Genomic DNA, 72,089 nt, shown 5'->3' on the forward strand with positions numbered 1-72,089 from the left:
GATTGTGGCTGGTGTTGGAACAGGGGTTACCCCTCAGTCACCCAACAACCCAATTTCTCACATTGGTGTTCGTTGGTGGGGTCTGACAATTTCTAGTAAATGTGCCCCATTTTCTTACGTAAACATGGCTGAATGATCCCTCTTAGAGTTTATGGAGTTTTTCCTTCCACTACACAAACCTTTCAGTACATGTAACCATGAATTCAGGAATGGATGAGGAGTCTATTCTGTGTAAAAAGTTTTCTTCATGAGTTCATGAGTGGTCCTGAAGGCATTTCAGTTATTCTGCACACTTTGGGGTATATTCACAAGAAGGTGTGATAGCTACTGCAAGATTAGCGTAATGCAACTTTCAACATCGCAGCCCATCGTGGGAAAATAACCCTGTGTCAACATTGAATTCACAACACAGCGGTAACATGCGATAGTCTGTCGAAACCGTGGACAATGTCTGCGATACAAACACCTCGATGGAGACAACAACACAAACCATAAAAAACCAAAAAAGCTGCAATGGGCCCAAGCGCAATGAGGTAACCAGCGATAAGCAGCACCAGGCCTGCAACACACACCTGGCAGGTAGGAAAAATCACCATGAAAGTAGAAAAATACCTCAAAACAAAGTGACCAACACCAAAGCACCATGGAGGCAGCCGTACCAGGCGCAGAGGACGAGCTCAACCACACAATCACCCCGGACGACCTGCCCGGGACATAGGAGACAGGGAAGGGCAAGGACAAGAAGAGGAGGAAGACAAAGTTCAGTCCGCAGGCGAAAAGGATCATAGTTCCCATGAGGCACAGGGTCAAGACTGATTTGCATATGGCCATGTCTGAACTGGGGTGGCTTGGTGAGCAAAATAACGATGGGTTAAACCCAGAACTGTGACTGGGGGTGAATGTTTTGCCATTGTGCAACATTCCGTCCATCATCTTGTGTGTTTTGCTGTTCACCCTATGTGGGAAGGGTATGCCCAGACTTGGGTCCCGTGCTCACTACGCCACTGGAGTCAAGCTATCCTGGCTGAAGATGGCTGATAGCCAGAAACCGGTCCTAGGATGCTTGATTCCTGTCCAGGGAAAACATGGCTTGACAGTTCGGTCTGGACTGTTCTCATGAGGCAAAGGGTCAAGACTGATTTGCTTATGGCCATGTCTGAACTGGGGTGGCTTGGTGAGCAAAATACCAATGGATTAAACCCAGAACTGTGACTGGGGATGAATGTTTTGCCATTGTGCAACATTCCGTCCATCATCTTGTGTGTTTTTCTCCATCAACAAATGTTCATCACCTCCAACGTGTCATTGGGCAACAAAAATGGAGTATGGCGGGACATCGTGGACAAGGTTAATAACGTCGGAGAGCACAAGAGGACAATGGACAAGGTCAAGAGGCGATGGAATGAAATCAAGTGGAAGACCAAGGGAAACTCTCTGCCAACCAGAAGGCAGCAATGAAGACTGGAGGTGAGGCCCCAGTGCCACAGCTCGAGCTGGATGACATGGAGGAGCTGGTGTCGACAGTCATCAATGTGGAGACTGTGGCCGGAGTTGGGGATCGTACACTGCTCGACAGGACACAACACAACTGCAACAGGGTGAGTGACCACCAGGCACTGGGGGGGAAGGGTGGAGATGGGCACAATGGCACACAAGCACAAACAAGCAGTGCACAGTGCACACCCACAATCACTCTGAGTCTTCGCCCAGATCTACAGACTGTCACAATGTACAATGCCATGCCGTCTGAATGTCAACATGTAACATGCGCTACATACATGTGGACACATTGTAATACACCATCTCCCCTTCACATCGCAAGGCCACCATCAGCACCTACTGCAGAGCAGTCCCAACCACTCTTCACTGATGACGAGGAGTACAACAGCAACATCAACACCCAAACCATCCAAAACATAATTGACCTCATCCGCCACTCACCTCCAGGATCAGGGCAGCCCATCTACATCGAGGAGACCCCACCCACTATCCAAAGCACCCAGCAGTAGGCCCCCACAGCCCCGACACTCCCTCAAGACCCCCAAGAACAATACATGGCCTTCCAACGCAGTGTGCTGGAGTGCCTGAGGGAGACCGCAGAGTAGGTGCTGTTGGGCTTTGGCATCATGGAAACTAAATTTGATGCCATCCTTGGGTGTGTAGGCCCACTCCATGGTCTCCAATGAGCCCTGACTGACATCGCTGGAGTCATGACGTGGAGAGAAGAACACCTGTCTGCTCGGAGTGGTTCCAGAGAAGCAAGCTGTGAGCTGGCACACATGCAGAGGCTCATGGAGGACATTGTGCGGATGGAGGCAGAAACAATGGCAGCCATCGCTGTACATCAGCGGAATGTAGCTGGGATCTACCATGCCCTGCAGATCCTCATCATGGCTTTGCTGCCACAATGCGTGGCAATGATGAATGCTGCTGCTCCCACACCAACCACATCTCCGCCCCTGGTGTGTCTCTGCCTCCCAGTGCAGCAGGCCTAACGACTCCAGCACCTGATGTGTCAGTGGGACTCTATGGGGCTGACAATCCACTCCGGCCCACAGGTTGGGCTTAGCACTCATCCGGGGATAAGGACGTGGATGTGCCTGTGATCAGAAGGACTCAGTAGCATTCATTTCTGCCACCTGGCCTGTTTCTGCTTGGTCCCGTTCATGGCCTCATGACCTTCCACTGACCCCCGATTCACTTGGATGCACTCACCTTGGACAACAATATGGACTGTCAAATCCTGTTTGATGACCAATGACACGGCGACCAGTCAGTGGACTGTACCCTTCCTCTTCCGCAGTACTTGTCATCCCCGGATGGACTCTGGCTGGCCCTCCATGGGCCAATATTGTGTAGTGTGCTCGACATTGCCCTGTACCGATCCAGCAGCAGAACTGCAGTAGATGTGCAATGAACATCCAGTGACACACTGCTGTGTCATGTCTTTCATCATCTATGTATGTATGTGTGGATGAATGTAGGGACAGTGATTTCCCTTGCGTCAATTATGCTGATCCTGTGGTATGCCAGTCAGAGGGTGCTAAATAGCAATTTGTGTTATGGGTCCTGTTGACACCACAACAGGGACACACACGTCAGCCACTTCTTTGTCCAGATATGGACTGAACCACGCCCAGTGCACACGAGTTATTATTGCAAGCCCTGTGCTGTTCCGACGTACAGCAGGCTAGACCACTCCACTAACACTCAGAGGGATGGGCCTCATTTCCACCGATCGCAGGCGTATTTGCTGGTGTTTTGCAGGTCACTGGTCTAGTTGTCAGCATGTCACAGCCACTCCCTGAGGGCAGGTTTGCACGCACACCACACCCATCCGGCACAGGCGTCACAGGCCATTTGACCCCGCAAATATGAGGGGCGGACAACGTCACATACCCCTCTCCCGGTGGTGACTGGATGATGGACCCGAGGCTTTGAGGCCGGCACGGGCCTACCACCACGTGGCGCTGACTGGGGTTGAACAGGGTTTGTGGCACACTGTGCATTGTGGCTGGCACAGGCACCCCGCCACGGGATGCTGACTGGGGTTGAATAGGGTTTGTGGCACACGCTGCATTGTGGCCGGCACAGGCACCCTGCCTCGGGACGTTGACTTTGGGTTCACTGAATCATTCGCACCTTAAGCTGCTGAGCTGGTGTGCAGCCTGTGATGATGCCCCATCCCGGCAGTCCGGACTGCTCTGGATTTGTGTGCCTTCCTGGACTGCAGTGTAGGCCGAGCCTTTGGGCTGCGTGGTCCTACTGCCACATGGCCTCACTTCTGGGATCACAGAGTTAGTGGCACCCATTGGGCTGAGCTAGTCTGCAGCCTGCGATGGTGCGGGGTGCCCTGGCATGTCCTATGCCATGGAGTAATCAAGACCCAACCAGTGTGGCTGCATGGTGTGGAGGGTGCCATGTCCACGGGCCCCGGGCTTGTGGCTTGCAGCGGCATGTGGTGAGGCCTGCAGTCTACACACCAATGGCGGAAGGTGAGCAGTGTGGCTGGGGTGTGCATGGGCGCGCATGCTCCGATGGGCGGCGGGAGGGGCTGGGATGCCTCTGCCTGGGTGTGCACAAGCGGGTGGGCGATGTTGTCTTGTGCAAGTGTGTGTACGGTGGCAGTCATGTCTTTGGACTCTGCTTCAGATGACGGCTGTGTCTCAGATGTGGGACCTGGTGTGCTGCTATATGTACCAGCAAGTTGTTGGAGACACACCGGTGGAAGCAGGTCAGCAGTGTGGCCTGGGTGTGCAGGGTCGGCTCTCTCTCACTCTCCCCCTCCTCTACTCTCTCTCTCTCTCTCTCCCCCCCATCTCATCTTCTCTCTCTCCCCTCTCTTTTTCTCTCTCTCTCCTTCACTCTCCCTCTGTCCTTTGATGTGCACAGGACACTCCTTCTCATCATGTTTGTTTGTCTTGTGTGATGGTCATTTCTGTGCCGACACATGCATGTCACCAGTTGTAATTGTGTGACATCAGGTGGATTATTTGGTACGTTTTGGTGTAGCTGATGTGGCATGTCTTTGCCAAGGTGGGCCCGAGGGGGTCCTGGGTGTGGTGGCGGTGGGTATTGTGGCCCTCTCGGGTGTCCAGTGGGCATAATTAGTTGCTCCATGGCATCTGTTGTCCTTCCGATGATGCCCTGGGCATGGCTCCCTATTGTGGTGCAGGCTGCTGTCCGACTTTACACCAGGTCAGAGCAGGTGTAAATTTCCTGCTGCTAACGCGCCGTATCGCGTGTTTTGTGTTCTTATCACCGATCTGTCTGGTCATTGTGAATGTTGAGGTGTGGTATTGTCGCAGGTTTTTTACACGGGAACGCCTACTCTGCATCTTATTAGCGATAGTTGCGGGGTCCTCTGTGGTGATGCTTTTTGCGGCTGCTATTGCGGGAAAACTGGTGCTGTGGGCTGTTAGCACCTGCTTGTGAATGGTGGGATAAATTTATCACAACTTTGGCTGTGATAAAGTGTGGTTAATTCGGCGATAGCTCCTTGTGAATATGCCCTTTGTTCTTAAAAAAATTGCTTCTGCAAAACTGTAGCAAATTCACTCACCAGGTTTCTACACTTAGCACTATTATCTCCAGGGAATCTTTATTGAGTATGGAACACCCTATTAATGGGGAATGGTCTAATCCGTCATCAGTACCATTCATTTTCTCCTTTACACATTGCAAAATTGTTTTGTTCCAGGAGCACCAGCTTCCTTGCTTCTAAGACATGGAATAATCTTCCTCTGTTCTGTTGTGGTGTATTTAAATATCTAATCCACTCTGCTTTCATCCTAATTTCTAAGCCTACCTACAGGCACTTTGGGGCATATTTACATCAAAATTGTACAGAGTGGTGCTGTAAGCAACTTTTGCTGCACCGAGCTGGGTCATTTTCAAATTGCAGGATGTACTCAACACTGCAGCAATTCTAAAAAACCTGTGAAGCGCCAATACAGGCACCCCTGTACCATGCAATCAGGGATGATTGTATTTTTGAAGGTAGGTACACCTTCCAGCCCAAAAACAATCATTAATGGTGTTTTACTCCTTCTATGTGTGCTGCAAAACGCAGCACACATAGAAAGAGCAAAAAACAAGGAGAAATAAAAGTAGTTCTCCTCGTTGCACCACATTAGCGCCTCCTTGTGAAAGGCGTTAATTGTTGGCACTGCCTCAGATTTACAGATCGTTGTAGATCTCTATTAGTGTCAAAAATCCATGGGTGTTGCTGGGAACACCCATACGAACACCCATTGCATGCCCCTTTGCTGTAGAAAACTGTGTTGTAAATGGCCATATTGAAAAGGCTGTGTTAAGCAACACAAGAGGCTTAGCTCCGGTGGCATGAAGATTTTGTTAATCTGCCCCTTTATCTGTCTGGAGGGTATCAGGTCATCAATTCATCAAGTTCAATGAGACATACAGAGAGAATGTGAGAATAGGGTCGGCCCAATTCAATCATTAATTATGTGTGAGCTTTCCTTCCTTTCCCTCCCTTCCCACCATTTAGTCATTTCTTTAATTGGTTCTTCATGGCTTACCATTGCTTGCATGAGCCACTGAATTCCTTGGGGCCAAATGTTACCATTTGGTTTCCCATTAGGTTTTGATGATGGGGCATCAAGAAGTCAATGATGGGGCATCACGTAGTCATATTTTAGGCTGATTGCAGTGTGTGTTATGAATGATGTATTTACCTTGGTGGCCGACAAACTTTTAATTGCTGATTAATGTATTTTCTGGTTAAGGAAGTGCTTGCCCTATTCATTAAACAGCATGCTATTCCCTAATTGCCCACGCACAGTCATAAATTTTACTTTTCTGTCATGATTACATGATTTTGAGTTTACAACTGTTTTGCTATGTATGCATTTTAAGGGCACCACTTCCAACGCAACGATCATCTTCTAGGTTTATTTTCATAACAGTCTTCTTATAGATTACAGTTTATCCTTGCTAATGTATCTGCTTACCAAAGGGGTCCTGCCCCCTGCTTCCATATTGTTACAGCCCAGGAAGGTTCTTTATTATGGGATTTTCTTTCCAACACAAGTGGGATCAAAACAGGAAAATTCTCCCAACCCTTACCAATAGTTCCAGTACCACCACGATTCTCTTAGTCAGTTCTTTTCCCCATGTTTACAGCTACTGGTAAAATGAAGACAAAAGGAAGTGACATTTTAAAGGGCTGTATATCTCCCTGGTGAAGAAGATTAGTTTACAATACAAGCAGGGTTTAAACCTATTTATAACAGTGAATAACTATAGAAAAAACTAATTCCAGATGTTCTCACAGAACAGTTGCTACAATTATTACGAATACTGAAAAAGGGACCCCTTAAATAGGTTAACTAGTTTAAAATATAACTGCAGAGCAGTTCTTTAAACAGGTCCTCTGAAATATTTGTCTTTCCAATATTTCCAGAGCAAGGTATCGGACAGCATACCTCCCGTTATTTTTGCATTCCCAGATGCTTTCCGAATTCAACTAGAGGAACTGAGAAGGGAATTTGGCAAACACGAGATTTACGTAATGTATCTTTTCCACCTTCTTGTTCAATGTCAACCTGCTGCTGCACAGACCAAAGAAATTAAAGACTACTTAAGGCCAGTAGAGGGCACTCGTATACCATGATAGTTTTGACTAAGCCGGTTTCGCACTGATCGTGCTATCTTACATATTTCACGCACAATCTTTAATCCTACTCCAATCTTTACTCATTCACTTTCCTTGTATTCCTTGTTAAATCTTTATTACTTTCTCCTCAATCTCCCTAGCCGTATTTTTCAAGTGGTGTCCATTTCCTTTAAATATTGTCACTTTCTGGTCGTGTCTTCCTCGCCCAATGCTCAGATCAGTTGAATGCACATGGAGAGGATGCAAATGAATATGTTGTTTGAAAGTGTGCACGAGTTGTCATTTGGAAAGATAACACACTTTGAAAACTTGGCATACTGTGGTGCCACCAGACTTGTCAGATCGTACTTAAATCACTTAATTATAATAAGCAAAATATGGATGTATTAAAAAGTTCTTTATTAACAACAAATATATATATATATATATATATATATATATATATATATATATATATATATATATAATATTATGAAGCATTTAAAAGCAAGAAAAGCAGAGATAAAACTAGCGCCCTATCAGCAACAGTTGTGCATGTTAGCACCCTTTTACAATACGCTTCCCCTTGCATCTCTAATGAGATGGAAAGGGGGCGTTCCAGAGTAAAATAATAGGAGAAATGTCGCTAAGCGACATTTCTCCTATTATCAAGGATATCGCTAACCCTATTAGCGATAAAAAAAGCAGCGCTGACCGCAGTTAATGCTGCTTTTTTACATCTGGTACTTTTTCTGACTTAGCCATGATATCCTATGTAAGGTGGATATCATGGCTAAGTATGTCTATCCCTATCAGCAAGCTATCGCCAAACCTTGTGGGATTATCGCTGTATTTCCAGTGATAATCTCACAATTGGCAGCTTGTGCTCTGAATTTTATCGCTTTGGAGATAAGCGTTGAAGATAGCACGCTATCTCCGCGATAAAATTCAGAGGTGGCCGGCGATAATTATCCTAGCGCTAAGTGCGCTTAGCGATAATTATCGCCTGGCCCTGTTAATATGCCCCTTGGTATAAAACTTCTTTGGCATTTATGGCGAGATGTACTAACTCATTTTATTGTCACAAGCACTGCCATTCGGTAAATCTCGAATGGACTAAACCCGTTTGGCGAATCAGTAACATGTTTGCAGTTGAGATTAGAGCTCTGATATTAGTGGTGCATCACCTCTTTCGTTGGGGGGGATATACGCAGCAAGAAGTGTGAACATCATATGAGATGAATTATCAGTGGTATCAGTCTACTTCTGCCAGTTTGATCATAGTAAAAAAAAACAATAACCCAGCAAAATGGAAAACTGGACCAACAGTCAAACTAGCTGTAAAACTGAAGCATCAGTTCATCATTTTGAAGGGATGGTAAGGTAATTTTGGGGGCTGTGGCAGGTGGAATAGACATTTGTCAAGAGTGTTAGGTTTTGGTTTGCATTTTTTGTATCTACTTTGCTCAGTTTATATTCTATAATTGTTGATGGTGTATTTTTGCCTACTGTTTTTCTTTGCTTGCATTCTTTACATATTAATTACATATGTGTGCCAAAATGACATGGACTAGTTTCATGTTTGCATCTCTCTAGTGCATTCCCGGTAAAGTGAACAATGTATCCATATGTGTTAAACATTCCTGTTTTGTCATGTTATATTAGGTTAACCCTATAGAGCACCATCAACAGTTTTGTCTCTAGGTACTCACTAATAGAAAACAAGCATTCGAGATCTCTTGTATATACTTTAGTATATACTTATATAAGTTAGTATATACTTATATGTGTATGTACTTTGTGGACTATGGAGATCAGCCTTATGACTTGTCTGCTTCAGCTTAGGGACTTTTTTTCTGTTTAACTTACTCTATTTAACTTTCTTGATAGTAAAAGAACATCAGAGGTCAGTAAAAAACCAGAAACACTTTAGCATTCTCTAGATTCTAGTCCATGGAAATTGTCTTCCACGAGCACCCGTAGGCAATATTATTTTTTTCAAATCTTATATTTTCAGTGATATGACCACTGAAGGCCCTGATTTTATATTAAAAACAGAGCTTTAGACTATACCATTTCCCGCTGAAAGGCAATATTTCCCTCCATGTGTTCCCATACCTGGCTTGTCACGCAGTTTAGTGCTTACTTTCCATCCATGTTAAAGTACAGTAGATGTTTCAGCACCCAGGTTAATGTGGTGCACAGCTAAATACATATAAAGTCTCAAAGGTGAGACCAATTGCATTGCAAATGCTTGTTTCCTAGGGCACTTGTACAATGTATGATAACTTTCCACATGAAGGTGACCTGCTTTATCAGTCCACTGTTTGGGAGTACAAATAGCAATAAAGGTATGCACCTGATTTAGATCCACAAAAAGTAGATTTTTCTGGTAATTTATGAAGGAAAGTTTTAACTTTATTAAAGACACAGAGGCGAGTATTATGCTTTAAATTCTTGTTGTATATTTAAGAGCAGCAGTGAAGATATACCAGAAAAAAACTACAAACCCCATAAGGCTTTGGAAACACAGCCAAAAGGAAAAATATAGTACATATTAACAGCCAATGGCAATCATTAAACACCTATAATTCTTAGCTCAACTGCGAACTGCTCTCTTTTCTTGTATGAGAAGTTAATAAGCATTGAACAACGGAATAAGAGAAAACCAACTAGCTAGTGACTTAGGGGGTCATTAGGATCGCGGACGGACTTGAGTCCGTCCGCGACCCCAGAGCATGAGGGAACGTCCGCATGGGCTGCGGCGTTCCCTCTGTGCAGATTAGGATGTGACCGCCAGGGTGGCGGTCACATCCTCTATTTTTAACATTGCTGCGGGTGGAGCTTCAAGCTGCACCCGCAGCAATATTAAAAATGCATGCACAGCATTTGCGTGCACAAAGCGTCAGGCACCGCGCGGCGCCTGCTGCATTGTGCACGCAAATGCAGGGGGGTACCATAGGTACCCCCCATGTGCACCCCCACCCCCCACTACACCTAGGGGGCCCGCAATGGGCCCCTGCAGTGCAGTTACAAATGCTTTTCCACGGCGGAAAAGCCGCCGTGGAAAAGCATGTTCCCAAGCACATCCTAATCTGGCCGACGGTGTCTAAGAGACACCTTCACCATTTTAGTGCTTTTCCGCCGCGGTTGTAAGCCAGCCGCGGCGGAAAAGCTGTGGACCTAAACCATGACCCACCAGCCATCCTAATGTGGCGGTGGGTCCTGGTGGGTCTGCAGAGGATTTTCTGCATCCTCCGGGCCGGCGGTGGCTTCCGCCGGCCCGGAGGATGCGGAAAATCCTCCATCCTAATGACCCCTTTAGTGTGGTTGGAATCACTACAATAGGGAAGAAAAAGGGCAAACGTTCATCAATCCAGGTCCCATGTACACAGAGCCAGCCGACAAAGCTTGGGAAGCCATGCCTCCTCTGGAAGAATGAGCACCAAAAGCAGAAGTATCAATACCCACCAAAGACATAACCCACGTCATCCTACGGGGAAGCGTAGGGGAAGAAACTTGTTTGTGGGGTTTCCTTAAGGAAAGGAGGAGTTGAATCTCCAATGAGATTCTGAGATCAATTGTATTTTGCTCATATATTTTCAGGCATTGTCCAACACATTGTTTAGGTTGATCAGGAAAGTAAGGATAAAACACAGGGGTTACATTTGTTGCAGTGGGTCTACTAATTGTAAACAGAAAACCAGTCGGTGTAAATTGACAAGAGAAAATATCTAATAGTTTACCATCAGACAAACATTTGATGGAAGACATAATAACATGGTAAATTTAGCTGATAAAATTTGTAGTGAAATAAAAGCATCATTAAGCCAAGAAAGAAACAAATTCAAAACCACATTCACATTCCACAACTTACTGTATTTAGAAACAGGATGCACAATTTTACTAAATTTAACAGTCGACAAATGAGCAGATGATCTCCCACTTGATTTCTGTTGACATATGGATGATTAGTAGAGACGGAGGTTCTGTGCAAGTTGATAGTACAGTAAGTTTTTCAACTGTGGTTTCAGCTGCCAAGAAGTTAACACTCTAAGTTATATCTGCTGAAGAGGGATTATTATTTCTTCCCACGTCCCAGCTTTCCTATAAAGACTAAGCTGATTTGTAAGGTTTTGTGGTTCCTGAGGCCCCGTTCATTAATGTACTTTGAAGCTTCTGTCGAGATGAAAGGGAAAATTGGGTGATCCTGTCAGGCTCCAGGCTGAAAGAGTGAGGGAGTTGTCTATGACTAGGTTGTGTAGAAGACCTGAAGGGTCTAAGAGGAGATCAAGAAAGAAATGGAGAAGACCTGGAAGATCCACCACCAATTCCAGAAGGGGGGGAACCACATCTGTGATTGACAGAAGGGAGCTACAAGAACGTGAGCTGCCTGCTGATGTCTGACTTGGGCTACAACCCTGTTTATCATGAGGAAAGGTGGAAAAGTGCAATTGGTCAAAACAGACCAGTCTTGAAGAAAAGCATCTAAAGCTAAAGTCAAAGGATCAGGGGGCTAGCTGTAGAATTGAGGAAGTTGGCAATTCAGATGAGAAGTGAATAGGTCTATTTGAAAGGGACCCCATTTGTGACGTAATGAATCAAACACTGCAAGATGAAGTTTACAATTGCTGGAATCTTAAAGATAACAGGAATGCCAATCTGCTACGGAGTTGAGATTTCCTGTCAAGTATTCTGCATGTACAGAAATTTAGTTTAGGAGGCAAAATTCCCCAAAACTCTTTGCCAGTTCTGCCACAGGTTTTGATTTGGTACCATCTGGATAACTGATGCAACGAACAGCTGAAATGTTGTCCATCTGAAGAAGAAAGGAGCAACAAGCCCTGCTGTGCGAAAGGCTTTTGATTGCAAAGGAGACTGAAAGCATCTTTCAACAGTTGTTATTTAATCTGGACTCCTCTAAAGACCATGTTCCCTTAGTCGAGATTGCTCCAACCCATTGCACTTGCATTGGATTCTAACACAAGATTGGAGGCTGATGCAAATATGGACTAGCCATTCTAGGCTTCTAAATCGTCTATCCATCACTGAAGCTCCAGCTGAGACTCTTAATCTAGGGGGATAGTATAGAAAGAAGAGAGGCCTCTTTGAAAATCGTGAATGTTTAACCTTTGAAGGGCCCAGTAATGAAAAGGGACTGGAAAGTTGGCCTGTATGGAAGAAGAAAGAAAACCTACAATTCTTGCTGTTGTTCTGAGGGAGATTTCCAAACTCAAAAGAGTCTGACAAATCTCAGATGTTATTGTTTTCAGATGGATGGTGACAGTGGAGTTTATTATTCCATGTTTTGTTGGTGTTAGCAAAGACTTATCTGTATTGATCAGAAAACCCAGGTCTGACAAAAGGGGGCAAGTTAGATGCTCTTGAGTCTGTAAGTAGACAAGGCTTTGGCTCATCAAGAGATTATCGTCTAGCTTCATCTGTCACCTAGCAAGTGTGCCTTAAGCTCATTGAACCTATCAGCTCCGAGGCAATATGGCGCCCGCTGTGTTGGGTGTGTAAGCTGCAGCTCTCAGAACTCTCTCTCGTTTGTATATGTAAACAGAGTGGACTGTGCTGACCAGGCTTCAATTCTGCGTCTTTAATTCTACATGTTTTAGTGAGCTTCAAGGCTGGAATGATTTGGAACGCCAGCGGTGTCCTCCGCTACACTCCCCTTCAGCCTTATGCTTCTCCCACTGCCTACCTCTGGACCAGTGTCTCTGCCGCAGCTCTATTCTTGATGGCAGGGCTGTTTCAGCCATAATCTTAGCTGCTATGCCTCCAAAGGCTACTAGAAGCAGAAAAACTTGTGTTGCTGCTGATGCTTCCTGGACGGCTAAGGGTGGATGTGGATTACAGTGCGGTGTTGGCAACTCTGAAGGTGCGGCGGGGAAACTGGACAAAATTGATGGAGGCGTGCCTGGGGGTAAGAAAACAATACCTTCATTATTTTGGTCAGGGAAGAATAACATCATTGTGAAATCTTGAGCATTTATCTTAAATGTTTGTATATTTGTATATATTGTACACATAATTGTACGTTTTTGAACTGACTGTTTTGACAGAAATTTCCTTTGATGCCATGTTTTTGATGAACTAATGAAAATTGATTATAAATGAAAATAAATTCGTTTGTAATATATAACTGTTGGCCACGCAGTACATACTGGCTGTGTGGGTCGTGATTTTCCTTGAAATAATCATGATCAGCCATTTTGTTCTGCTTAACATAGAACTAGCATCATGACCTACACCTCTGATATTGTGTGGTATTCAATATTCACTTGGGCTGTCAAATAAGAAAGCTAGATGTTGCCAACTATAAGGGTAGGGAGCCTAAAGTTTTCAAGCCATTACAGCAGTTGTTGGGCGATCATTGACTTCTTTCTTTTAACATCCACACAATAAGTTTGTCAGGTTAGATTATTTTTTTATTTCTAGGAAAACCATCTCAGGGACCCAAATCCCATTTTGCCACAGAACCACCGGAGATCATGGTCCACCTCTGTTAGTTATCCCTGCCAAAGTTATCTGTAGACCTCTGAAATCCTTCTTGTATGAAAGGAAACTTTTGCTGGACACCTTGTTTATTAGCCATATCAGACAGTGGGTTGTGCAATTTCTTGATATAAATCATAACTCTATTTCATGTTCAGTGGTGTGGGATGCATTAAAGGCATGACTTAGGGAGAATGATCTCAACTTTGGGTTTTATAAGCAGAATCAGTTACACATCTTAATTCAGTGCATATATGAAAACCTTAGAAAAGCTGAATAGTATCTCATACAAGGGGAATGGGCCAGCATTGTAGTCTCCTCACTCCAAACACAGGTAGCCCAGTGTAAGGCTAAGATTAATCTACACTGGGGAAAAGAAATTGCTTGTAAATATAAAACATATACAGAAGAGAGCGATGAATATGGGGAGACTACAGGATGTTGTCTTGTGCAATGACTTCGGTGGAAGGAGGCGGTGCAATGGATTGCAACTATGACAGATTCAACAAGGAAGATAGTGGAGACACCAGCCGAGATCCTAAGGGTATTTAACACTTTTTTTAATGCACTCTACACTGAGAATGACCCCACGGGGCAGACCGGGGAGGCTTTGTTGTAGAGTGTGTGCAGTAAAACATTGGTAGGTGAAGAATCAGCAAGGCTGGGTGTTCTCATTACAATGGAGGAGCAAGAGGCAGCAAAAAAACTCCAGATAAACTCACATTGAAAGTTTAGAAAGTCTTTTTTCAGGAGTTAAAAATTAACATGTTGGCCATATGCCAAGTGGCACAATATGGAGAAGCCTCGTCCTCTTGGGATGGTGGCAACATTATTGTTTAAAAAAAAGTATAGGCCTCATACCCTATAGGCCAATTTCTTAGTCGGCCTGTGATGGGAAAATCTATGCAAAGATTCTGGCCATGTGTTTGGCCAGGGTTATTACCCCATTGGTTTCCATTCAACAGCATGGGTTTGTACCCCGTATGGGCACGGTCAATCATTTCAACAGGGTTGTCAGGGTGTCACCCTGATGGACATTGCAGATTTGCAACAAGCTACCCTTGGCTTGGTGTGATTGGATGCAATGAAGACATTTGTCCCTGTGTCCTGGGAGTTTTTATAGGCAGTTCTGTAGTATCTTGGATTTGGGTCAGATTTTATTAGGGCTATTCAGGTCATGCATAGGACTCCTACAGCTTAGATTTGTATGATGGGTTTAGAGTCAGATCTGTTTTTTTTATCTCCAGAGACACTAGGCAGGGATGTCCTTGCTCCCCACTTTTATTTGCTTTATATATTAACCCATTATTAACTATTCTGGAAGGATGTAAGACGATCCAATCTATGGTATGTGGACATGAATACTTTACGGTGCTTGCTTATGCAGAGGACATAGCGGTTGTAATATCCGACCCGGCGACAACTATCCTTGAGATTGTACAACTGGTGCATTCCTTTGTGATGGTATCTAGCTACAAACTCAACACATCCAAAACACAGGTCATCTGCTCAAATCAAGTTTGTAAGGGCGACCCTAGAGTTACAGATGAGGTCAGATACCTCAATATTAAGATTAGGGAATGCTGGGAACAACGGGTTGATGCTAACTGGGTTTCTATGTTAACGGTAATTAAAAAACAATTAGATGGGATGGAATGCCTCCACCTCTCATGGGTGTGTAGGTGTATGTTGTGCTCAAAATAAATATCATACCTAAAGTTCTTTATTATTTTAGATCGATACTGCTTGAATTTACCTGTAGACAGCTTCAGAACCTACAATCACTATTTGGTTGATTTCTATCGGGTAATGGGAAACCACGCAGAGCTATAACATTCATAAAGCTATCCCGTAACCGAGGTGGGTGGTCAGTGCCTAATTTTACACTTTACTTTTTATCAGATGCTGCTTGGCTCATAGGCCGAGAATTGCTTATTCAAGGTGCTGGAGCCAAGTTATTACAAGAAAACTTGTTTAGAGGTTTTGCTAGCTGTTTTCAAAGTTTGGAAAGCGGCACAAAGGTGTTTTCAGATTGAAGGCCTATGTTATTATATGCCCACAGCCGCCTCAACATTCCTGCCTGCTATTGTTTCCGGACGTGACAAAGTCCAAATGGAGATATAAAGGGATAAAGCAGATTGGTGATTTTTATAATGGTGATGGCATTCTTACATTTGCAACACTGGCTGAAAAATTCTCTTTACCAGAAACAGATTTTTTTTTATTTCTGTAGGTTTGGGATTTTTTATGTAGGAGGCAGAGACAGAGTATAGGTAAACAAAACCCCCTGTTTGAGACTATTAGATGTAAAGATCGGATCGTCTCCCTATATAATTGTCTGTTGGATTCTCAGCTAGATGGCCTATATGTTCAAAATCATAAATGGAAGACTTGTCTGGGGATGGAGGGGGTTCTGTTGGAGGATTTTATTGAGATTGCAGAGAAGATTTTGATTTCTGCTAGTCTAAAATCGGTCCCAGGAAGCTTGTTTCCCATCCAGGGAGAACCTGGCTTTAAGATTATATTTGATCTTTATTATACTCCAGCAAAAATGCTCAAATGGGGTGGGACGAATGATGGGAAATGCTTTAGTTGTGGGGTGGAGTAGGCCAATATTTTGCACATTTTCTGCACAAGCCCTCAACTAACTTAATGAATAGGGCTAATGGAAGACGTTTTGTCAAAGATTGCTGGGGTGGAATTTAACATTACACCAATAATAATAGTATTAGGCATAGGGGATGGGCTAAAACATGGATATGCTGCTCATAAATATCGTTATCTCATAATCATGGCCACAGCAGTGGCTTGCTTATGTATAGCTGCGGAGTGACTTTAGAAAGAACCCCCCATGTTTGAAATGTGGAGAGCAATATTTTATGCTATTTTTAACCTCAAATCAGTCTTTATTCTCCTAAGGGGCCACATACACGGAAACTGGGCTTACAGATTTGGGGTCCAATGATTGAGCATACAATAGATTAGAATTTACATTTTGGTAACATACCCCCATTTCATCTTAAGCATTTCCTATTTATTAGAAAAACTTAAATCTCAGTCTCTTGCTTTTTTGCACGATTTGAATAATATGTAGCATTTAATATTGTATGCATTTTGTGATTGGCTCTTCTTAATGAAATGTTTTGTTTGTAATCATGTTATGAATTGAGCTAAATAAAAAATAAAAAAGAGAATATTGTCTAAATTTGTGATCAGTCTGACACCTTTGGCTCTGAGAGAGACTACAGGTCTAAAATAAATTTCCTTTGGGATAATTTAGTTGCATACCATTACAATATCACACCACACAGTACACTCAACTATCACCGGGTTAATGTTACAAAATCCCAAAAATCCAATATGAAGATCTTTATTCATTTGATTAAAAACTATCTTCTTTGTTGTTTATGTTCCAATAAAAAATCATTTTTTTAAAAACCTATCCATCTGGATTCACAATCTAAAAACATGTATATGGGAAAAAACACAACAATAGATGCAAAATTAACAGCAATTCAACATTTAATCTAATCCGCTTCGACTGTTCAACAGTAGTACATATAATACACAAACATATTTGTTACAAGTAGACCAAGAAGCGACTCGTTTGGAGGTATCTACAGGTCCCACCTCCTTCTTCAGGCTTCACTACTATTCGCTCCCAGCACTTTTGTCATAATTGAGACAGATAGGCTTTCTCCACAGGAAAATATTTTCTTCTCCTGACACTGTTTTTTCAAATTGATATAGCTTTTAAGAGTGTAAAGGGGACAAGTCTCCACTCTATAATGATCAACTGTAGTGAAAATACAAATAATGTCATGGTATGTCATTCAATCTTCCTATGATTCTTAAATCATGCGTGGGAAAACCTCCAAAATGGCAGTCATAAGGCACATTCGTCAGCCAACCACCGGTGGTGTTCTAGAAATAAACAATATCACACCTTAATAATATATTCACAGGCTCCTATTTCTTGTTAAGATTGGGTCTTTTTTACTGCCACATATCGGTATATGTGAATATTTATGTATCCAAGGTCGTTTTGCGTTTCTCCCAGAAATCGGGATTCAGAAATCTCTGTCTACGCAGACGGAGATTTCTGAATTTCAAAATTCCATCATTTACAGTTTCAAATATGGTCTGAGATTCTTTTCTATCAAATAAAATATTTTAAATATATTACTTAATCATGAACGTTATTCAACTTCCTTGTAAATTGTAATGTAGTGTACTCGGTATTCCCCTCAAGCTACATCTGGAATACAATAATTCAAGATATTGATACTTAAAATAAAAAATTTAAATGTGAAAGTTTTATATCCGAATTTTTGTTTAGTCAGGGCATACTCTCCCACTTAGGGAGACATATGCAAAAGAAACCATTAATGGATGGAATGCTGAACAATGTAAACTTTATCCCCCAGTCACAAGAATTTGGGTTTAATCCATCATTCTTTTGCTCACCACAAAACCCCAGTTTGGACCCAGCCATATGCAAATCAGTCTTGACCCTGTTCCTTGTGGGAACAGTCCAGCCTGAACTTCCAAGCAAGGTCCTCGCAGGATGGGAAACAAGCATCCGGGGACCAGTTTTAGGGCATCACCCTTCATCAGCCAGGCTAGTTTGAATCCAGTGGTGTAATCAGCACGGGACCCAATGTCTGAGCATACCCTTCCCACTTAGGGCGACACATGCAAAATAAACAATTGATGGATAGAATGCTAGACAATGCAAATATTCATCCCAGTCACAAGGATCTGGGTTTAATCCATCATTCTTTTGCCCACCAAACCACCCCAGTTTGGACCCAGCCATATGCAAGTCAGTCTTGGCGAGGCCCCTGAAAAGCCCATCTCAGCACCAGTAGACGGAGGTGGTGAAGAGGCAAGGAATGTCCCTGAGGGGCCTGTTGGAGGTACCTTCCAGCTGTTAACTCAGAATAGGTTTACTGCCCTCGAAATTGGGGGAAGTTGAAGTTGAAGATGGAGATGTGGATGTATATTGACAGAGCCCTACCCAAGAGGGCTATCCTAAGGTGGCACTAGTCGCACCAGTCACTGAGCCTGGGATTGAAGCTGTAATAGGGGATTTGAACCTACACAGTGAGACCCACTTGACTGCCATACTACTAGCATTAAAAGAAGAAATAAGCTCCAGATTTAAAAAGTCAGAAGCAAACCCAGCCAATATACATGCTTCCTGCACTTCTTTGGCACAGAAACTGGATGAAGTTGTAGTACGCACCAAAGCTCTGGAGGAGGAGGTAGAGGTCTTGAGACACAACATTTATAAAAACTCTGGGGGGGTGGGAGAGCTAGCCAGGAAAAACATGGGCCTCAGGGCAGATTTGGAGAGAATAGAGAATCACACCTGTTGGAACAACCTGAGGATTTTAAACATCCCCTGAGGCGGAAGAAGGGACAGATATTAAGGCGTTTGTAATTAAAATACTCTGCAAAACGGCCTTAAAAATAGGCCAGAGATCGATCTAGATTGCAAAGTGCAACATGTTAATTGCGACCCCTTCAGATGGAATCCTCAGAGGTAGAAGCCAAGGAAAATTCTTTGACATTTTCTTTCATACTCTGTTAAAGAACTAATACTGTATGCAGCCCTTAGAAGTGATGTATATTAATTTCAGAATTTTTCTTTTTAGTATCAGTTCAGACGTTTGTCAAGCCACAGATTTGAAACAATGGGAACTTGGCAAAAGGATGGACGAACTAAATAAACTTGGGGCTAAGGCCCAATTAAAGTTCCCGGTCATGCTTTGAGTAATGTGGGGCAATCAAATGCTAGGTCACTGGAAGAGGCAGATGACCTAATAGCCACTATAAAGAACCAGGGCACTCTTTGAAAATTCCTGAAAGTAAGGCAGATGACCCAAGGCACTATAGAGAAGTGGGGCACTCTCTGAAAATCCCTGGAAGTAAGGCTGGATATTTTGCATAATTGACTAAACTCTGTACAAACTATATGAATTGAATATAGGACCGTATAAGTTGAGGAACATCTCAAATTGTTTGGGATGGGAAAAAATGGAAAAAAAGAGATTGGGCGGGATAAAGGGGGGCAATTTTATTTTTTTTATTTTTATTTTTCTCTTTCCCTGTATTATTGCCACACCCTGTATTTGGACCAAGTTCCTCACTCCGGGGGTTCAATTAGGCATTTGTATGCCTGAAGAGCAAGGGAGGGTTCCCAAGGGTAGGAGAAGGGAGGAAGAGAGGGGTTGTGGGAGGGTACAGAGTGGGGAGCAGCGGGAAAAAACTAAAAAATAGATCCTCATGACAGTTTTTCTAAATTTAAACAAGGACATATCCCAAAATCCATTCAGAGATGAGCGGTGTGAGAGCACTCTCCAGGTGTTAACTTGGAATATAAATGGTCTCAGATCCAAGCCTAGGCGGAGGTTAGTACTGGAATATTTGGAGGAGTCTAAAGCACAAGTCATTATGCTACAAGAAATCCATTTAACTGCACGCAAAAGTAGGGAAGTGTATGCAAAGATAAAGTGGATAGATGGATATGCCGTCTCAGATCAAATAGAGTATTGTAAGGGGGTGGCAATATTGATCAGGGGGGCTCTGGAATTGATTTAATTGCCTCTAAAACCAACAGTTTAGGAAGGTGGGTTACAGCGACTCAAAGGTGTGCTATTACAGAATTTACATGGGTGGCCTACGATGACCCTCAGTATATAATCGAATTACACCTGCCATTAGCTGGGGTCACCACTTCACATTATTATTGGGGGAGATTTTAATACCCTATTAGATCTATTACTGGATAGATCCACCTACAGGGCTAGCGGACAGGCTCATGCACCTAAGAAAAGGCAGGCCCTGAAGCAGATAATTTACGAAATGGGGTGGTGGACGTATGGAGGCAGCTAAAAGGGCAAAAACGTGGATACACCTTCCATAGTAAAAAATATTCCCATTTTTCCATACTAGATTATCTATTAGTAGACCGATTGTGGGCAGGGAAACTAAAAGATATAAATATTTCACCAGCTCATGTCTAAGATCATGCCCTGGTAAGTGTTATACTAGTCGGAGTAAGAGTAAGCTTTAGCACGAGATGGACCTTAAAAAGATCAATTCTTTTAAAGGCAGAGGTGTCCGCTATTGTGAGGGAAAGGACTAAGAAGTTCTTTTTTGAGAATCCCAGGTCCGCTTCTTTAAATATAATATGGGACGCCTTTAACGCGTATATGCAAGGGGCATATATGCCTCAAGCAGCATATTTAAATATAAAAATTTAAATATGCATTCAAGCAGCATATTTAAATAAATGTGATAAAGCTGAACTGAAGTGTCTGGAAGGGAGAGTTGGGGAGTTGGAATTAAAGGTATAATCTCTCAAACCTCCCAAAACATAGAGCCCTTAATCAAACACTTGAAAGAGGCAAGACTAAATTATAGGATGACCCTTGAGACCAATTGCCATGAGAAGACGGTGACTGGTAATATGGATATATTTGAGTATGGGGAGAAGGCGAGCACACTGCTAGCCTGGAAGTCTAGGGCTGATAGGTACCGGAATCATATTCTAGAGCTAATTATTAATGCCCTGGGGGATATTTCAAATAAGGAAGACAAGATCAAGGCTCGTCTGCTCTCCCTTTTCTATGAATTATATACTGAAGAAATTAGGCCAGAAAAGGGGACATTTAAAAACTTGACTAGATAAATTGGACCTTCCAGTCCTCTCAGGTGATGGCAGGGAGATAATATCACAGAGGGCGAAACTAGAGAACAAATTAAATACCTAAATAGTGGAAAAGCAGCAGGCCCTGACTCATTGCCAGGAGAACTATATAAGATAATTGTAGATAAAATAACTCCAGATATGGTAGTACTGTTCAACTCGATTTATAAGGGTTAGGAAGAAATCCCAGCTTCATGGAAGGAAGCAATATTCATGCTGATTCTCAAGACTACAAAAGATCCGAAGAGTGCAGATTCGTACTGGCCCATCTCCCTGCTAAATGTCGACTATAAAATCTATGCTGGTATTTTGGTGGTGAGATTGGCCAAGGTAGCTCGCCAGCTAATCCATGCAGACCAGAAGGGATTTGTTCCCAAGAGACAGATCCAGGAACTGACCTTGTCCTTGATTGGGATTATCAATTTAGCAACTGCGCGATCGTTTCCCTTTGTGATAATTACAATAGATGCCGCCAAGGCATATGATCGTGTGTGTTGGGTATTTTTGTGGGCGGCTTTGGAATCAATGGGCATTAGTAAGGGCTATATTAAGGCTATAAAAATCTATATCAAGGACCTACAGCCAAGATTTTGGTAAATGGGGCCTTGACTGAGCTTTTTAAGATCACTAGAGGTACGAGGCAGGGCTGTCCATTGTACCCCCTCCTCTTTGATATTTATATTGAACCCCTAGCCCAGCTCTGTAGCAAAATAGCCCTATTTGCAGATGATCTTATAATCGATACTTCCAACCCAGATAGAACAATACCAAGGATGGAACAGTTAACTAAGGAATTTGGGGAAATCTCTGGTTATTTAGTAAACACTACCAAAACCAAGGTGATGGCTTGGTTCTTAGATGGGTGGGAAGATAGAGGGTGCGTGAAGATAAAATATTTAGGGATTACTATAGTTAAATAGATCAGTGATATCCTGCCAAGGAACTTAATTAGAGTGGGAAAAGAGTTAGACAGAATCCTTGCTAGATGGAAAAAACTCCAGCTTACTATCCACGGAAGGGTGAACTTAATAAAAATGTCCATCCTGGCAAAAATTGACATATATATTTAACTGTATCCCTCAAAAATTTCCTAAAGAAATGATAAGCAAAATACAAGGGAAAATAACTAGCTTCATATGGGCCTCTTGAGGAATATGTCTCTCATGGAAGAAGCTAAGAAGACGGCTCAGTGGGGGAGGTTTAGCTCTGCCAGATCTCAAGATATACTGTATGGAATTCCAATTTAAAAACTTTTGAATGCTTGTAGGGGACCCGACTGAACCACCTGGGGCTTAATATTGCGAGAAATGACAAATGAGTTCAGGACAGTATTTTTGTATAAGTTTGGGGCTCCGAAATCTTTTAAGAAAGTAAGATTAAATGTTTTAATGGTATCCTTACATTTATGGTTTACAATGAGTAAGATGCTAAATATATGATAATACTCGGAATTTGCCCCTATCTGGGAATCTCCGGGTACATCAGAATGCCTAAAAAAAGGCTTAGCATTACTATTGAAGCAAGCTGGGATGACTAAGTGGGCTCAAATCTTATTTGAAGGCAAACTGGTCCCCTGGGAAGTACTGAAAGCCAAAACCGAAAATAGATTAATAAAATTTAAATGTATTCAGCCAACTTCCTAGCTCTCTACAATACCTCGAGAAATAGGGTAACAATGGGACTTCAAGAATGATATCCAAGACACAAAGGCAAAGAATAAAGAAGTCTCCAAGTGGTATATGCAACTGATGTAAGCGGAAGAAAGGAAATTAAACCACCCCATATACCATCTGTCAGGATGCACTCCAGGAAGAAGATCTGAAAATAATTTGGAAGAGCTCTCAAAAAATGCTATACTCTTTAGTTACACCAGAAAATTTCAAAAAGCATCACTTTTTTACAATAAATAGACTGTACTGGACACCACAGAAAGTAGCCAAGTTTGTATTTTAACAGAATACTAGCTGTAACAGATGTAAAACACCAAAAGCTAATGATATACATATTTCTTTTTACATGCCCCGAAATAGAGCAATATTGGAAGGTGGTTGAATCCACTATCTGTGACATCTTGAAGTCACCACTAACATTGACAGCGGCTCTTGTGCTCTTCGGGGTGAATCATGATTTGGAAACAACGTTAGATAGTAAATCTAGGGGGTTGCTTTTCTACCTGTTACTGCTGGCCAGATGGAAGATCTGTGAAAACTGGACAGATTTGGCACTACCACACCCTAACCCTTGGTTGACAGCGGGCAGGTGTACGTGCAAAACAGCAACAGATGGCAATGTACCATGAACAAGGGACTTGTGGAATTTTTTGTAGACAGGTTAAGTTAGCTGAGATGCTTTCTCTTCTTTTTTTTCCAGAGTCCTATGTTTACAGCAGAATATAGGGTAGGTGTCTATCTTCGGGATAAAAGAACATCCTTCAAGGGTCTAGCTGAGAAAAGGCAAGGGTCCATATGTCATAAGGGCACTAGGAAATGGTCCTTGACGTGTAAGGTGCTATGCTGACATGAGGACAAAAAAACATTGGTCCTGATGATATGAAGAACTTTCGTTCAATCTCTCTTCTGCCTGCACCTACCCAAATCCTGGATAAATACATTATTAAGGAATTATTGAAGCTCATTGAGACATGTGGCATACTGGACCCTTCACAAAATGGCTTCAGAAGTAGTCACAGGATTGAAACTGCAGGTGAATGAAGGGTAGGGCTGCTGTATTGTGGCTGCTAGCTTTGTCAGCATCCTTTGACACATGTGCCTGGTTTCACACTTTCATCAGGCAGGTGTCAGAGGGGGCGCCCTCAATATTCTCTATTCTTTCCCACCAATAGGTGCAGGTTGTCAGTTGTAGGGGCTTTAAACCTAAGGGGTTTAGCCTTCCCTGCTGTTCCCTCAGGGTTCTTTATTGAGCTCCACTCTTTTTCATCTGTACATCGCTCCTCTCGCTGAACTAAGTTGTTCATGCATTATTCAAGCACTCTCACATGCCCGCGAAAAAAACAGATTATTGTATCCATCTCTGACAACTTGCCCTCAGTAGCTAACAAGTTTAATTGGTGCATGACCAAGATTGACATCTTAAACTTAAAATGAAAAAAACTAAGGTGCTGGTGTTTGGTGCACAAGAATCCATCTAGTCCTGCTGTTGGTGGTGTAAGGAATGTGGCCAATTACGTATGCAGGTCAATCTGGCCAAAAATCTTGGAGTTATCTTTGACGCTTCTCTGAACGGTAACTCACAGGTCAATCACATCAGAAGTACTTGATCTTCTGATGTGATAATCGGGATTCTTATGAAGGTCTTTGCTTTTATTTCATATGAATTGCACCACTCGCTGACTATTGCTTTAGCCTCCATCAGACTTGGTTACTGCAATGCGCTGTATCTGAATATTAATGCCTCCTCACTTAACAAGCTAAGAGTAGTGCAAAATGCTGCTGTGTGCCTTATTCTTAACACTCCTAAATGAGTGTCTGTCAGAGATGTCAATAGAGCTCTGCATTGGATTCCAGTGGGGACATTGTTTTTAAGGCTCTTTGCCAAGTCTTCCTCGCTCCCCATCACACATGTTACAATGATCTCTCCTCCCTCTTCAACTGATACACTCCAGTCAGATCACTCAGTTTCTCTTTATCTCCAAACGTCTTCATTCCCAGGTTCTAGAAAGTGAGAAGGGGTGGTTGGTCCATCATGGGGCTGCTGCCAAATTATGGAATTCCCTGCCCGCCCACATTCTAGACTCGACTCCTTTGCCTTATTCAAGAAATCATTAAAAACATGGCTTTTCTCATCATAGGCTCTCTGGATTTTCTGTGCTTAGGAGCTCTGTTTTTCAAGGAATATCACTTAGAAACACTAGGGTTTAATATATTTTATTAATTCATTTTTCATATGATTTCATTGATTGTTATTGACAACCGAAGCTCACAAGTATAATAACGCTGAAAAACATTTATTGGACTATGCGCCATTCTTCTGAGTCATTATACTGCAGAATAGGTAGTACCTCAGAATGCTGTACTGCTTGTTCTTGAGCTTTTTTTGAAATTGTAGCAAACACATATTAATTTTCACCATATTGATCCTGTAAGCATTGCAAGTTGACAGTGTAGCATCTTCCCCGGCCCGAAAGCATGCAACAGACCAGGCCACATATGGAGCTCTGTTATTTAATTTTTTTTTTTAATTATTTTCCTTAACATTTTTGCAAGAAAATCACATTACATTATGCTATGCACAAAATTGGCAACAGTGATGCTGTTGTTCAACCAACAGACATATACCCTCCCTACGGCAAGGATACCGGAAGTTGTAGTCTGCTTGTCTGTTCTGTAAAGTGATGTCGAAGGGAACCAGGGAGAATAAACTGAGGATGTATTGCAGGGGGGTGGAGTCAGGGAGTAGGCATTGTGAAGGGCGTCTGGGTCATGTCAGCTACAGTATTGTAATATTTAAGGGTTCTCAGTTGGACGACGTCGCTAGGTGCAGTAGACAGTGCAGTGTGTAGCGGAATACTCATACACCACGTGATGGTCGGGTCATGGGGGCTGTGTTATGCGTGCTCAGTTGTGAAGTTTGTGCTGCTAGGTTCGTAGGGTCGTATTGAGAGGCATCTGGATCTGCACACGTGTGCGATTGTTTAAACTGGTGAGAAAGCATGTCCCACTACAATGATATGGGGTGTTTTCGCAGACCCTTTGCTTCCTCCTCCCTGAGGGTCTCCTCCTCTGCCTTTCTCCATTTCTGCACCGCTCCCACCCATGCCTCAATCGGGGGGCCCAATGTGGTTCGCCAGTTCATGACAATGCATCTTTTGGCTAAGAGCGCGGCTATTGCCGTGAAGCGGACTTGCACTTTGTGTGTTTCCGGTCTTCGGAATATTCCTAGGGCGATTGCTTCCCACGTGTGCAGATCTGTGAGTCCTGTGAGTTCTTTAATTGTGTTGAGGATTGTGGACCAGTATGGTTGCAAAGTGGGGCAGCTCCAAAACATATGCTGGAAGTGCGCATCTGGTGAGGGACACCTGGGGCAGAGAGATTTGGAGTCTGGGTAGAATCGCTGCAGGCGCGCGGGTGTATGATACACTCTTTGCAGGACATAAAACTATATTTTTTTAAAACAAGCATTTCTGGACACTTTCTTGAGGAATTGTAGCACTCTTACCCACTCCCTGTCGTGTAGCTGTTGCCCAAATTTGTCTTCCCAAGTGGCTCGGAGAGCATGCAGTGGTCTATTAGCAAGTTTTCTTATGAACTTATACAGCCATGTAACCAGGAGTCGGCCTATTCCCATATACAGGATGGTGTGAATGACCAGGTGTGTTGTAAGCTCGCCAATAGCAAGGTCAGAGTGTGGCCGGTATTTCTCTATGAGCTGTCAGTGGGTTAAAAACTGCCCCGGGGCAAGATCATATTCCTCATTGAGCCGCTCGTTGGGATGGAGCTGCCCATCTGTGAATAGTGCCTCCGCCTCGGCAATCTGACAATCCGTCCATGCACAGAGCATGCTGGTGTCATGTAGTTAGGCTTTGCCTTTACACTCTGTTAAGTTAGCATGAGCTTATTAGAAGTTTAAACGCTATTTTACCTCTCTGCTGCTTTTGCACATGGCACATATTGTTAATAATGCTTTGAGCCTAGTAGAATATTTTGCTTCACCTGAGAATATTATGTTTTCCTATAGTATCAGCTTTGCTTGTTAAGCTATGTCTGAACAGTGAGTGCCGAGGCTTTCAAGGATATTTCAACACAGAGGTTGTGGTTCGGTCTGATCATCGCTCGTCTTAGACATAACACATGGGCAGCTGTGGCCAACTCTGGCTTTTGGCGCATTTAATAATAATTATTATTATTAGGTGCCATTTGTAAAGCGCACTGACGCCGAAGCTTCCTGGCGCTGATAGACAGAGTGAGTGAGGAGGGAGCAAGGGAAGCGAAAACCTATCTAGGGGGGGAAAAGGTGAGTTTTTAACAATTTTCTGAAATTAAGAAGGGAAGAAGAGGATTTGATTGAAAGAGGGAGGAGGTTCCAAAGCACAGGAGCTAGGTAGGAAAAACGGCGACCGCCGAATTTCTTAGTTTTGTTTTTAGGAATGACTAGCAAGTCACGGTAAGCTGATCGGAGGTTGCGTGTTGGACAGTGAGGATGGATGAGGGATTTGAGGAACGCAGGGCCAGAGCAATGAAGGGCTTTATAGGTGAGGCATGCCACCTTGAAGGCAGCCCTTTGGTCTATTGGGAGCCAATGGAGGCTATGGAGCAGAGGCTTGGCTGATTGCCATCTGGGGGTTCCATGGATCAAGCGGGCCGCTTGATTCTGGACGACTTGAAGGCGATGTAACAGAGATTGTGGGAGACCGTGATAAATGGAATTAGAAAAGTCCAAGCGGGAGAGCACAAGTGAGATGACAGTTTGAGTGAGTGCCGCAGGGGGGAGAAGGTGACGGACTTTGCGGATCCTCCGAAGTTGGTGCATGCAGGATGAGACTACCGCTCCAACTTGGGCTTTGAGGGAGAGTTTGGCGTCAATGATTACACCCAAACTCTTTACTCTTTTTGCTGGGATAGGGGGAGAGCCAAGCTCCGGAGGCCAGAACTGCGGGCCCCAGTGAGCGTGACTGAGTCCAGGGAGAAGGAGCTCGGTTTTACCGGGGTTCAGCTTCAATTGATTCTGGTTCATCCAGAGTTGGATATGAATCATGGCTGCATGGAACGTATTGATGGCATGTGGTGAATTAAGTGAAAGGATAAGTTGCAAGTCGTCGGCGTAATTATAGACTATGATGTCCCATTTCAGTGGCCGGAGGTATAAATTAAATAGAAGCGGGGAAAGGGAGGAGCCCTGGGGGACTCCGCAGGACGTGGGGGATTTTTTGGCGGTGTAAAGGCCCAGGCGGACCGCCTGTGTTCTTCCAGTGAGGAAGGACTTGACCCACTCGAGAGCGGTGCCCTGGATGCCTACCTGCTCGAAACGGTGGAGAAGGATGTTGTGATCCACCGTGTCGAACGCGGCCGACAAGTCCAGGAGGACGAGGGCTTGGGGAAGCCCCGCGTCCGCGTTGCTCCTGAGTGTGTCAAGGACTGCCAGGATGACGGCCTCTGTAGAGTGGGCAGGTCTGAAGCCGGCCTGATTAGGCTCAAGATGGCAGGAGGATTCAATAAAGTTTGACAGGCACTGGGTGACATGGGCCTCTATGAGTTTGGAGAAGTAGGGAAGGAGGGAAATGGGGCGATAATTCGACGGCTCCGCAGGGTCGGCACCGGGTTTTTTGAGGAGGGGTACTAAGATGGCTTCCTTGAAAGAGGTAAGAAAGATGCCACTGCTGAGAGATCTGTCGAGTAAGTGTAGAATACAGTCTGGCAGGCTGAGACATATACTCCGCAGGACAGATGGTGGACAGCAGTCGTTCGGGGAGCCAGATTTCACATGGGTGGCAAGTTCCGCTAGGGAGGTAGAGTCCAGAGCGGGAAAGGTGGTGAAAGTCAAGGGGTTATTAGAAGAGATATCCGGTGGAGATGACTGGGGAAGGGGGGGATAGACTTTTTGATTTTTGTGATCTTTTCCATAAAAAAAGAGTTCAGGGTGTTGCAGGCCTTCTGGGTGGGGGTCTGAGCTGGGAGGGTTCTGTCATCTGTAGTTAGCTCATTCAGGACTTTGAACACCTCCTTGGATTTGTCTACTGCTGATGAGATCCTATTAGAAAAGTGTTCCATTTTAGCTGAACTGATAACTGCTTTATAGTCTTTACGTGCGGCCAGATAGGACTGTCTGGCTGAGTCAGAGTAGTCACATCTCCAAGTGCGTTCTAACTGGCGCGTTTTTAGTTTGTGAGCCTTGAGATCGTCCGAAAACCATCTGTGGGAATTCCGATGCCTGGTGCGAGGGAATTTAACTAGGGGAGCAAACAGGTCACTGGCCGACTCTAACCAGGTCACTGGCCGACTCTAACCAGGAACTGATGTCTTGTTCTAGTTCGTCGATGTCATTGGAGGGGTGAGAGCGTGGGCGGGAGTTGGCAAGGGCAGTAAGAAAGCACTGAGCATCGTATGTGCTCCATTTCCGTGACAGACCACCGGCCATCAGGGGGCAGAGATCTGGCCGGCAACGGTGATGGTGGTGTCCACCAAGTGGTGGTCTGACCAGACACAGGGGAGTATGTCTGGTAGGGATAGGGCCAGGTTGCAGGTCCAGAGCTGGTCCAAGATATGTCCCTTAATATGGGTGGGTTGAGAGACATGTTGAGTGAGATTCAGATTTTTAAGAGTCTCGAAGAGCTCAGTGGCATGGGAGCCTGCGTTGGTGTCGTTAAACCAGTAGTTTAGATCGCCAAAAATAGCGAAGCAGGAATGCATCGTTAACAAGGTGGACAGTTGTTCATTCATGATGGAGGAGAAAGAAGGCATAGAATGGGGAGGCCGGTATAGGAGGAGGAAAGTGAAGGGGCCAGTGTCGGTTTGCACACTGATGAGTAAGTTCTCCACCTCCGGGAGGGGAAGAGAGTAAGAGGAGATAGAGGTCAGGCGTTTAGATATAACGGCTGCCACCCCACCACCGGGCCGGTCATCAGGGCGATCGGCGTGAAGAATGTAATAGTCAGGGGGGAGGGCAGCCAGAATGTCTGGAAGGGACTCTGATGTTAGCCAAGTTTCCGTAAACAGGAGCATGTCAGGATTGGAGTTAGATAGCAAGATGAAAATGTCCTCGGAGTGTTTCACTAGCGAACGGGTGTTCAGGTATGATACCCTGATGGACGTGGTGTTCCTGATTGGCATAACTGAAGGTGAGCGTCCGCCTAGATGGAGTTGGTCAGGGCGCGTGAGGCCCACAGCAGATATGCGTTGAATGGCCGTTGGAGATAGCGTGGTGGCAGTATGTTGCAGATCTCTAAGGGATTGAGCTGAGTAAATGATAAAATGGTCAGCGTAGCGTGCCCTAGGGCCCGTCCTGGCGTGGACGTGCGCAGACGGGCTTGCCATAGGCGCGGCTTCGGCGCGCAAACTGCGCTCCCGCCCTCGCTCGTCCGCTGCGCTTCCGGTGGATGCGCATGATTTATGCCGGAGGGAAGGGATTGGATGGGTGTGGCCTAAAAAGGGGCGTGGCCTCTCTCGTGGCCGGTGATGGCATCAGGGGGAGTGTTGTGGGATGCTGTGCGGCAGCGCTAGGATCAGATGCTGTGCATGTCTACCCAGATAGAGCGAGTGCTCCGAAAGTGATCTCACTAGCTGGTGAGTTTTAAAATTACACAAGTTATAAGTGACAGTCAAATTTTAAAAACAGAAATGCGCGAGTGAAAGCTCCCGGCTTCCGCCTCAGGAGATAGGTCTATCAAGGATGTCGCTTGTAGTCAGCGTTTATATACTCGGCGACGATGGGCGTGGCCTAAAAAGGGGCGTGGCCTCTCTCGTGGCCGGTGATGGCGTCAGGGGGAGTGTTGTGGGAGGCTGCGCGGCAGCGCTAGGATCCGCTGTGCGTGTCTACCCAGATAGAGCGAGTGCTCCGAAAGTGATCTCACTAGCTGGTGAGTTTTAAAATTACACAAGTTATAAGTGACAGTCAAATTTTAAAAACAGAAATGCGCGAGCGAAAGCTCCCGGCTTCGGCCTCACGAGATAGGTCTAATAATAATCTAATAATAGTCTAATGATAATGCACTGCGCAGAGCATGCACACACACTTGATGAATATCCGCATGCATAGAGTTGGTGTAGAAGATGATGAGATCCCTTTCTACTAAGACCAGAGGTATGGGGCCACCCTTCTAAAACCCAAAGAGACCTTCTATAATATAATATAATATACTTACAAGGAAGGGTAAGACTGAGGTTCAGACCTTTACCCTTTAGCATTTTTTACCATGCTTTCACCTTTTGTATTTTATGGACTAGTAGCTCTTCTGATGACCTTCTTGCTTATAATATGTTTGCTTCTATTAGCCAAGATACTGCGCTTAAGAACACTGCATTAGAAATAAGTATTTCAAACTCGCACGTGTCCTCATTCACTCCTCGTTCTGGATTGGTATGTTAGTATAACGAAAGAGTGTTCATGTGTTTCACGTGACCTAAGGTGTTCTAAGTTCATGTTCTGGGTTGTCTAATCATTGGGGGTGTGTAAGAACCAATGAGACACTGATTGCTAGTCTGGTAGGGGATTTTGGATACTAAGGTGAGTTTTGGCACACCCTAATTCACTGGATTCCAAGTCTCTATGCACAGTTCTGTGTAGGAGCAGAATCACTGCGACAATGGATGTGAAGTATGTCTCCCGTTTGGGCCAGGCGACCAGCGGCAGCCGGGGGAGTAGAATGGGGTCCCTGCTGACATGCAGTGCACTCTTTGCATACACCTTCGGGCCACCAACACTTGCAGCAGGTACGTCCGCCCTGGTTTGGTACTTGGTAGCAGCAGATGACAGAGTTCTGGGGTGGGGACCGGGCCCTGCGCCGCATATGTTTGGCCGAAATGCCTACCCACCGTCCAGTATGACAGCTACTGGAGCTGCGCCGCCAGGAAATACGATTCGAAGGCAGGGGTGCTGAGACACCCCCTGCATAGTTGGCAATTGCAGTTTAGTGAGACCTATTCTGTGTCGGCTAGCTCCCCAGATAAGTGAGCGGAGGATCGAGTCCAGGTCCCAAAAGAAAGCCCTGGGTGGAATTACTGGCAAATTTGTGAAGTAGTATCACAGCCGGGGAACAATGATCATCTTGGGTATAGCTACCCGGCCTATCGGGGCCAACAGCAGGCCCTTCCAGAATGCTACCGGAGATCTGGTGCCCACCAACACTTTTTGATGATTGCCTTCATAAATGTGAGCAGGGGAGTGGTACAGGCAGACACTGAGGTATCGGGGGGCGCTCATGCCCCAGGGCAAGTTCTGTGCACCAACTCGCACATCCCATGGCTCCAGGGAGGGGGGTAATGGGTAAATTGCGGATTTGTCCCAGTTTATCCTGAGCACGGACGCCTCTGTAAACTCCATCAAGGTTGTCCAGATGGGTGTGAGGTCTGCGGTAATGTCTTTCATGTACAGGAGGAGGTCGTCCGCAAACAGGGAAACGCAGTGTACAATGTTCACTACGGGAATGCCCCATGCAGTCCCCTCCTGACGGAATCATATCACCAGAGGTTCTACTGCCAGGGCGAAGATCAGGGGCTATAGGGGGCATCCCTGCCTCGTATCCCTCTCCACCTTGAATGGGGACGAGATGAATCGGCCTATTCTGATACGATATGCAAGTTTGGTGTAGAGGAGCTGCGTGCACTGTAAGAGAGTTGGACCTATTCCTGCCCATCACAGGACCGCAAAAAGGTAAGGCCACGTGAGAGTATCAAAGGTCTTTTCAAGATCTAGAATTAGACAAGCCGCGTTAGGGTGCGCATTTCTGACCTGACCTTGAACGTGAAACAACTGCCGTAAGTTTAGGGACGTATTCCTGCCGGGGACAAACCCACACTGATCCGGATGGACTAGGGGTCGTAGAAGTTGTTCATACCTATCTACCAGAATTTTCCCTAATATTTTACAGTCGGCAGATAGAAGTGTGATGGGGGTAGGACGATACTTGTTGTGGATCTTGATGTGGTTTGAGAAACATCACAATGACCGACTCACGAAGAGAACTTGGCAGCTCCCTCTTTTTGAGCGCAGTTGCCAGCATTTCGGCTAGACGAGGGACCAACAGGTAGGAAAAGGTGCTGTAATATACAAGAGGCAAACAGTCCAGTCCCGGGGCCTTATTCCTAGTGAGCGCACAGATCACACAGGTGACGTCTGTCAATGATATTTTGCTGTCTAGTGTGTTTTTTTTCTGCTTCCGTGATGTGTGGGATCCGCAGGGGGTATAGAAAGTGTCTTATCGCCTCCTGTCTGAGATGTGTCGGGTATAGTATTGTTGAAAAGTGCTTAGAATGTCCATTTGGGAGCGCATCAGATTACCTGAGGGACCTATGATCTCAGTGATGGGTTTTGTGTCTGTGTCCTGTTTTGCTAGCCATGCTAGGAGTGTGCCCATTTTATCCTTTTCCTTGTGCATCCGAGTGTCGTAGGCCAGAAAGTTATATTTACGCAAATCTGCAACGGCAGTGGAGTACTGTGTTTTGGCCTCTGCTACTTGAGCTGCCGTTGCAGCATTAGCATCTTCCTGTTTCGTGATTGTTGCTAGCTTCCGATCAGTGGCGCTGAGTGTTTGTTCTAGTGTGGGTTTCACCCCCACTATTTGTTTGATGCATGCTCCCCGGGCCACTATTTTGAATGCATCCCATTCCACTAGTCTGGAGGTGGCAGTCCCTGCGTTGTGAGTGAAGTAGTCTTGAATGCTTTGCTTATGGTCGTGTTTGAACACTTGGTCTGTTAGACAGTCCCGTGGGAGCCACCACGTGGGCACCGGGGGATGAGGGGGCCTCCATCGGACGCTCATGGTATGTGCGCTCTGGTTGAAGACTACACGGCCTAAGTAATCCGTGTGTTGGACTTTAAGTAATCAGTGATTGGGAGCATAAAAACTTGTCCAGTCGGATCAACATATTATGGGGGATGGAGTGGAACGAGTAGAGCCTTGTTACAGGGTGATGCGCTCTCCACGTATCAACTAATCCCCAGTGACTGATCCAACGTTGGAAGCGGTCTGTCTGTTTTAGGACAGGAGAGTGTGGCGGTGGCGGGTGAGATCTGTCCAGTGCAATATTGAGCGCGCAGTTATAGTAGCCCCCTAAGACCCATGGAAGAGACGCAAATTGGGCTGAAATTCCTCTAAGGGATACCCAGAACATGTCCTGTTCAGTATTTGGTGCATATATGCTACCCAACAAGATGGGCTGTCCATAGAACAGCCCCTCCAACAAGGCATATCTTCCCTCATTGTCCACTACTCTTCGGAGCTCCTTAAAAGGTCTGCCCGGGCGAACCCATATCAGTGCACCCCGTGCATACGCTGAGTATGACGTGGAACATATGGTTCCGCACCATCGGGCCCGCAGTTTGATCATTTCTGGCGCTGTAAAGTGTGTCTCCTGCAGGAATGCAATTTACGATTGTTGGTGCTTAATGTATGAGAATTTTGCGTACTGTTTGTGCAGCATATGGAGACCATGAGTGTTTAGGGTTAGAATACTAATGTCAGCAAAGTGCATTGGGATGTCTGGTGATCGCTATCTGTGCACAGCAATGTGTTGACGAGTGGTGGAGACATGCATGTTAGTGGTGTCCTAGCTCTGCATATGTCAAACGTGGCGGACAGTGCCATTCACCCAGATGTTCTGGTGGCCTTGGTGTATGTGCTCCCTACGGGGTGAAGGGTTGGAGTAAACCGGGTCAGTGAACCATGTAACCGGGTGGGGAAACTGTCCCAATACCTTGGGCATATCGGGGAGGCCGATACGTCCAAACCAACTCTCATGGAACCAGAGAGTTAACAGTCAATACGTGGTGGGCGGCAGCTCGTGCCCATGAGGCGGGGTCCCGTCAGGGCATTCAAAGGATCAATGTTCGTCGTCTGGATTGTGGTACATCATGCATGTCGTGACGCAAGATGTGGGCGCTTTCCAGGTGGGTGTTCCAGCTTATGTCCACCCAATCGTACCGGATACTTGTGATCTTCACCTTTCGGTACCATTAGTGCAGGTTATTGGCAGTTTGTGGAGGGACATGGGGTAAAATGATGGATTTGGCCGGGATTGAGTCTCATTACTGTCATCTTCTCCTTCTGAAAAGAAGAGGCGAGAGGCCCCCTCAATGTCCTCCTCGGGTGAGGTGGCCCCTAGTTCAGTCACAGCTTGTAGGACCTTGTGCCGTTCCTTCATGATTTGCTCCAGGTCCAGTGTTCCTACTTCATGGCGCTCCGTGATCTCTTTCTGTCCTTACCGTCTCTGTGTTTGTAGTACTTGCGTGGTGCTCTTTGTTTCCACTTCCGCAGGCCTCCTCTGTGGGGTTCTGTGTGCAGTGGTGGTCAGCCGACTCACATGCATCTGCAGCATTGGAAAACAAGTGGATGGTGCCTACATGGATGACCTTCAGGCGGGCTGGATATATTAAGGAGTACTGTATGTTATTCACCCGCATTTGGCGCTTCACTTTCAGTAAGGACGATCGTTGTATCTGCACCGCCAGTCCGTGGTCAGGAAAGATCATGATATGTTTGTTTTCCACCTGTAGGTACTGCATTGCGGTCCTGAAAGTGAAAAAATTTAGCAAGCATCAGCCGGGGTGTAGCTCCGGACGGTGGTTTGCTGGCCGGCACCCGGTGGGCTTGCTCAATTGAGAAGAAAGCTGTGTGGTCCGCTGTTGGGGTAAAGGATTTAACCCAAGCTTCCATATAAGCTATTGGTTGCATCCCCTTGACTCCCTCCGGGAGGCCCAGCTTGTGGATATTGCAGCACCGCAAGCGTCCCCCCAAATCGTCCATACATTCCTCCACAGTGGTCAGGCGACCCAGGATGGACCGGAACATTTTCTGAGATGCGCTCATGGTGGGCTGTAGGTCGGCGAGGGACTTCTCTCCATCTTTCACCTTGTCAGCGAGTGTCCTATGGTCATCGCGGATGAGGCTGATGTCTGTGGTGAGGGTGGCGAGTCGCTCCTCCATGGAGACCCTTGAAAGTTCTATTGCCACCAGGACCCGGTCGAGTTTGTCCGAGATGGTCGGCTCTGGTTGGGTCATGGACGCCTTGGTCAGTGCGTTAGTGCAGACCTGATTCTCCGGGGCAGTTTCTCGGACCGTTGTCTGTGGTGTGGCTCTGGGCTTCCCTATTTTACCAGTTTGGGTGAAGTCCTTCTTGCCCTGCGATGTCAGTGGTGGGGGTGTGAGCGGCATGGTGTCCTCTCACGGTCTAATTGTCCCACTTGTTGACCGCATGTATGGGGCGTAGTGCGCCCACAGGTCACCTACGCCCCAATGGGGCCTGCTCCACCACGCCACCAGTCACACAAGCGGTGGGTCCGCTTTTTGGCAACCGGTCCTTGTTGTGTCTGCCACTCACCTCCCTGCATGTCCTCTGGGGGCCAACCCTGATTAGTGTGCTGTTCCGGGGCGTTCAAGGGGTCTCAGCTACACCAGGGCTTCAGTCATGTTGGCCCTGCATGCTACCAATGGCCCTGTGGTTATTGCTGGCTTCGAGGGTGGTCCAGGTGTCAATCCGCTAAATCTGTGGGCGCAATAGTGACGTGGTGGAGGCCTGCGTGCTGAGTCTAAGCCACCCTGTTGGCCGCCATATTAGGGTCAGGCAATGACTGTCCAGCCCCCTGGTCGTTGCAGCAAAATAGAGGGGGTCAGGGCCAGCAGAGGAGGATAAAATCCCTCGTCGCTCACTTACTGTGGCGTTGTGTGCAGGGCACCTGGGGAGGTCCGTCCAGTGGTCGCGAGTGCCTTAGCTCGCAAGCGTCATCTTGAAGTCAGGCGGATTTTGGTGCGAGGAAGGCCCCGAGTGAAGAACTGTGGAGGGGCCTTCGTGCCCCGGAGTTTATCTTCTGCATCTGATGTCCATCTCTATGGCCGCTCACTGCGTCTGACCTTGGGAGGTGCCACCTGGACAATGACGATGACGCGTCAGACGGCCGCCGGCTGCTCCCAGTCTCCTCCACAACATGGTGAGTCTGCGCCGGTGGGTGGCAACGACCACCCGGACACCGTCCTGTCCTGTTTGGGTCCGGGGAGGTTGCCAGGTCCTCTCGGTATGGGAAATCGTTTAGCCCAAAGTTTGGGGTGCCCCTGCGGTGAATTCAGGGCTTGACACCGGTAGCGACCATCTTCTTGCTGGGCCCCGGGTCAAGTTTTTTGCAGCTATCTTGATGGGTGTTGCAGTTTGCAGGCTTTTTGGAAAACCCCTACATGCAGCCTCAGTTCCGCCGTCAGCTGGGGCAATTTTACGCCCGATATGACGAGGTTGTACAGTCCTCTGGTCTGCTTGACTGCGAAGCCTCAGCAGAGTGTGCCCGCCATCATGGCTTGCTTGGCCTCGCCCCTACATATGGAGCTCCGCTATGACAAATGGGGGTGCGCAGCTCTGGAAGTCCAATAGGCCAAGATTGATAGGAAAAGAACTTCTTTATTCCAATTTTTTTTTAAGATCATCAGATAAAAAATCCAGCCAACTGCCCAAGAAAAATGTATTGCACTGCGGCCCTATATACATTCTAAGCAGATATGCAGATTCCTCAGCGTCGCTCCCAAAACTATCTCCCTCTTCCGTATGGAATCGCACTTTCCTGTTGACTTTTCCCTGTGAGGCTTTTTAACGTTGTCATTCGGATTCTTCTACCATAACTTCTTTGGAGTTTCTTGGGCGGTCACGACAGCTTATATCTGCCCGTCAACCTTTCTTCGTGAGGCTTTCTTTTTTTTCCTTTGTCCTCATCACGCAAAGTTTTGTTTTAGCAATTTTGGCCGCCTGATGAGAGCCTTTTTGACTAACTCTGCCTTCTGTAGCCCTTCCCCAACACTTAGATCATTTCTAATCCACGTGGGGGTATCCTGTCGGCTTATTAGGCGTCTCTTAAGCAGCATGCCCAATCCCCAGGGGTTGTATTCTGTAACCAAAACTTCAAAACTGAAAGTGTGCTTAATCATAGGACCCGGTGAGAAAGCCACATCAAGGATAATTACTCCCTTTCCAATCAATACTGTTCCCAGTTATTCCAAAATTCCAGCCTTTTGCTATTTTCCCTGCCCTATCCAGCTTGTTTATCCGAATAACTGAACTTACCCATTCTTCCACTGTAGGAGGATTGAGATTAATCCATTTTCGTGAGGCTTTCTTACCACATTCGAATTCGTCTTCCTGACAATCGCTTGAATTTTCATATACTGTTACAAACAGGTCTACATAGGAATATACTGTCATTTGTGAGAAGTCAACTGTTCTGAAGCAACTGCTATTAATAACAATCGTTGACACTTCTGACAATTTGTACTTCACAAATGATATATTTATTTGCCCTGAGGAAGTTCCCTACATGGGAATGAAATGCGTTGGCTGGATTTTCTATATCTGATGATCTTAAAAAACAAAATTGGGACTAAAGAAGTTATTTTTTAATCAATCTTGGCCTATTGGACTTCTTGAGCTGAGCACCCCAATTTTTCATAATATTTTCGAATCTGAGCACAGTGACGTTATTCAACAGCTGGCGTAGGTGTAGTTTTCACAGTGAACTCACATATGGGAACTGGCACGAGGTGTGGCATAGGAGGTCCGCCGTTATTTCTTTTGGATAATTGTCACTTATGGAGCTCTGGTTTGCATGTCTTTATTCTCCAGCAAGCAACGGTTAGGTTAACACACTGCATCACAAACTTAGTTAACTTCAGCCAGCCACACACATCAGATTATGTCAAACTTTGAGGAGACTACCAATGAACTTTAGAGTCACCATTAGCGTAAACACGGGACACAACAGACAGGTTGAGGCTTCTGTTTCTGATGATTGTCCCATGGTAACTGAAAAAACATTGGCCCTTGCACAAGTGGCCTGGCCAGAGATGTAGGGATGCAGCAATAACCAAAATATTTGTGGTTCTGATCACTGCACAAACATTTTGTGAAGATATTGTAAAGAAGCACCACACTTGTAAAGAGGGCTATTGAAGGGATTCATAGTGGGAGGACAGTTATTTTTTACAAGTTGACTTTTTGCCGGGTTCAACAAAATTTCAATTTCACCTGCATGGTTAATTTACTTTCTCAGTTGTGCAAAACCACGATTTGGTTAACAATTCCAGCAAAACAAATATTTAGATAAGACTTTAACTGAAAAAAAAATATTTTCAGCAATATTTTCACCACCATGGGCCTTTTTCTAAATTCTACATTGTCTCTGTTGATAGAAACAGGTGCCAATTTAACAATGCGATGAGTATCTCCCAGTCTATTAAGAGAGATTACAAGTGGATAACATGTGGGCTGGGTAATACCAGGTCCACTTTGGCATGTTTTCCCCCTTCCAGGGTGAAATACTCGGTGTAAATCCACAATTATTTATCACCTGCTTGGAACCAATGTTGAAGAATGGATGGATTTGTTCCTTATCTGGTGGGGTGGTCTGGGAGCAGGAGCAGTGGGAGGTTAGAGATATTTTCACTTCAGCTGGGTAGGATTTTTTCCTGCTCCCATCAGCTAAAGTATGAGATCAAGAGGGAGCCAACCAGCTTCTTTTAAGCATCTGGGCCCTGTGGCTATGGGCACTGAATTATTGATTCTGGAGTTTGAGGACCTCTATATTCTAGCTCAAGAGATACTGAAAAACTAGTAGTCACCCAGAGCGGTATCCCTGGGAATGCCGCTCAAGGCAACTCATAATAAGGTCCCTAAAAGGGACTTTTCAGGGTTTCTGTGCTAAAACGTGCATTTCTTTCACATGTTTAACGATAATTTGTATTTATTAATTCTTATAAGACATTGTGAATTTTCCAAAGATTGGAACATTTATAATCATGCTTTATTAATTTACAGAACCTTCCTAATTTGGTACAACTCTAACCTCAGTGTATGTCAGTGTATCAAAATGACCAGTCCAGCAGTGGATAGGCTGTGATCACCCTCTGTCAACCAGGACAGGCCTGGTAAAATCAGGCCTAAGAGACGGAAATCATAGGAGGTCTCATTGTTCACCTCCTCTATGGCGTACTACAAAAATTTGGGCATTCTGGAGGATTGATGTTGTTATCACATAAAGGTGCTTGACTACACATGACTCCTCTTCCCCTTTAGTAAGAAGCATATCATATTTGATGTCCTTATGTCATTTGCTCTGGGCTGAAAAATATACACAGTCACATTTCTTTCAAAAACATTATTGCTCTGAATACAGGATGCATTTTGTTTCCTCACTTCAGAAAGAAAGTGTCCGTGATTGGGCCAATGTGGGTAGGAGATGTTGTGGTGTGTCAGGAGTGGTGCAGGGTGGGCTTGTGCATGGGGAACATTGTCAAGCAGGGGCAGGGTTGGGCTGTGATGCAGCCCACAGTCTCTACAACTGCAGTGAATCAGGCAGGCCCAGTGATTCTGAGCCCAGAATTATCTGGTCTGGAGTTTGAAGACCTGATCATTTCGGCTTTGGAAAGTTTCACAATTGTGAGATATGGATATTTACTTTTAGTATTGTTTGAGTGAAATACCACAACTCGTATTGGGGGCATCAGAATCTAAATCTCCACACATGATAACCAACGGGGCCCATCACTGCTGAAGACATGTAAGCACCAAAAGTTTGCAATGTCTATTTAGTGTTTATATTATTTTTTCACAATGTGCAAGTGAACCTTGAATTTAACTACACCAAAGCCAATCACGCCTAGGAAAATTTCTGAGAACAGAAAATAGTGTAACATATTCCTCAGTTTAACAAAGCCTTTAAGGCAGTATATCATGGGTTAGCGGATTGAGTAAATTGTTGGCTCTGGGTTGCAAAGTCCTGGCAAAATGCTCAAAACATCTCCACAATCTCTACAATGCAGGCAGCCAAGACTTAAGTGGGGCTATCAGGCATGGTGGGGTTATGCAGCTCACCCTGTTCTGAAATCAAGTTCAAGCCTGCAGCCACCTTAGAAATGCCTAAGTGGCATTATGGCGAGTCCAGTAGTGGACTGGCTACTCTCACCATCTGTCAGCCTGGTAAGAACTGGTCAAATCAGAGATAGGAGGCTGCAATAAACTTAGAGGCAAACTAAAGTCAGCTTTTGAGAACTGAGCTTAAAAAGCAGTTCTAAACAGCTTGTGTTTTATGTGTTTCATGCAGGCAGAATGTTGTTTTGGAATGTGTGAGGGAGGACATTCTGGACGGGGAGTTCCAGGAAAGTCATTTACTAGCTGACACCTGGATCTGCTGGTGGGATTGTCATTGTGCTGTCTCAGATATTACGGAATAAAACTTCTTCCGTTGCATCACAATGTCTCCTCCTGTTTTTGCTGCTCAGAAAAACCCAAACTAATTTGGTAAATATTGGATCTCCAGACAGCATCTTCAAATGGCACAGTGTGGCTTTTTATCACCGTGGTCTAGAACTTCCTATCACACCTCATGCGGCCTTCAACAAAGGTACAGGAGTGGAGCCTTGAATTTGACTGTAGTGGCTTGACTTAAAATATCAGCTTTTAGGTTCATGCAGACCTTTAGTGCTGAGGTTCTGCGTGTGAGTCTTTACTTGTGCTCACCTCGCGCCCTGTCAACAGCCAATTATTTGCTGCATGCACTGCCTCCTCTGTGTTGTGTATGAGCTTTATCACTCCTGCCTTCATGTAAACCCTCAACCTGGTCATGTGAGCTCTTACCTTGTGCCCTATCTCAGCCGCTGATCTTGGCATGCACTGTTTCTTCTGTGCTATGCGTGAGCCACATTGATCCCTGCTCATGTGCTTATTTTCAACTTATTCATGTTCGCATGTTCTCACAATCCTGGTGGCTCACATTCTCAAGTAATGATTGGCTCAAGCTCTTTTTGTTACCTATTTTCCCATTGGTAAATTTATGCTTCAACAAGCAAAGGCATAAAGTGCTAATCAACAAGCAGAGGCATAAAGTGCTAATTTTAATTTTAGTATTACACATGTTAGAGATCCTGTTACTAGTACAGAAAAAGTATACTTGACATAAGTTATTTTTTTATTTATTTATTTCTTCTTCTCACTCATTAGTTCATCCCAGTACATATTATACAGAATGAAATCACCCAGCAAATTTTCTGGCAGAAGCTGGGATCCAGAAAACGAAATGGAAACAGTGGTTTAAAAGGTTCGACAGTTACCTTATTGCAAGTGATGGCTCTAAGTATGAACCAGTTATAAAATTGGTGCTTGAGTATAATTGTTTAGGGTCAGAAGGCCAAAACATCTTCGACATTTTACCTATGGCTCCTCAATCTACTGAAACTGATTGGGATGTGTTAAAAATGGGGTCCCTAGTTGGCAATGGATTGCACCTTTTCCAAGTAGGGAACCTTGTTCTTAGTCAGGATAAGGGAGTTACACTTCCAAAAAAACCCTGGCTCATCCCCTTGGCAGCTTGGAACGAGCAGACAGGCTTATCTCAATGGCAATGTGGAAAGCATCTGCACATAACTCACATTAATACAGTAAAAACACTACAAAAGGACATCACACCAGTTTTGAAAAAAAAATAGCAAATATATATCTGTGCAAAACAAAACCAAAACAATAAGAATCCAACATACAGTTATTCAAGGATATCCATAATCCCAAAATAGACTTTAGAAATCATTCCTTGAAGTGGTTTGCTCCATCCAGGAACCAACAAATCCCCTGGTTCCTGCTGACAACGGGGATGCTGCCCGGCTGCCGTGTTGGAAAACCCTCAATCAGTACCTTTTTGTTTTTTTCTGCCTGCGGTGGTGTGGGAGAGCTGTGGCAGAAGTTGAGGCTGTGGTGTGAATGAAGCGGTGCGGCGTGCAAGGCCTTCAGGTCGCATTGCATGCAGTGGCACAGTGGGGGTCATACAGCTGCATTGGTGAGACTGCACGATAATTTGACCCTTGTTCAATTTCTATTTTGCAGTTGTACACCCGATGGGGTGGAAGTTGTTCTGCCTCCGCTTCACTGAACACCTCCTCAAATTCTCTGTCCTCTTGGGGAATTTCTTGGGCATTAATTACACACACTGAAGTTTCCGCGGCACACAAGGAAAGGGACGGGTTGCATTCTTGAATCCTCTCTTCTCCTCCAAAGCAGTTCTTGTGACAATATTCCGAATTCATTTCTATAGTTCTGGTGCTCCAGTTGATGGTGGTGTTGTGTTCGGTAAGCCATGGAAGACCGAGGATCAGCTGAAACTGGGGGGCATCAATTAAGTTAAAGTGAATCTTCTCTTCATGACCTCCACTAGAAATTAGCTGTATTTGTTCAGTATGGCTCACTATTGGTCCAGAAGATAGATTTGTTCCGTCTACTGCCCAAACCGGTTCACTCTTGAGTTTCTTTATTGCTTGAATACCAACTCTATCTGCAAATGTTAGGTCACAAAAATTCCCAGTAGGTCCGGAATCAATCATTACTGAAACTTCTGTCAAAGTCTTGTGTCGAAATTTGACCATCATGGATAAAATCAGATGTGGATCCGAGGACTGTAGTGTATTTGCTATTTGATGTTCCTCTGGAGTTGTCTTTTGAATCACACCCACCTGTTCAACTCCGTCCACAGGTGGTGCAGTTAGTTTTCCTTCGGCTTATAAACCATCTTCGGCTTCTTCTGGCAACTCCTGACAAAATGTCCTCCTAAACCGCAATACATGCACAAATTGCTTGACCTTCTTTTTTCTTTCTCATCCTTCGTCAAAGGTCCTCTTATCGTTCCAATCTGCATTGGCTCAACTCCTTGTTGTCCTTCCGTACTTTGACATTTTCTGGTCGAGCTCTGTCGAACCTTGGAACCAAAGGTCTGTAATCCTTTCTTCTTTCGCCTTTCCTTTCTCCTTGACGGAAATCTATTTCTAGTACTAGATCCACCAACGCTAAAATTTCAGTTGGTCTATTTGGTATCAGGGCCAACACATCCTTGAGCTCATCCCTTAGTCCGCGATAAAAAACTGAAGCTCCTTTCCTTTCTGGCCAATCAGTTTCTACCACCAGTTTGTTGAACTGGGCCAAGTAGGCCACTAGATCTTTGTTTCCTTGCCGAAAGTCAAGAAGTTCATTGTCGACTGCTTGAGAGATTCTATGTCGTTCGTACATTCGAAGAAATTCTTATTTAAAATCTTCGTAATTTCGTAACAGAGGGTCATCTCTGGTAACCAGGGGCATCGACCAGGACGCAGCGTCTCCACTTAAATATGACAACACAAAAGCTACTCTGGATTGAGCGTCTGGGAAAATCAAAGGGCGGCACATAAAGTTCAGTGAACATTGTGTAATGAAAATTTGAGCATTTTGTGGATCTCCACTAAATCGTTCTGGGGCAGCTAGTGGAATGACGGGTGACAGGGAGTGAATTACTTGCGTGGTCAGTCTGTTTGCACTCTCTAAGGTTGAATCTACGTTTTCCCTTCCAGAAACAAATGGCTGTCTCAATTTTTGTGCTAATTCCGCAGTCTCTTTTCTTGAACTCACTACCTCTTGTCGAAGACTTTGATTTTCCTCCCTGACCGCTACTAACTCCTTTTGTATCATGTCTAAAATTGCTCCTAAATTCTGTAAATCAATACCCTCGGCCATCTCTGTTCAGGTGCAAAATGCAACTTGGGCACTTCATTCTGTCAGACTCTTACAATCTTACCTTTCTAAAGAAACTTGTATATACATATATATATAAATATAGATGTATATGTTTCACCTTTAACTTGCACGGGAACAGAGATGCTTAGTTTCCAAATCCCACCTGGCAATATTCCAGAGGTCAATTTAAACTGAACACTAGTCTATTTCCATGGGGGGAAGGGGAAATTGGATAAAATAACAAAAGAGAAGAGACTGGTCCGGGTGACGTCCTCTAACTCCTGGTCTGTCCCGCAGACTGGTTCTTAGATGAGGAAATCTAGAAATGGAATTTCACAGTTAAACATTTACTCCTGACTTTCTTCCTAACCTTTAAGACTCAAGGACTTTCACCTACCCTTATCTCCCAGAGCCTGTGCCTCTCTTCTATTTCTTTCTTGATGTATTTTAAGTATTTCTATTGCCCTCTTGTGTAGTTGTTTTGTCTGCAAAAGAACATATATCTTTTAATTTCTATAACCTTGCTTTCAGTGGATCTCTTTTCCTAATTATTATTCTGTCCCTACTTACTTCACTACTAGGTCTTCCTTCTCTCATCTATGATATTCGGTGTTGGGTTCTTTTCTATATTCGGGTTTTCTCTCGCCTATTCTAAAACCACAAAACTTCTGTTAGACCCCTATCTCTGACTTTTACACTAATGTTATTTTCCCGCTCTCTCCCTACTAACTTGCGTCTCTTGGCGGTGTCTCTTTACTGCCTTATGCCTTGCAATTGTTTTTTTCAATGAAATCGTTATGCCAATTTATTCTTATTGACCTCTTTTCTTTCTTTTCAGATTTGATATCTCCTTTTGCTTCAGACGAGTTTTTTACAAGGTAAGCATTTCTCTATTTGCTCCTTAGTTATATGAACAATATTATTTGTACTCTAAAACTGTAATTATTCACTTAGCTTGTCTTCTCCTATGCTCTTCCACCAACTCTCTCTCTCTAGGTATGGTTTCGCCGACCATCAGCTTCTTCAAGAATTTCTGCTGTCAGACGCTTCCTCAGGTTCGTGTCCGTGAATCTTTGAAATTCTGCTTTTCTCTCCTACTCAGACTTACTAATCCTAACTTTTTACTTTAACTAGACTCCTCTCCTCATGAAGGCTGCTTCTTGGGTTGAAAACTCGGTGAAGTGCGCACTTCCGACGTTGCTCGCGCATCACCAAGATTCTCCGCAGCTTGGATTAAAAGACTAGACCGCTCCTTTGGTTTTCGACTCGGCAGCCATCTTGGTATTCCGATTCTGAACTAGTGCAGTCCAGGAGCCAATCTCAGGTATCCTTTCCTTCTCAAGTCTCTGCGCTACACCAGTTTTCGACGCTAATCATGCTGAGGTCCTGACAGAATGGCACAGTTGAGTGAAATGCATTTCAAACAGTCCTTCTGTGCTATAGACTCAGGTTATAACTAAAAAAAAATGTTCCTTCATCTATGTTTGAAAAATATGAATTATAGAGGAGTGAACCAGCACAGTTCTAAAAATTAGAATTGCTAAAAGAAAAATGATACTGTGAAATGACAAATTGGGTGGTGCATCTGCATTCTTCTCAGAATGTCCATCTTGGGTGCCTGGCGAAACTGGTCTGGTTAGGTAAGTAGGAGTGTTATGGAGCTTTTTTTTTTTTGCAGGAGAAGAAAGGCCTTGAGGTTTATGTAACAGAAACAATATTGCAAAGTCAAGGAGAAGCGCAAAAGGTAAGCTTCATGAGGAGTATACATCCTACCAATACTTAGAGGAAGAGCAAGATCATAGGCTGCTGCAATCATTCATTTATGACGCATGTCCGATTGATTAACTGAGAAGTGAGAGCATTTTAAACCCAAACCAATCACAGACAAGTAGCTGCATGCACCAGACTGATCAATCCCACAACTGCCATCATAACATTTAGCTGAGGTTGTGCATTATGTGATGATAATGATTTGGCAGCGCAAGTTTGTCTCTAGTTACAAACAACAAGCCCCTCTGACACCACCACAAAGGAGAAGTTTCACATTGGAGCCAGCACACAGTCTCTGGACAATTTCCACAATGAACACATCTCTCTTATGTCCACAGAGCAGAGTAGGCCTCAGAGTCATCATCATGTAGGGTTCCCATTGAGGTTGATAACTTGTTTCATCTGGCTGTTGAGGGAACTACTCTAACTGGAGAGAGATTTGATTCCTAGAAGCCTTCTCGGAGGATCTGAGAAACTCTCAATGCGTGTGGGGGAGGGGGCAATATTTCTTTTGTTTTTCAGAAAGAAACACCATGGAAATACATCGTCAGACCAACATTCAACATTAACCAGATTGTGAACAGAAGAACATTTCAAACCACACTACAGTTTCTACATAAATAACTTCTACCTGCTTTAAAACACATCTGAATTGCAATGTTTTATATAAGTTTTCTATTACCCATTGTCATTGTTTGGTAATTTTCATTGTTTTGTGTTACTTAGATCATGTTAATTCCTGCAAAGTCTCTGCCACCCTGCACATCTAATCTGCACAATACAATTTACTACACATGAAAAAATAAACAAATAAACAAGTAAATAAGTAAATTAACACATGTATACAGATCAGTACAGAACACTGATGTCAAAAATATTGAAGGAAAAACAATTGCTAGGCATATTTACTATGCTAGCTCCAGTATAAAAAAACATTAGTGAAAGTTTAAACCCTGGATTGGGGAGAGGGGGGGTCAAATTGACTATTTACCTCCAGTTTGACAAACAATATCAAACCATGAACATTTAAGGAGGTTATGAGTTACTATTTTGAGTCCCGGGGCGGCAGATGCAAAGGCACCTAAAACCACATATTTCAAATAAGCCAACACACTGCAATAATCTACTTAGATTTCACAGCTATAACCCCAATGCCCGACAGGAGAACCTCCCATATGGGAAATTTCTAAGACTTTGAAGAAATGCAGCAAAATTTACACAGATGACCAACAGGTACCAAATCTGTCCATAAAGTTCAATGACAAGAGGTTCCCAAGAAAAAATTTAAATCCGACAAGGTTTGAAGAAAATAATGAATCAAAATTGGCTCATTCCTAACACTGGACAGCTGACTGTACAGAAACCATTATACACTTCCAAAAGAACATAGAATCTTCATAAGATCCTAGTCCATTCGAAGCCAAGTGCTAAAATTCTGATGAATTACTCACCATTAATCGGGTTCTTACCCCTATTACAACCATTTTCCCAGCAGCCATGGCATTGTCTGTGCCATGACTAACCAAACCAAATTAATCAATCTATGATTCCATTATAACTGGCAACTACCCAAAAACACTAACTGCAATACAACAAATGCAATATATCCATCACTCATATGCTCACCATGCCACCTAGGATGCTTGTTTCCGGTCTAGGGAGGACCTGACTTGGCAGTTTAGGCTAGATTGTTCCCATGAGGCACAGGGTCAAGACTGATTTGCATATGGCCAGGTCTAAACTGGGGTGGCATGATGAGCAAAAGAATGATGTATTTAACGCAGATCTCTTGACTGGGGGTGAATGTTTTGATTTGTTCTGCATTCTGTCCATCATTTGTGTGTCTTTTGCATCATTTATCTGGCGGTCCATGGAAGGCCACCAGTGCACACAATGAATCCTCCTTTTAGTACTTGTCTGTCCAAGATGTCCTTCATGACAATAGTCAATTTTTGAAGCTCTAAACGTTAAGCATGGACAAAATTTGCTAATACGCGTTCCGTGAATTTGCGGATTTCCCAGCGAAATCGCAAAAAAATCTGCAAATTTATTTATTTTCCTGCAAAATCGTGGATTTTTTTGCGATTTGCCCTGGAGTACTTTCTACTGACTAATCCAGTAAGTGCTCCTTCATTGGGTAAATGTATAGTGATTTTACTACACTGCAGCTGCGTAAAGGGCCAGAAGATGTGTCTCCAGTGACCATGTGTGCCTGTAACACAGGCACACATGGTCACTGGAGACACATCTTCTGGCCCTTTACGCAGCTACAGTGTAGTAAAAGCACTAGGGGCAGATTTACAAGCCGCTTGCGCCTCTATTGCATCACAGTTGCGTCACTTTTGTGACGCAATGGCAGCACAAAAGATGCGCCATGGTGCTGGGTATTAACAACGTGACACATCTGAGAGATGCGTCATGTTGTAAAGCCCTGCGCCATCAGGAGGCGTTCCGGCGCAGGGGAAGGCGTTCCTGCGCAGGAACGCCTCCTAAAAAAGGCTGAGTGAAATCTACAAGATTTCACTCAGTCACTTTTAGGCCAATGCTGCGTCAAAACCCTGCGCCTGCTTGAAGCAGGTGCAAGGCTTGGCGCAGCATTGGGGAGATAGGGCTCCACAGAGCATGGCTGGAGCTGCATCGCGCTTGCGACGCAGTTCCAGCAATGCGCTGCTTTTACGGCACAGATGCATGACGCATCTGTGCCGTTTTTGCCACATGGTGCGCCGCATTGTAAATGCGGCGGACCATGGGTGGCGGAGCTGCGGTGCACAATAACTGGCGCATCCCTGGGGATGCGCCAGTTATTGTAAATCTGCCCCTACACATTTAGCCAACGAGGGAGCACTTACTGATTAGACAGTAGAAGGTACTCCAGTTGAGTAGAGGTATTGCACAAAACGGTGGTATCTTCGTGGACAAACACGCAGGGCGGGATTCATTCTGCCCCCTGTTAGACTCATTTTTTGTGCCCTTCTGCCCTCTGTTAGACTTGTTTTTCGCTTGTTTTTGTGCCCTTCTGCCCTCTGTTAGACTCGTTTTTCCCTTGTTTTTCTGCCCTTCTGCCCCCTGTTAGACTCGTTTTTTGTGCCCTTCTGCCCTCTGTTAGACTCATTTTTCCCTTGTTTTTCTGCCCTTCTGCCCTCTGTTAGACCTGTTTTTTGTGCCCTTCTGTCCTCTGTTATTCCCTTGTTTTTCTGCCCTTCTGCCCTCTGTTAGACTCGTTTTTTGTGCCCTTCTGCCCTCTGTTAGACTTGTTTTCCCCTTGTTTTTCTGCCCTTCTGTCCTCTGTTAGACTGTTTTTTGTGCCCTTCTGCCCTCTGTTAGACTCGTTTTTTCCCTTGTTTTTCTGTCCTTCTACCCTTTGTTAGACTGGTTTTTGTGCCTTTCTGCCCTCTGCATCACCACATCATCACTCAGCGCTACCCCAGCATCACTCAGCACCACCACATTATCACTCAGCACCACCACATTATCACTCAGCACCACCACAGCACCACTCAGCACCACCACAGCATCACTCAGCACCACCACATTATCACTCAGCATCACCACAGCACCACTCAGCACCACCACAGCATCACTCAGCACCAACACAGCATCACTCAGCACCACCACAGCACCACTCAGCACCACAACCGCATTACTCAGCACCATCACAGCACCACTCAGCGCCACAACAGCACCACTCAGCGCCACCACAGCATCACTCAGCGCCACCACATTATCACTCAGCAACACCACAGCACCACTCAGCACCAGCACAGCATCACTCAGCACCACCACAGCATCACTCAGCACCACCACAGCACCACTTTGCACCACCACAGCACCACTAGAGCGCCACCACAGCATCACTCCGCACCACCACATTATCACTCAGCACCACCACATGATCACTCAGCACCACCACAGCACCACTCAGCACCACCACATCATCACTCAGCACCACCACAGCATCACTCAGCACCACCACAGCACCACTCAGCACCACCCCAGCATCACTCAGCACCATCCCAGTATCAATCTGCGCAACCATTCAACAACAACTGGTTCAAATATGTTCTCTCAATGTTTCAAGCTTTATTACAAATGTCACAAAAAGATGGTAATATTTCACTTCTGTTCTTGGATTTTCGTCACAATAAAATACACTGAACATAATCTTCACAAAAGTTATTTACAAAAGTTTAAGCTATGGCCATTATAATTTAAAATCACTTTTATTTAAGTATTAATTATTTAAAAAATTAAAAGCCATTGTAATTTGGAATATCAATACATCTAAGTCACGTAAATACAAAACATGTTGCATTACAAATGCTATAGGTGTCACATTTGCGAAAGTTATACCTATTGGCATTGTAAATGACAAAGCTATTAATTTAGCTATTTTCAAAACCAACACATAAATAGAAAAAATTGTCATTTACAAGACCAATAGCTCAAACTTTCCTAATGCGAGACCTATTACATTGCAAATGCTTGTTTTTATATATGTCAGTGCTTCCTGCTGAGGTTTAATTTTCGTGACAGGCACCTCATTGCCTACTTGTAACTATTCTCTGACCCTGCTTCAAGGGTCAGAGCAGGGTCAGAGAATAGTTGCAAGTAGCCAGGAAGCACCAGGAAGCACTTACAGGCTTACAGCAGCAGGAGCCCAACTTGAAGTTCATTTCTTTGTAACCCTTTTGTAAAAGGTTACAAAAAGTTTGCTTCAACTTTTGCACCTGCTGCTGTAACCCTGTAAGTGCTTGGCTGAAAATTCGTCCCGCTGATTCGCGGATTTTACAGCGATTTCGCGAGATTCGCGGATCACGAAATCGCGGAAAATCCGCAAATTCGGCGAGTGGGGCGAATTTTCAGCCCATGCTTACTAAAAGTATCCCCCTGCAATTTTAGCGAAAGGATGATGGTCCCCATCCAAATACTTTCCCTTGGGCCACCTGGACACAATGAACCCCTTTAAAACAGACAACACTACAAGCATCCACTGGAGCAATCAGACATTCTTTGTCAACATCATCATCACCAAGATCTTGTTTTTTCAATGGTAAAGGAGACCTTGAAAGAAAATCAGCCCTTGTGTTTTTTCCACCAGGTATGCGCGCAACATCAAAGTTATATTGTAACAATTTTTAACTTAACCTTGCAATTTTCAGAGTGGGATCTTTCACAATATTACCCTTGAGAAAGGTAATGAGGGCTTTGTAGTCAGTGAGTAGTCTAAAAGTTTTACCCCACAAAAAACAGTTGACTCTTTCAATAGCTCAACAACTTGCCAGTAACTCTCTCTCAATGACTGAGTAATTTTTTTTCACTTGGACGTAACATGCGTGAGGCAAAGCCGACACTGTGTTCCTTCCCCTGCTTGACCTGAGAAATCATACCTCCCAATGCATGTAAACTGCCATCCACCGACACAGTACACTGATAGAGGAGATCAAAAGGTGTATGAATTTTGCATGACCCAAGTTTTTTGATGTGAGTAAACTAATCTTGACAGGAATCATCCCAGATAAACATGTTTTTTCTCTTGCGCAGACCTCTCAAATGCACAGTCTTAGCAGCAAAATAAGAGATACATTTTGTGTAAAACTCACAAACACCCAAAAATGAAGAGACCTGTTCTTTGAAAGTAGGGCAAGGAGCATTGGTAATAGCCTCGATAAGGCCTTCTCTTGGTACAAGGCATCACCAGAAATCCGATGCCCAAAATACTCAACAGATTTCACAACAAAAATGCGCTTGAGTTTGTTTGCCACAATTCCTTTCCCCTGCAATCTGTCCAACACCACAGCAAGTCTTTTGTCATGTGACTCCCTGCACTTTCCAGCTACCAAAGTGTCATCTTGCAACACCACTGTATCCGTAACACCTTCCAGAACTTTCACCAGAACCCGTTGAGAAACTGAGGCCGCCAAAGCTAAGCCAAACTGCAGCCTTCTGAACTGAAAAGTACCAACAGGTGACACAAAAGCAGCTAAATGATTACAAGCAGGATCCAACTCCACTTAATGATAAGCTGAGGCAAGATTTATTTTTGAAAAGTATATATTGCAAGCAAACTTTGAGAGAATATAATCAATGTGAGGGAGAGGATGGAAGTCCACCCAGATTTCCTTGTTCAGACTGCGCAAGTCGATGTAACCACCAAAGGAGACAACCAAAGGGAGGACTCAATTGGTTCAATGACTCCCATCTCACACGTCCTTTTGAGTTCAGCTGACAAATCATCTCTAATACTAAATGGCACATCTCGTAACTTGTGCTTACCCGGGACAGCATGCTTCTTAACTTTGATAAAATGCTTGAAACCTTTAGCACATCCCAATTTGTCTACAAAAACACTGGCAAATTTGTTAGACCAAGCAACCAAACTCTCACCTTGAGAAGAATCATCCACTACCGAGACTTGTTCTCCTGTTCCAGGTCTAAGTGTCATCCCAAACAAGCCCTGATGATACCAGCCAAGAATATTGAGTCCTTTCTTTGCCACGTAGACCTTCCCTTGGATATGCATGTCCTTGAAAACAAGAGTAGTTTAAAAAAAAAAAACTTGAAATCAATCTCCTTCCTTCATAGGAAACAGGACTCCTGTCTGATGTATTGGGAGGTTTGTTCCCCCAAATGCTCTCAAATAACTCTTCGGTAACCATAGTCGTGGGTGCTCCGGAATCCACAAACAATTGTACAGACTTACCATCCACCAACACATCAACCACAGGATCAACGCAATCCTCGGAAAAATCCTTGATAAGCACATTTGCATCAGTTAAGGAACTAAACAACTTCACTCACAAGATCACCTTTATCTTCTTCAGAATACACAGCATTGAGACTACCAAAGAACCCATACACCTTTGCAAAATGCCATTGTTTACCCCACTTAAGACAAGAGGCATTCCTGTCAGGACACACCCAGAAATTTGGAAAATGAGAGGGAAACCCACATTTTGTACACAGATTCTGTGAGTAAGATTCTTTCTTCTCAGGTTTGATGGGAACATACCTGCTTCCTTTTTGCTCACTCTGAAATTTGTCATTATCCCTCTGTGACTTATCACCTTGATCTTTACACTCCTTCACAACACCGACAACATTCTTCTCGGGTTTAAGCTCCCTCGAGGCTTTCTGGGATAGTTCAATACTTTTGACAATAGTAATGGTTTCTTGCAAAGAGGGATTCTTTAGAGTAAGTACTTTTTCTTGAACCTTCTTATTCCTACAATGGACTACAACTTGATCATGAATAAGTTGTGAAGTAAAATGTTCAAACTCACACTCTGAAGTAAGAATTCACAGAGCTGTAACATTAGACACAATGCTTTCATCTGTTGTCTTGCTCTCTTGTAAAAAAATTGTGTCTAGCTACAACTAGACTACTTTCCACATCAAACTGTTTCTCCAACATTTTCACTGCTTGATCATATACATTTAATTTGTCTTCTTCCTCAACTATATCAAGAGGAGGTAGATGTTTCAAAACAGCTTGTCCCTCAAACCTTATATTATGCTCTAGTATGAATCGTTTCCTTTCAGCACTGAATCTAGTACCACCCATGGCACCTAAATATTTCACAAACGCCCTGTACCAAACCTTGCACCTGACTGGTGGATCACTTGGAAGCTGTGAAAATGGTGGAGGGGTTGTACATTCTGCATACTGAACATTAAAACATTTATAAAATTAGAACTGTAAGATAAAGTTGATGTAATAAATGTCCACCTGTAAGACAATTTTGGTCATTCTTACACATATATATGAGCAATATTATTGATTTTTTTTTAAAAAAATTAAGTGAAAAATAAGTAAAAACAAAACAAATTGCCTACGTGTGATGTTGTCTTAACTATAGAACATCCACTTTCATAGATGTTTACAGAAAGATAGAAGCAGAGTCAATTTGCAGAATACATTTCACCAAAAAACTAGGGAAAACCAAGTCAAAAGAAACATGCTGAGTCAACCGATAAAACTGGCTACTGAGCATGGGATCCATGCACGTTGTGATTGTCCAATGAAACGCTCTCTGTTCCAGCAACAGACCAGTGACTCCGGATCTCCATATAGATCACTGTGTGTGTCCAATAATGAATCACAGCCAAATCACAGTAAAATACCTCCAGGACACTAAAAGGTGGCTATGTCGGCTGTCAGCAGAGAGACAAACGCAAGGTGAAGTGCGTGATAATTCTAATACTGACGGGCTGCTTCCCTTCACCAAGGAGGCCTTCGGACGTGCGGTGAAATGCAGAGTGAAGTGTGCAATAGCGTAAACAAAGACGCACCACTTGCCTTTACCAGGGACGCGCAGGATGACGTGCACAATGACAGTAACCGTGACGTGCCTCTTGCCTTCACCAACTCCCACTGCACATTCCAATACGCCATCAAAATAAATTAACTATGGTCAAGGGAGGATCTCTGTGTAAGTTCACAGCTGTGCATGCTGTACGGAACATCCGAAGACACACACACAGCCAACGACACCTGCGCTCCCCTGCCAGCAAATCAGACACAAATCATGCAGCATGGCCAGAACTGCCAGGACAACTCACATTTTTTTTTCGCTGACCTCCAGTGACCTTCTTTATGACTCCTAACCTCGGAGGATAACCGGACAACTTGAGTGTAGCTTGTCAGTAATGTGGCACATGTGAAAAGCGTAGGAGACAGCTCACTACTTTCCCTTTCTCCTCCGTGAGTCCAAAATCTCTTAACAAGGAAGACCCACTTAGAAACTGAAGCAGATTCTTGCATCTAAGGCTCAAGGAGAACCAACAAACTTCTCTGAAACCGGCTGGCTGTGGATACAGCATATAGGGGAGTGCAGCACACATGGGTGGAGAGAAGAACAGTCAAATTTGTTGCAAATTTTGGAGTAACTGCACTGGACCAGGTAAGTGTAAGAGCACATAGTTTAATGACTTTTCATCGCCACAGCTTCCAGAAACTAACTGACTCCTGGAATTCAAACCAACACATTCTATCACCATAACAGTGACATCATACATAGTACGCAATAGTAAGCATGAGGAAAGACTACTACACATCCTCTTCCAAACTGAGAATATATTCGTCGGCAAGATGCAGCCAGTTTTGGTCTCCAAGGAAAGAACCTTTTATCACAACTGTTAATTTTCTAATCTGATGATTACAATGTGGCTCTGAGCTGTTTTCTTGAATGTAAATGAACATACAGACACTGTAACCCTGAAGTGCTATTGGGTCCCCTGTGAAACAAAATGATTCTCAGTACCTCCTTTATAATAAACTTTTGCTGTCATCTATTAACCACTAACAGAATTTGTCTTGGTCTGACAGACCCCAAAATACTACATGAAATCACTATACAGAGAGACAGAAGGAAATACAAGTGGCTTATTTCTAATAAAATCAATAAAATAAGTACTGCAAGACCACAGTATTGACAAACAATTACTGCCATTGTGTGAGTACCTGGATTGAGAAACAAAGTGTTGTGTTAATGCTCCTAGCCTGCCTTGCACGCTCCAAACTCTACCCATCATTGACAAAGCAACTTCTTCAGAGTGGAGTCTCCTTTCAATTGAAATAGATACAATATCCTTACACCTGACACTGACTCTGCAGGTCTGTTACAACAGCAACACTATTTCCCCAGCTATCTCACAACATTCCATAAGCCACCACCTCACAAAAAGAACCAAGAAAAATAAAAGCTGATTCTTCACTCACTCATCAACAGGTCACTAGGCAACCAATCAGGTCCCTGTGAAACTCACTGAACTAATCAAAAGAACTATGTAATGGCACTTACCTCAGTGGCTATTGTATATGAATTGCTTCTTAATCTCATATTCTGATTGTTCTAAAATGGAGTTATTTTGTGTTGCAGATGGGAACCTACTGCTATCAGCCTGTAACTTTGTTTAATTTACTGTTCAGGCACCAAAGAGCAAAATAAATTGTCGGTTTTCGAATCTGTTGCTTCCCGAATTGGCTTTCAACCACCCTTTCTATTATGCATCACATCTATTTTGTAAACTGTTCTCATAGTTCAGTTTGCTCTGTGCAGTTTTGTGACATTCTTACTACAAAAAGTGTAGATGTGTCATGAGTCTTGAGTCAAACACAACTACTCACAGATATTGTTTTGTGAATCAGGTCTGCAAATTCAGGAATACTTAAAGTAGAGTAAGGGACAAGTACTAAGGAGAGGCTATCTGAACTCAAATAAACAAGGCCCTCCCTATATCCATAACTTAAGATATATTCCCCTATTGTGCAGGATTACACTTGCTTATTTTGTCACTGATAGTCAGATGTGCACACTAATATGTTTATTGAAATGCTTGCAAATAATGATATACATACACAAAACAGACACACAGGTCTAATTTCTATGGTACACTTCGTGATTCATGTGTCTCAGCAAGAAACATGATTCTACAATTACAAAAATATTGGATATTCTCCAAGTGCTTCTTAATATATGTATTCTACTTGTAAAGGCAGATCATTTTGGGTTTTAACAGTATTTTCTCCTCCTTTTATTTCTGCATCTTACAGAATATTGGAAAGGACATTTGATCTCTTTTGTCACTCACAGTGATCAGCCTTAATTACATTTACCAGCACAATATTTGCTATTTTTTCATCACCTGGTTAAGGCCAATTTACTAAAGTTTTTTTTCATAAAAATGTTAAAGCTCATGGGTAGGAAAGTGTCCTTTTTGTCTGGTCACCTCCAAACTCCACATTTTTTATCAAATTCTGATGGTTATGACTGATGTACCATAAAAAATAACATAAGGAGCTATATTTACCAATAGCCAAGTATCAATTACCCAATAACCAGTCAGTTGGCAGTGAAGAAAGTTCAATCGTTTATTATACAGAATACTCTATAGAGGAGCCTCTCCCAACATCACCCATCAAGGTGCGTGGAGAAGACTCCTGGCTTACATTCAAAACAGTGCATATATATCTTTGACACATCACATGAAGTATCCGTACATGGTAAAACACCACTTGGCCCTTAGTCTTAAGGAAAAACCATATATGGCACACATGATTAGTTCGAAGCTCTGCTTGGTTATTATTGGGGAGGTCAGGAGGGGTGACTCCCTTTCGACCCGGTGCTTTGGAGCGCAGGCACGGCGCCTTCAGGAATGCGCTTATCGCACCCAAAGCCAGATGCGACCTTGAGTCCCAGGACAGAAGAAGAATAGTGGGCATTCAGCTGCTCTCCGTAACTCAGCTAAGTTGGGCCTGTCAGCTACCTGAGAGTAACACTTGATCAGTGCTCGTGTCTGACACAGGCAGAGAAAATATGGCGTCTGTATAGTTCCCGGCCTACTCAATGTGAACAGTACCCATCAACAGCGTATACCCCTAACGACTAGCTAAACAGACATAGGTCAGGTGTCATGCATATGTAAGGCAAAGTATATTATAGATATGTCATGCAAATACGAAATATAATAATGGCTATACTACGGATATAAGAGAATCAGATTGTTTATCCCTCACTGACTCTGAAAGTGCACTGAAGTCTGCTGCCCAAGCCCCAGTGCCAGGACTCTCTCCCTAAAATTGTTGTGTTCAAATTGGCAATTTGGCATGCCCAATTGACCAGTACTTTATCACTCTTACAAGTCCCTACTATATGGTACCAGTGGTACACTGGGCATGTGTGGTAAATGTGTCCAAGGACTTGCAGCACTGTGTGTGCCACGATGAGTGACCCAAGTAAAGTGCTGACAGGAAGCCTGCTATGTCAGACTGCAGGAGCAGTGCACACTGCTTCATTTTGACTGTGCCCTCACCATGTGTAGCAAAGTCAATACACTGCTTTTAGTTCACGTCAGTCACCACTAAGGAAGCCATCCTAAAGAGTAGGAGGCAGGGTGATATTAAATGTGTGGACATGTAAGTGCAAACTTACATGTCCCTATAGAGGTCTTCACCATAAGTGATCAACAGTCAATTGGATAACATGGGCTGCCACCCGGGCAAAACTGAGGTTGGCAGTTTCAATATGGTACAACTTAAATATGGCATGTTTAATGTCATGACTGGAGGTCTGTAACATGTCTCTGCTCCTGACGAGGATGCAAACTCTTGTGCACACTGAAATCACATACTGGTGAGACTTCACACAAACTTCATCTACAGGGGTCTCTTGTCACCTTGCAGCTTCTTACCCATGGTCCCCGGTCCCTAGCCCAAATTCCAGTGAAGGCATAATGATAGTCAGATCGCAGGTCAGGAGCCAGGTGGTCATATCTAGGGAGCTTGGAGGAGCGGGTGAAGGAGGACGTTACAGGTTAGGCCCTAGAGCTGCAGCTGTTGCCCAGCAGTTGCACAAGCCAGTGCAGATTTCTCCTCTGTGGGGTCCCCATACACTACACTCCTCCTTTTAGTTGCCTTTTTGACACCATGCTGAGTGGAAGGAGGAAAGAGAGGAGTGGAGTACAAAAAGTTAGGGTGCAAGAAGGTCATGAGGTATGTGGTTGTGCCATCAGCAGTTGGGGCTGTTGAATGGATTTTCTCCCCCCCCGCTGCGTTGTTTTTTGACAACCTGCTAGGTAACCATGTCATCAGCTAATGGGCGACTTCGTTACTGGCCACAGAGGGTGTTTTGCTCCTCCCACTACCCTGTTGTGTTGCTTGGATGCTTTTGCTGCCAAAAGATGGCTCTCCCTCCCCAGCTGTCAAAAGCCCGCTGGAGTATAATCTCTCTCAAAACTGTAACATCTGGGTTGGGGCACAGAGCTTGGCCCTGTATACCATTGCTTTTGCTGCCCTGAGCCTAACTATGGATCTTGAAATGAGAGATCAGAGTTGTGATGTTTTTGAAAGTTTTGAAAGATACAAACATAGAAGTAAAAGTGAATAATAACTGCAGGAAAGCTGAGATCAGGTCATATGCTTCAGGGTATAGCCTGCACAAAGACTAAATCAAACCCTCTCCAGAACTATGATGCCCTGTTACGATGCTGAAAAGGAAAAAGTCGATATTCAGCTAATGGGAAAAGGAAAAGCCACTTGAAGCAGAGCCAAATAAATCTGTTGAATCAAATGGGGGGGGGTCTAATTCTAATACTAATGTTAATGCTACAGATAATTTGCATTCTATGGAACCTGGTGGTAAGGGGAAGAGTTGCCTATATTTCAGAAGGATTCCACACTGGGTTCTGGGGTATATTTAGTCCATCACCCCACCAGATCTCCTTAGGTCCCCCTATATCGCTGTCAGTAACTGTAATTGATAACCCACATATAAACCTCCAAGAAGTCCTCCATCCTCTGATAGTGACAAATATCCAGGATGAGGACTTTACCTAACCAGATTTGGACGTAGACTTATGTAGGCAATATGGCTTACAGGATATTAGTAAGACTGTGGTGAATGTGGGTACACCTGCTGCAAAAGTTCCCACAGAAATGAAACTGTCCAGTAGCACTCCTTCAAATAATTCTTCTTTTGTATTCCCTCTATCTGTAACCTCTTATTTCGTAACAAGTGGTATCCAATCGTGTCACCCTCCAAATGAAGAGGTAAACGTATCAGAGTCCCTATTGTGCTTAGAAAGACTATTATCCTCAATTTGCTGGTTGCTCTGATTGTGTTCTTGATACAGTGACAAAAATATTAAAGGAGCTGGTAAGCAATAAAAAGGAGAAGGATACAGGCCCAGGTGAATCAGTCAAAATAGAAGGGGTTTTGATGTCCTGTAGTGGAAAAACTCAGACAGATGTTTGTTGCAAAATTGATTTTTGTGCTCAGGCTGGTAAACCAAGGTGTAAGAAGTTGTTTATAAAAGTTTTACATTCCCAAATTTCATTTTAATCCATAAAATCTATCTTCAGTACTACTCCTAATAGGAAGAGTTTGGACTATAACTCAGACATTTAAACAGGAAGTGTTTCCAATCTTAAAACCATAGCCTAGACATGAAGTAAATATTGGTGTTTTAAGTGCTCCACTGGAAAACGTGAAAAAGAGAGGAAGAAGAAGCGAAGAGGAAAGAAGAAAACACCTATGTGCATATTTGCTGAAACAAGACAAAGGAGAATATGTTTCAAGAGAAGACATAGATGCTACATTTAGTACAGAGGGTATAACACACACCTCAAGTAGTTCATCAAGTCATTAACCCTGAAAATAGTAATTTTAGTATATCGGCTGAGGGGTTTGCAGTGGAGGCAATGGAATAATATGGGGTTAGGTACAGGGAGGGAGATACAAAGATGACAAGGATGAGACCCGGGAGGCGGATGGGGACTCTAGTAATATGCATGAACCTGTGTCCATGACTAGTACAGCGGCTGCTGGGACAATACAGGATACCCAGTCCATTATGCCAGTTCATCCTCCCTGGTGCACTCCCTCCCTCACTGATTCCACAGTGTCCACTCCTTGTCTACAACCGGATTTAAATAACAGCACAGATGGATCCAATCTAAATCCAGTCGGGGGGCAAACACTAGCCATTATACAAGATTTTACTATGTTCAACTCCCCCCTCATAGAGACTACAGCGGCAAGTCGAGCCGCCTCGTCAAATCACAGTGAGCAAGATTTGGACTGTTTTTTTTCTCTCTCAGACGGAGTTTGGTCTGTGTCAGGCTCTGAGTCAGGATCTGGTTCACTGGGAGACTCTAGCGAGGAGGCCTCTGACAGCGGTAAAAAAGAGTCTGTCGCTACAGTGCGTAAAGCAGTAAGGAAGGCAAGTCACTCTAATCCACAAAAAAAAACTTGAGATGGGACCATTTAGGCGCAAATCTACTTAGTACCTGCATAACAACAATCCCGACAAAAGATAACGCAGCACCCGCATAACCCCCAATGTTGGACATGGTCATTTAGTGCATTCTCTCCCACCACGAAGAAACGCGCCTAGGCAGCAAACGAGCACAGACGGCTATGCGAAAGATGCAAGGGGATGTAAGGAAGGTGGCAAAGCCGTGTGTTGACATCAAAGAGAGCTAGTCCACTTTGGAAACTCGAACAGAGACTTTAGAGAATGGCTTAGCAGCTGAACGTACAGCCACGGATGCTCATGACACTCAAATAATCAATATACAATGGAAATTAGAGGACCATAAAAATCAACAGCGTCAAAACAATCTTCGGGTACTAGGTGTACCAGAGGTAAAGGAAGGGCTTATATTGTCGACATGTTATCAAAGGCTTTTCCGGATCTCGAGGGGTGGCAATGGTCAATGGAAGTGCAAAAAGCTCATTGGGTTCTTTTCAACCTTAAGCACCCACTTAAGCCCGACACAAAGCCCCGGGCGATGCTCGTCTATTTTGGTAACTATCTACTTCGTCAGGCAATCTACGATAAAGCAAAGCCAGTATAAAAACATAATGGAGGAGACTATTCATTCTTTGTCCAACCAGGCTTTTGCCACAACACAGTGGAAAGACGATGACGTCTTCACCAGATGATTAAGCCAATACAGGATTGGGGGAGACTAGCATACCTGTTGCTTCCGCACGTCTGAAAGTGATCAAGGGAGACCATACTCGTTTTTTTGCTTCCGAGATTAAAGTTAAGGAATACTTAGAAGCCTGGGACTATAAGAAATAGACCTGAGTTTAGGGATTTAATATGTGAATTAGTTAAGATTTTTCCCTCTCTTCTCACTCTGTTCCTCTCTCTTCCCAGCATAAAGAAGTAATCAATAGCACTTTAGTGGGAAGATGTTTTTAGTATGCTTGGGGAGGTTTGGGGTGGAGGAGAATGCGCTGGGAACGTCTCTCTCATTTTTTCTTTTTACTAATTTCGCTCTCAGGTGTCGAGAAACCTAGATGTCGCAAAATTAATTTTGGGTTGGGGCAGCATTCATCACAACAGACTTCTTTGTCTGGATGCCTTTCTACAGTGGGAGGGGTGGTGGTGGGGCTCAAGGGCAAGGGGGTTGGGGGTGGGTAGAGGAAGGTGTTGGAGAGCGGGGGAGGAGGGAGTGGGGGTTGGGCACTGGGTGGGGAAACAAATAAATGGAGAGGACATAACAAAGGGGAGTGAGAAAATAACTTTAAATAAGCAAGAGCATTTAAACAAACTAAATGACCCAGATGGGTAGAAGAAATATTTGCTCAGTTAATATTGGGAGACTTAACGACAATCAAAAACGTAATAGAGTTGGTGAAATATTAAGAAACCTCAGAGTTGATATAATATGCCAACAAGAAACTCGTATTCCCTGGGGCAAAAGAGATCTGCTAGCAGTAAGGGGCTATTCCCTTCTTGCCTGCTCCACTCAAACTTCTACTATCAGAGGAGTAGCAATCCATGCAAAGAGCAATATTGCTCCCGCTAAACGGGTACTGTAAGATAAGTGGGGAAGGTGGGCTATTGTACAGCTCAATACGGGGCTGATTATCTTCACGGTATATGGCTCAAATGAAGATGACCTGCACAACTTTAATGACCTAGAAGTAGAGCTAACAGCCTAGTCTGGCCCATTGGTGATCTGTGGGGACCTGAACATCCATTACGATACAGGGAGTGGGGGAATGCAAAGGCACCATGGTAGGAAACCCCAGGTTCATCGAGCCCTTTCTGCGCTGCGGGATACCTATGATCTGACGGAAGTATGGGGAGCAAAACATCTAGCTGATCCCGGGTATACATATTTTTCAAATCCCCACAAGAAGTATGTCAGGTTGGACTACTTCTTGGTGTCACCCCCACTGATTACGACCGCTGGGATAAAGAAACGGGGAACATCCTTTACGACGCAGATGTTACCCCGCAGTACCGTTACAACGCGTATTTTAGAACGCAAGTCATAACTACGACTTGCGCTGGAGGGCGCTAAAGGACAAGGAATAGTAGATTTACTATTCCAACACCTTCTCTACTGTACGTAGGCTGGTGTTGGAATAGGTAATGAAACTATTCCTAAGTCTGCACCCCTACAGAGCAAGTCGTGGTAACGACTTGCATTGTAAAATACGCGTTGTAACGGTAAGCAAGATAATACCACGTGTCGTAACAACGTACATCCTAAAGAAACTGCCTAGGTTAATGTCAGATCACAATCCTTTTCTCATAAATCTAGCGTCTCAGATAAAAGACCAACCGCAGGCAAAATGGAAGTTTGATAGATCCTTATTAATTAATGACGAATATGTTAAATACATTAAACAATGAGATTAATCAATTTAGCTCCTCGAGAGGCGTAGTCTGGGATAGCTTTAAGGCAGGTTTTCGGGGGGAAACAACAAGTTTTGTAGGAAAGAAGATAAAGCAAGAAAAAAAGAGATATCAGATTTAATAGTTATACTGGGCCAACTGGAAGAGGAACACACCACCGTAATTAGACAAAAACAAGAGGTGAAAGAACTAGCATTGCGACATAAGATAACTATTATAAAAGCAGAAATAAGCAGCTATTATATAAGAAAGGGGGCAGCCTGTTATCAGACACATAGGAACGAAAGGTACAAATATGGCAGGTCTATTGGTAAGGTACTTGATCTACGAACCAAACAAAGAACAACCAGAAATAACATCACTGCTATAAGAACCCAAGATGGCAAATGCCATACTAAATTAAAGGATTTTATCAAGGTCCTTGAAATTTTTTATCAAGATCTATATTAACAGGACAACCTTGACTCCATGCTCTGTAATGAAATGGAAATAGTTTTAGGCAACTACCGTAGGCTCAGTGAAGCACAGCGGCAAGAGCTGGAAAAAGAAATCACGAGGGAGGAGGTTCTAGTTGCTCTGAAATCAATGGTATCAGGGAAAGCGGCAGGACCTGATCAGATCCCACTTGAGTTATATAAGTCAATTCAAGACGAAATAACTCCGATACTTCTAGATCTGTATCTTGGTATACAATATAATGGGATACCTCCAGATTCCTGGCAGGGAGCTGACATAGTGGTGTTTTTAAAAAAAGGGAAACCAGCTTACACCCCTGCTTCATACAGGCCCATATCCTTGATGAACGCAGATGTCAAGCTTTACTCACAAATTCTTGTGTCGTGACTAGGGGGGATCATAGCTGACCTTGTTTCATAATGGCAGCACGGCTTCATACCATCAAGAAGTACTACGGACCATATCAGACGGGCTATCTCTCTGTTTGATATAACTGAGACCGCGAGCGAAGGGTTGACTATGATAATCCTGGTTGCTGAAAAGGGATTTGATTGCGTCTCATGACAATATTTATGGACAACCATGATACAGAGAGGATTTGGGTCTGGCTTCATGACAGCAATTAAAGCAATGTATCACAGGCCTTACGCCAGGTTAAACATCATGGGGCAGGAATCAAAATCAATAGATATCGCAAGAGGGACAAGGCAAGGCTGCCTGTGTTCCCCAATTGTATTCACCCTTTACCTTGACAGTTTTATAGAACAGATATTACAAGATCAATTTATTACACCAGTCAGGAGGAGTGGATCAGACACAAAGATTTTGGCTTATGCCGATGATTTGGCAGTAGTCACCACTGACCCGGTTAAGGCAATTAGTCGAATTCAGAACTTAGCTCATGAATATTGACGTAAATCTATTAAATGAAGGGAAAACCCAGATCCTATGTAACTCCAACACCCCCTGTAATGATTCTCGAAGGCTCAATGAAAAATCCTATCTAGGAATTAAAATCAGCAGAAGATAAAAGAAATCTGGAATATAAATATGACTCCTATGAGAGACAAAATCAGCACAGACTTACGCAACCTAGATAGATTACACTTAACTCTCATTGGCAGATGTAACATTCTTAAGATGGTCATGCTTCCAAAGGTCCTCAACTTGTTTAGATCTATACCATTAGTAATAGAAGATTCATTCTTAAAAAAAGTAGATGCCATTTTTAGTAATTTTGGCCGGAAATATTCAAAAATCCGGCGCTCCCTTAAGTTTTTAGCTTTATCACAAGATCGAGGTGGATGGTCTGTCCCCAATCTCAGATTTTATTACTATGCAACTTTCCTACAGCAAATGGCCATAACGATCATACCCAGGGTGGGCAACAGCCAGCAGGCAATGAACATCAAACCCCCTTCGATTTATGAGCTGGCAATAGGCAGGAATGCACAAGGAGTACTCCTACGCCAACTACAGCCTAGCTATTAGAAGAAGACTACATTTAAGATTATAATTGCAGTCAGGCGCATATGGAAAAGAATTACAGAGCTTATGAGTATATCGAACTATAATAGATATACGGCATTGTGGAGATCATCGCTCTTTCCTGCATCCATGAATGATAATTTGGCCAGGCATTGGGGGGTGAAAAGGCATAGTGAGGCTGGGAGATATTTACTTTAATGTACAACAGCTGTCATTTCTAGAGTTACAGCAGAGATTCAGCATTATGGCCGGAACGTACCTTAAATATAGACAGATCACCTCTTTTTTGAGTAAGATCAATAAAGAAAGAATCTCTCTAGGGAAGAATCTGTATTTAAGTTGATTCTTATATTTTTCACTTCAGCTCTATTCCTCACTGTATTTGATTCCAACGTGGCAGTATATATTTTTCCACACACCATTCGATAATCTACTTATGAGAATATACTAGGACAAAAGAAATTAGTCTGTGTAAAAACTTTATATTCATCCAGAGAAACAATAAGGATTTGGATTGGGGAACATGAAGAGTACATATTCAGGCTAAAGAAAGTTATTTGTAGAAGGTATGTACCGCAATAAACATATTGATTTTTGTAGACATATAGGATTCGGAACAGTCGATGAATATAAGGTTTTTACGAGGACTAATTTCTTTTATTTTACTTCTTTAGTAATAAAATAAATTGTATGACATTAGCACGCATACATTTACAATGCATGCCTTTACAACACAGTTTTTACATTGCAACATCCTTTATAACGCATTCTTTTACATAGTGTAGGGGTAAAAATTAGTATTCTAGCTCCAGTGAGTGCAACAGTAGGGTAAGTGTTGAATAGTGTAAGGGTACTATGTGTTTTAATGGTATGCATTGTGTTGACTTGCGATGTAATGCCTGCGTTGTAGTGACATGCATTGTAATGACACGCATTGTAGTGGCATGCAATGTAATGGCTGCGTTGTAATGACATGCGATGTAAAACATGTTGCGATGTAATGACTGCTATGTAAATGTAGGGAAATGTTATGACTGTGTTGTAAAGGTTGTTTCCCGGACTGAATAGTCCAATAGGGTTTGCCAAACAAGAATTATTTATTTAGGTTCACTTCTTTAGTAATAAAATAAATGGACAGAATAGTTCAACAATGATTTGCATATAAGAATTAGGGTATTCAGATTACGACCATTAGTGTGATGGTATATAGATGTTGTTGATCTGGATATCATCTGTATGAATACATTTATATGTATGAGTAAATAAAACATTACTTTGTTGTATAAATAAAATATATATTGTTTTGTTTGGAAGTTTTGAATGTCAGGATCCTCGGACATCAAGTAAAGAATAGAGATATTCAGGACTTCATGTAACAAAGTTGTCGAAATGTTTGCTGGTGTAAATGGATTGATCAGTGTTGATATATATGTTTTTTTTGCAGCCCTGATGACGTCGAGCACAGGACAAAATGTGTAGGCTGTCAAGACCGTTTTATATTGAAAATTATACTGTCTTTTTGAGATTTCTGGAATTAAAATGAAAATTTTTCATTGCAACTGGAACCTGGTCTGTTGATTGTTCTTTGGACATTTTTAACTATGGATTGATATAATTGGGGATACTGGGAAGACGCTCCTTTCACCTAAATCATTCCTCGCAGGTATAGTGCACTGGGCTGTGTGCCTAGCCAAGAGCAATTATGGTACACTTAGGTTCTGGCTACCAAAAGAAATTTTAGATGGCCCAAAAGAAAATTCATTAATCTACAGAAATGTTGTAAATGCGGCAGATTTGCTGCAATTAGACTATTCTCTGATTTTTACTTTAAAACATGCCACCTGTTCCTTAACATTTGGTTTGGAGAAGGAGTCCTGCATTTTAAGGAGGAGTCACCATCCGGATATTGATTCCTGTATGATAAACAAAGTGAGTACAGTATTGCTGTGATTTATTTTTTACCCTAAAATGCATAACCCAAGCTAATTGTATCTGATAACATTCATTTTAGTGTCTAATTTAATATGAGAATGCACTTTTTTTTATAATTTTATGTGGGATTAGGGGGCGATTTGGCTGCTGGCTGGCCTTTTTATGCCGGCCCATTTTTTTCTTCCTGCCACAGGTGTTCGGGTCCTCGGCCTATATATGGGGTCCTTCTTGTGTGGTTTTTTGTCCTTGTTTGTGCCTGTTGGGGTGTTTTTGGACTTGTGCTTCTGCGATGGCTTCTGAAGCCTTTTGTTCTGCGGCCCCTCTGGATGCCCTGCGCCTGATTATTAATTAGGCTGTGGCTGCTGCTTTCCTGGCTAGGGACGCGGCAGGACCTCCTCCCAAGGTGCTTCTTGTTTCTTTGGATCCACAGGCTGCTCCTGAGGAGGACATTGGTCCTGATGAGGATGAGGGTGTCCTTGGTCGTTTTGTTCAGGGTGCTGAGCTCGCTGAACTGTTCACCCATGTGCGGTCCAATTTGGGCTTCTCTCCTCCTGCGGATACTGTTGTGGAGGATGACTTTTTTATGCAGTATGTCCAGCCTGCTCTGGACTCCTTTCCTTTACATGGGGCGGTGCGCAATGTGCTGTCTCACAAATGGAAGGAGGTGGACAAGTCTACTTTTCCTCATTTCTCTTGAGGGTTTTGGTGCTGAATTCCCTCAGGCTGTGAAAGTGGACAATTTAATGGCTGGCCTTTCCTCTCAGGGTTTGGTCGTTTCTGAAGACGCCCTTCCTGCGGACGCTGTGGATAAGCGTGTTGAGGGGGCGGTGAAGCGTTCCTATGCTGCTTCTAATTTTTCTGTCCGGGCGACTGCATATTCTAACTATATGGTTCATTTGCTCCTTAAAGATTTCCAGTCCTTGTCAGTTCTGCTGAACGACGGCGAGGATGCCACGTCTCTTTTGTCTTTGATGGAGTTGCAGGTCCGTTACCTGTCGGATCTTTCCTTCGACAATTTGGGGGCGGCGGCGGCTGCTTCTGGTGCTTCCATTGCTGCCCGTCGTCATATTTGGATGCGTTCCTGGAAGGCGGACTTTGGCAGAAGTCGGTCCTCCTTAAGTTGCCCTTTGAAGGTTCCAAGGTGTTCGGTCCTCAGCTGGAGGGTATGGTCAAGCAATCCGCGGAGAACCGCAAGCTGGTGGATCCGGTCCGCCCTCCTTCTCGGGGGCGTGGATTTGGTTATTGTCGCGCTTTTGGGCCTCCTGCCTGTGGCGTTTCTCAGCCCTTTCGTGGCAGGGGTCGTGGCCGGGGGGCCCCTGGAAGTGCCAAGCCCCGGGCCGCTGCCTGTGTTGCCACCCCTGCTTCCTCTTCTTCTCAATGACTGTCTGCCTTTGTCAGTTGGTGGTCGCCTCCGGTCCTTCCGTGCCCAGTGGTTGTCAGTTCCGGATGCCTGGGCGGTTCAGACTGTTTCGGAGGGTTGCCGGATAGAGTTTTCCTCTCCTCCTCCTCCGGGTTTTGTACGGACTCCCCTGCCCCATCGTCCTCTGCGAAGAGATGCTTTGTTGGCAGGCGTGCAACTCCTGTTGGTGAAGAGGGCTATTGTGGAGGTTCCTCCACGGGAGAGGGGCTTGGGTTCCTCCTCGATCCTCTTTCTGGTTTCCAAGAAGGACACTTCGGATCTTCGTCTTGTTCTGGATCTGAAGCGGGTCAATTGCTTCATCCTCCATCATCCATTCGAGATGGTGACCCTCCAGTCCATCCTGCCTCTGGTCCTTCCGGGTAGCTTCCTGACGTTCCTGGATCCAATGGATGCGTATCTGCACGTTCCTGTCCATCCGGACGACCAGCGTTTTCTGCGATTTGCTGTGGGGACCCTTCACTATCAGTTCTGTGTGCTGCCTTTCGGCCAGTCATCGGCGCCCATGATGTTTACCAAGCCTCTGGCCCCTCTGGTGGGTATTCTTCATTCCAGGGGGCTGCTGGTATTTCCATATCTGTATGACTGGTTGATTGTCTCTCCCTCTTTTTCACAGGCTCTGTCGGATGTGTACCAAGTGTGTCTTCTGCTGGGTTCCTGTGGGTTCCTTATCAACCACCGGAAGTCCTCCCTGGTGCCCTCTCAGTCCCTGAAGTTCCTGGGGGCTCTCTTACGGATAGACCTGGGCATAGTGTTCCTCTCCCAGGAGCGCCAGTTGACTTTGTTTCGTCACCTTTCCTGGCTTCTTTCACGGTCCCGGGTATCTGCCCGTCTCTGATTGCGGAGTCAGAGGGAGATGGCGTCCACTCTGCATCTCCTTCCTTGGGCCAGGCTGCATCTGTACCCCCTGTTGCATCATGTCCTGTCGCATAGGGATCCCGCTTCCTTGGACTACGAGACTCTGATCCCTGTCCCTCCGGGGATTCGGGCGGATCACCAGTGGTGGTTGTCCCCTCTCTCCCTTTCCCGGGGGTTTGATCTGCTTCCCCCTCAGTCTGTGGTCGTGTTGTCCACGGATGCGAGTGCTTTGGGGTGGGGTGCCGTTCCGGGTGCCTCCAAGGCTCAGGGTCGGTGGTCCCGTTTCGAAACCCTCCAGTCCTCGAACTTGAAGGAGTTGAGGGCGGTTTGGTTGGCTCTTCGTTGGTTCGCTCCTCTCCTCCGGGGTCGGGCGGTCTCTGTGCAGACCGACAATCAGGTGGTTTGTTCTTATGTGAATCACCAGGGGGGCATGTGTTGTGCCCTGTTTCTCCTGTCCTGAAAGATTGGCCTTTGGGCCGAGTCGAGTCTCTTGTCTCTGACGGCGGTCTATCTTCCGGGGAAGGAGAATGGGCCTGTGGATTCTTTGAGCAGGGTGTTCCCCTCCTCAGTGTCCCTCAGTCTGTCCCCGGACCTGTTCGATCTGATTGTCCTCAGGTTCCCCCTTCCTTGGCTGGATCTTTTTGCCTCAGAGGAGTCCACCCTTCTTCCCCGGTTTTGCAGCATCGTTCCCTCTCCATTGGCATGGGCCACCAATGCTTTCTCGATTCCTTGGTCGAGGGGTCTGCTGTTTGCCTTCCCTCCGTTTGCCCTAATTCCAAGGGTCCTCCGGAAGATGCGATTGGATCGGGCGGAGGTTCTCCTGGTGGTTCTGGAATGGTCTCGGCAGTCTTGGTACCCCCTTCTACTGACCTTTTCTGTTTGCCCTCATTGGAGGTTTCCCCTGTCTCCCGCCACCCTGCGGGATCCCCTTCTCGGGCTTGCCTCCCTGCGACGCCTCCGGCTGGGGGTTTGGCACTTGAAAGGTTGAGTTTGCTGGATCTGGGTTGCTCGATGGAGGTTGCCCAATGTCTTCAGATTTCCTGGCGTCCTTCAACCTTGAAGTCGTATGACTGTCACTGGAAGAGTTTCTCCACTTTGTGTCTTGAGAGGGGTCTCTCTTCTGCCTCCTGTGAGGTCGTGAGGGTGTTGGACTTTTTGCGGGATGGTTTTGTCTTGGGGATTGCGGTTTCTTCCCTGCGGGCGCAATGGGCTGCAATTCTTGCCTTTTGGGGTTCCTCTGTTTCCTCTGTCTCCCCGTTGGTAGCTTGCCTTCTGAGACGTTTCTTGCTTCAGCGTCCTGTTTCCCATTCTCCTGTGCCTCCTTGGGATCTTCCCTTCGTTCTGGCTTTGACGGGTCCTCCTTTTGAGCCTTTGGACTCCGTGGCCCTGAATTTCCTTTCTGAAAATGTTATTTTCCTGGTGGCCATTACTTCTGGGCGGAGGGTTGGTGAGATTGGGGCGCTGATGGCTCCCCCCCCCCTTCTTGCGCTTTTGCGATGATAAGGTCATTCTCTGTCCGAGTCAGTTCTTTCTTCCTAAGGTGGTGTCTTCTTTTCACTGTCAGGAAGATATTGTTCTCCCTGTGTTTTTTCTGCCGCCTGCCTCTCCTGCGGAGGTGCTCCTCCATTTGTTGGATGTGCTGAGGGCTCTCCGCATCTACTTGGCGCGTACGGGGGATTTCCGTAAGGTTGATTCCTTGTTTGTCACCTACGGCCTCTCTGGTCTGGAGCTTCGACCTTCTTTGTCCACCTTGTCTTTGGGTCCGGGGCTCTGTGGTTTCTGCTTGCGATTCTGCCCACTGTCCTCTGCCTTCTTCTGTTCAGGGTAGGTCGACTCGGAGCGTGTCGTCCTCCTGGGCCATGTTCAAGGGGGCCTCGTTGAGAGACATTTGCAATGCTGCCACGTGGGCTTCTCCCCATACTTTTGTTGCACATTACCGTCTTCAGTTGGGGATGGCAGCCTCTGCTGCCTTTGGGGCTAGTGTCCTGTCTTCAGTGCATGATTTGTAGTGTGTACTGTTTTCTGTTGATTAAAATGGACCTGTTTTTTCTCGAACTTTCTGGTCTGTCTTTTTCTTACAATCACCGTGTGCTTGGGTATGGACTCACTTGTCAGGAATGGGACGGGGGATACAGGACGATGAGGTAATGCCCGGTTACTCACCGGCCATATCCATTACTCCGAGTCCTGGTCTCCCCGTCCCATTCCTGAGCCCTTCCCTCGCTCCCTGGTTTGGGTTTTTCTTTGGGTGATTGTCTGTTTTTCGTTCTTGTTTTCTTTGGCATTCTCAGGATGGTTCTTGGATGCACTTCCCCCTTTATAGTCATGTGATTGTGACGTCATCCTTGGGGGAAGTGCAAACAGCTCAGCTAGGTAGGGGTTTCTGTAGAGCAGACTAGCTGCTCACTTGTCAGGAATGGGACGGGGAGACCAGGACTCGGAGTAATCGATATTACCGGTGAGTAACCGTGCATTCCTATGGGCCTCTAGGCCCATAGGAATGGATGGGGA

Source organism: Lissotriton vulgaris, chromosome 8, assembly GCF_964263255.1.
Source record: "Lissotriton vulgaris chromosome 8, aLisVul1.2, whole genome shotgun sequence".
Classification (NCBI taxonomy): domain Eukaryota; kingdom Metazoa; phylum Chordata; class Amphibia; order Caudata; family Salamandridae; genus Lissotriton; species Lissotriton vulgaris.